Source organism: Megascapheus bottae, chromosome 2 (genome assembly GCF_031878675.1).
Source record: "Megascapheus bottae isolate mThoBot1 chromosome 2, mThoBot2.hap1, whole genome shotgun sequence".
Classification (NCBI taxonomy): Eukaryota; Metazoa; Chordata; class Mammalia; order Rodentia; family Geomyidae; genus Megascapheus; species Megascapheus bottae.
In genome coordinates, this window is record NC_143510.1 from 10,062,535 (window position 1) to 10,134,623 (window position 72,089).

Sequence of the window (72,089 nt, forward strand, 5' to 3'; positions counted from 1 at the left end):
TGTGTGTGTGTGTGTGTGTGTGTACAGTTATAGAAGGCATAGCTGACTTTTGAGAAGAAAGAGCTTCTCTACTCTGCTAACTTGGGTTTTGAATTGTTGTTAATTCTGACTAATCATGACTAAATACTTTATATTGCCATTTAGTTTTATACAAGCATATGTGCAATGTAAATGTCACAATAGACACGAAAGTCTTTTCTCCACGTTGAAGATTATGTAGAAGAAGCACAAGCTTGCTTTTGATTCCTGATACTATGAGCAATGTCTGCATTTAATTTGCTAGTGTAAGATAACGTGGTCATCTTTTATTTTCCAGATTGAAGCTGGCCACAGGATTGTCCCAGCACTGCATTCTGGACCCTCCCTTGGCCTAACAGTCCACACTTCAGACCCTGGCACACGTGAGTAATGATCACGTTCACTTATCAGTACTTTCTTAACACACTAGACTTTGCTTTTTGAAACATCTTCCCAAGACATTGGCCAAGTTGGGTGCTAAATAAATGGTGTCATGGACACATTTAAACATTATAACATTAACAGCATAATCTGTGGTTTCCCAGTTAAAATATTATGACTACACTTTCTTCTTGGTGCACATGCACTCTGTGTTGATTGAGTAGAGAAAAACCTCCTCTTCTTTATATGAGAATTAGCAATTTCACAAGGCTGTGTGGAGTAGGCAGCAATCGTAGCCATGTATTGTGTTATTGTGTGTGTGTGTGTGTGTGTGTTAAACCTTTCATGTGTTGTGTTATTGTGTGTGTGTGTGTGTGTGTGTTAGCCCTTTCATGTGTTAGATCTTCTATTTGTACCTGTCAGAAAATGACAGTGATGGAGGAACTAGGCCTAAAAGCTTTGTATATGGTTATTTTCCTACAATTCTGGGTGGATAGTAGGAGAATAATGACAAATTATTTTTAAGAAAATCAATTCTTGATTGTTTATATTCCTTTAAATAGAAATAGTAATCATTTATTGCATTTTGTTCTTGAAGGAGTGTGGGGGAGGGGTACATGATAGCAAAATGGCAGAATAGAAGCAATAAAGGCCTGGGGTTCAGACAAACAAAACATTTTAAATCCCAGCTTTAATGCTTAGTAATTGTATGATCTTGGGAGAAACAACCATTAGAAAGAAACAAGTTCATTGTATTGGCCTCAATTATCTATAAAGCAGTGCAGGGTACTTTCAAAGTAAAAATAGGGAAACTTTGCTTAATATAGAGGTCTCATTTATATTTGTAAAGCACTTCATCACTTTCAAACATATTTTCCCAGGCTGTTTTCTTTCTCCAATTGTTAGTTTAATGACTGCCTGCTCATGTCCTTTGTGGTGGATAGATTCTGCCTCAAGTTTCTAGAGATGGATGAATATAGGGATCACAGCATTGGACAGATGGACATGGCAGTAGTTTATAATAGTTACTCAAGTTTACAGGAAGAAGGACATTGTATGAGAAGACAGGAGCTGTGGGAGGTGACTAGATTCAGGCATGGATGCCCTCTGTTCCTGTGTGTGGAAGGGTTTACCTTTTTTGAGGCATTTTAAGGGCATGCACAGAACTGATACATGAATCTCAGGAAAGAGCAGGACTCGTGCAAATCACCTTGATCTAGGAGGCTCTGTGGCAGGGAAATTGGGAGAGAATCTTGTAGTTAGGTGAGAAGGGACTTAGCTAGTTTCCTCTGGGGGTCAAGACTCACCTATAGGTTAAGGTTACATGATACATGATTTCTTTTTATCATAATTAGTAATGATATGAAATTCTGAAGATCTTAAAACTGTACAAAAGTTGTCATGATAAAATGATTGATAAATTAGAAAGTAAGAAGTAATCTGTGTGTAATAATTCTGTGACAGTAAATGTAGTTCATATCCCTGCACACATGAAAGGATTTTGAAATTTAAGAATAACTCTCTCTGCAATTAGTGTAGTAGGAAAATATCCCTGTAATTACATGGGATTAAACATCTTGGTAAAGTAAAGCCATATTTGATGCCATAACCTTTTACCAACTCCTGCCCAAACCCTTCCTTCTCATTGCCAGCACACTTTGAAGACTTGTACTACATTCCTCTGCCACCCAGGACAAAGATCAGGGCTTCAGTTTTGATTTATGTGTTTCTATGGTACAAAATCATTCTCTCTGATGGAAGAGTAGAATTGCATTTTGTGTTATATTGGATAAATGCCCAGAAGTAGAATTGCTGGATCATAGGGAAGCTCTAATGTTTCAACTTTGAAGAACCTCTGTACTGCTTTCCAGAGTGGTTGAACAAGTTCCCATTCTTACCAGTAGTGTAGTAGAGTTCCTTTTGGCCACATCCTACCAGTATTTGTTGTTATTACTTTTTTGATAATGGCCCTTTTATCTCCAGTAAGGTAGAATCTCAACTTTCTTTGTATTTGTATTTCTGTATATTAAGTGAAGTAAGCCAAACCCAAAGAAACAGACTGCTTGATTTCTCTTATTTGTGGTAACTAAAATATGCCTATCAATCTGCAAGTAAACACACTCAATATTACAAGATAAAAAAATACACTGGTCTCCAGACATTGACACAGTGAGACCAAAGGAGGATAATCTTGACAGAGGATCACAAAGATTCAATAGCTATGTGCATATAAAATAATATCTATTCAACTCCAGGAAGCAGAAAGAAGAGGGTATTTTAAAAAATTTGTTGGGGCAAGAGTTTGGCCTAGTGGTAGAGTGCTTGCCTAGCATGCATGAAGATCCGGGTTCGATTCCTCAGTACCACATACATAGAAAAAAGCCAGAAGTGGTGTTGAGGCTCAAGTGGTAGAACTTTAGTCTTGAGAAAGTCCAAGGACAGGGCTCAGGCTCTGAGCTCAAGCCCAGGACTGGCAAAAAAAATAATTTGTTGCTGTTTGTTTTTGTTTTGTTAATCTGTTTTTAAGAGGATGGGACTAAAGGTTAAAAAATTGCAGCAGTGATACTCACCAGGTGAGGATGAGAGAAAAAACTGGGAGAGAGCAAGGGAACGGGTGACACTGTTAAAAATGTATTCAATACTTGACTTATGTAACAGCAACCCTCTGCACATTACCCTACAAATACATACACACATATTTAAGAGTTCATATAGCAAGGGCTTTCCCATACCTGTTCATTCCATTTACAGTCACCTACCTTCAGCCTCATGTGTTTTTATGCCTTCTCCAGCCTCAGAGCTTCCCATAGACCTGGCATGCTTTATCTCCCCAACCTATCTTCCTAGTTTTACCTATACCACTTTTGCTATATGACAACTACTGGTTTGCTTAAGTGACATTTCCTATGAGAACATTTTTCTGATATCTGTAGTAAAGTTGACCACCATGGTATGAGTAATTCTGTAGTTCTTCTTGACAGTATTCCTGAAATTTATACAATGGAGTAAATTAAGAATCTTGCTTTTACTTTTTAACTATGTTGGCAATAGATGAAATAAACACATGGGAATGGGTATCAATGTTCAAGAAATAATGTACCCACTACCAGATGAATGTTACTGTAACCCCTGTATATATCATTTTGACAATAAAATACAATTAAAAGAAAAGAAAAAATAAAGAACCCTGTGATTGCCAGGCAATTGAGGCATTAAAAAAATAAAGACAAAAACCAGTCTTCCAGTCCATTTTATTTAAAAACATCTCATCATCTCTTAAGCAGTGATCTTCTATTAACATTTATGTCTAGCTCGAGGATAATCAACAGAAACTTATTTCTGAATTAATTAATATCCCATTGAGAACACATTTCATAGTGTCTCCAGGAAATTTCAGTACAACTAATGATCTTGCACATTTGTCAAAATGTTCAGGATTTTGAAATGCAGAAACATTGATAACATTTAATCAATTAAATGGTCAGACTTTAATGTAATAAATATTGAAAAGACATCAAAATCTTTTATGTACATGGGTTCCTAAGTTTTTTGATTATTTTAAAACTTACAGTTTTAGTTGGTATCTTTAATAGTTGCAGTTAAAGCAATTATTGATTAATAAACTTAAATATTTAGTACCTAAATATTCAATACCTAATGAATTATTTTATTAATAATTGATTTTTAACATTTATTTCTTTGGATAAGTAGATGAATTAATAAATGGAGATTATCGTAATTTTTAATTCATAACTATATACTGAAATTGTATATTTTATAATTTTTATTTTATATTCCTTTTTATTATAATTAATAGAAGGGTTACATTATATTTGCCAGAAAGAAGGTGCATTATTTCACATACATTGATACCCCTTCTCATGTTTTTGGCCCAGTTTCCCTCCCCTGATCCCCTCATCTTGTATTCCCCCTTTCCTATCCTATTTCAGATATTTTATTATTTTTATTCACAATTTATGAATTGCAGACTAGGTCAAATACAATAGAAGCATTTGTTTTTTTGTATGAATTAGTGGCTCATTAGTAGTAAAACTTTTTGAATGTATGTTCATAAGTTTGACTAATAAAAAATTAAATTAGAATTATAGTATCATATTTTTGGAAAAACTATGGGCCAACTAATTTTGTGTTTTATTTCTGATTGAGTGGCTCAGTCAACTAGACGTAATCTCTGAAAAGTTCTCTTTGGAGTCCAAAGCATTTTAAATTAATTATTTTATGAGTATGGAACCGTAATATAGATTCTGGCATAAAAGCCTATAATAGGGGGTTGGGAATGTGGCCTAGTGGTAGAGTGCTTGCCTAGCATTCTTGAAGAAGCCCTGGGGTTGATTCCTCAATACCACATACACAGAAAAATCCAGAAGTGATACTGTGGTTGATGTGGTAGAGTGTTAGCCTTGAGGACAGCCCAAGGACAGTGCTCAGGCCCCAAGTACAAGCGCCAGGACTAGCCAAAAAAAAGCCTATTATATACCACAAAAAATGATCTAACAAATGTGATTATTTTGACACCAATTCTCACTATACAAAAAACAGTCAGTTTCTTCCTTGTGAATGAAGATGATTAGGGAAGCATGTAAAGTTATCCACTTCATTTGGGTTTATGTTCTGGTCTGATATCTTCTATTTAGAAGTAGTTTTCTAAGGCAATTTGTATCATTGTCAGCATGTGGCTTCTTCTGGGAATCAGAGGCAATTAACTGCCAAATTTGCCAGTGATCTCTTTTGTTGTATGACGACCTGCAAAACACTTTTCCTAACCAGACAGTTTATAGGTTTTCTCTTAGTGACAAAGGGAATAATACAGCTTAGAGCTTACAATGGTATATGTGCACTAAATGAAGAAAAATGTTTCATGGCTTATTCTTTGCGTGAAATAGATGAAAGTACCTTCACACAGTCCCGGTAAACACATTTTAATACTAGGAGGCAATGATACATTTATATTTCACTAGGGACTGATGTCATTCATCCAAGCAATGCTGCTGAGTGCCCACAGATTAATGGTGAAGGGAATGTTGTGACTGTCCACTTTGACCTAGTCACCCAGTATTATATGCATGTCAGTTTATTAGGTCTCACCACTTTTTCAAGAGGTAGTGTCTCATTGCCCTATTCATATGGAAATAGAAAGACTTGGGAAAAATTATATTAAATGAAGTAAGCCAGACCAAAAGAAACATAGGGTGCATGATTTTCCTCACTTGTAATAATTAGAATGTGCTTATAAATCTACATGTAAACTTTATGAATAGTAAAAGACAAAATATTATACTTTGGTCAGGACTTTAAAGCATTCACACAGGGAGACTAAAGGAGGATATTCTTAGGAGAGGATCACAAGAGCTCAGTAATTATGTGCATATGATCATAGAAAACGTTGCTGCTTATGGAATTGAACTCCAAGAAATGAAAACAAGATGTTTTCTTTTTATTATACTGTTTGTGGTTCTTTTTATCTTCTGATTTTTCCCTTTTGTCTCTGTTTTTGATTTCTCTACCCTTTGTCTTGTAAGTGAGTAGGGGAGAAGAAGGAAAAATCACAAAAATGGTAGAACCAAGGAGACCTAATTCAGCAATGATACTCACTAGACACTATGTTTGACACTACGTTTGAAGTGACATATAATTAATAATCCCTTTGGATATCACCTTTAGAATTAAAAAGAAACATAAAAAAGATATAGTGTCTCATTAAAGTACAAGGCCATATAGTACTTAGTCCTTTGATATTTGCAGTTGTGAGATTATTCTATGAACATACCAAGATAGGCTTATTGAAGGAATATTGAGTAATCATGCTTTAGAGTCAGACAGGGTCTACTTAGTGTCTGCTATATGGCTTAGGGAATGGTAGTTGCTTTTGTTTTTCTCAGTCTGAAAAATGAAGATACTGTTGTTTGTCTTTAAGTGTTGTAAGAATTAGAATACCTAACTTCCCCAAATATGATAAGTAGACACTAAAGGATTCTTATCTTGAAATTGGGGCACTGAGCGGTATTCTTTTTATATTTAATCAAAGTTAAGCAAGAAAAATGTATCTTGTAATAATACAGAAAAAATGAAGTACTCCTTTGCCATCTAGGTTAAAGTAACTGATTTTAAGTTTGGTACATAGATTTTGTCAATTGCACTTTTTCATGTTTTCAGGAACTAGGCTATATAGAGAGATTATTGTTCATTTTTCAAAATAGGAATATTCATTAATTTCCACCTTAATAAATAGTGTACTTAGATATTTTTATGTTTTAATTTTTCATAACTGTGCTATGTATATAGTATAGCATGGAACTTTGGAAAATAAGGAAATTTTCATTATTTCAAGTATGAGCTGTAATCAGATTATGCTAAATACTTCTCCATTTTGCCAAAACAAAATCAAACCCCTAAAGCCTGGGAGAGGAATTGTATAATTTGCTAATGATGATAGCCAAGATATTAAGAACAGTCACATATATTTTCAGCAATGACCATTAGCGTTAATGATGTTCACTTACAGTGAGTTATCGAGAATTGAATCCAGAGAGAAGTAGATGGCTTAATAAGTATTTAGAGTTTATTAATCAAATTCTTACATATTACTCTGAAGAAATAATGATGAGATTAAGGCTTTTAATTCTTAAGGACATAATTATATATGGTTGTTTGCGATGAGTGTTCATGAATGCGCTTTATTAATTACGTTCATTTAAAGGTTCATATGTCCCAGCACACTTTAATTTTCACCACACTAGATGACAAATGCAATTAGTGAATGCAATCCGTGTCAAACATATACTAGCCAGTTGAATAATATGTTTATTGCAAACAATAAGAAGTATATTATTTATGTGTTAGGCACGTGTTGATATTTTTATGTATTTTGTTTTACTTTTAAGTCTTTTACCATATAAAAGTGTGCCACAGGTGACAGGCAAAATTTTGCTGTTAAATTTTATTTTTTGAGTGATAAATTATTAGACTTGTTTAAAAAAATTTTTATTGTAATTAGTAAAAGGGTTACATGATATTTGCCAGATAGAAGGTGCATTAATTCACATACATTGATACCCTTGCACATGTCTTGGTACCCATTACAATCCCCCCACCTCCCACTGTCTTGGTTTTCCCCGCTTCCCTATCAAATTTCAAATAACCAAGTACAACTAAATTCAATATATCAGATAACAAAGTGAGATACTGTAACAATATGAGATAACCAAGGGACAGCAAAGATGAGATACAATATAATACATTAAGGACAACCATCGTTCATTATATGGCTTTTGTTTCAATATCCTGGAGGTCCTTTCAATTAGCTTCATACTATATGGCCTTATGTATCAAGATTTTGCTCTATTGCATATCTTGGCTAGTAGAGCTCAAGGTTTCTACTGATTATGACGAATGAGGGACACCACTGAGCCTAAGTTCCTTTGAGTCTGGCTTACTTCACTTAATATGATTTTTTTCTAAGTCTTTCCATTTCCTAACAAATGGGGCGATGTCATTCTTTCTGACAGCAGCATAGAATTCCATTGTGTACAAATACCACAACTTGTTGATCCACTCATCAACTGAGGGACATCTAGGTTGGTTCCATATCTTTGCAATGGTACATAGTGCTGCAATGAACATTGTTGTGCTAGTGCATTTAGTATGCCCTTTTTTCTGGATGATTGGGTAAATGCCAAGTAGTGGAATTGCTGGGTCATAGGGGAGTTCTATGTTTAGGCTTTTGAGGCACTGCCACACTGCTTTCCATAGTGGTTGAACGAGTTTGCACTCCCACCAATAGTGTAGTAGTGATCCCTCCTGGCCACATCCCCTCCAGCATCTGTTATTATTCGTTTTCCTGATCCTGGCCATTCTAACTGGAGTGAGGTGGAATCTTAGAGTTGTTTTGATTTGCATTTCTTTTATGACCAGAGATGTTGAGCATTTCTTCATGTATCTATAGGCCATTGTTGTTTCTTTTTCAGAGAAGACTGTCTTTAAGTCTTTGGCCCATTTTTAATGGGGTGGTTGTTACTTGGGAGATTAGTTTTGGACTGATTGAATTTTTTGAGTTGTTGATATATTTTAGATATGAAGCCTTTGTCCGTTGTTTGGTTGGTGAAGATCTTCTCCCACTCTGTAGGCTTCCTATTTAATTTACTACCTATGTCCTTTGCCATACAAAAGCTCCACAGTTTAATGCAGTCCCACTTATCCAGCCTTTCTCTGATTTGTTGTGATTCTTGGTCCTTATTAAGAAAGTTTCGACCTGTGCCAAGGAGGCCTAGTGTAACAGCTATTCCTTCCTGTAAATTTTTCAATGTGTCAGCTTTTACCTCCAGGTCTTTGATCCATTTGTAGTTAATTCTAGTGCAAGGTGACAAAGAAGGATCCAACTTTAGTTTTCTGCAGGTGCTTACCCAGTTCTGCCAGCACAACTTGTTGAAGAGGGTGTGTTTCTTCCATTCTATTTTTTTGGCTCCCTTGTCAAAGATTAGGTGGCCATAGGTCTGTGGTTTAGGATCTGGGTCCTCAGTTCTATTCCATTAGTCTTCAGGCCTGTTCTTGTGCCAGTACCAAGCTGTTTTAGTCACAATAGCTCTGTAATAGAGTCTTAAAGTTTGGAATTGAAATTCCTCCAGCGCTGTTCTTTCTGCTAAGAAGTGTTTTTGCTATATGGGGTCTTTTATTATTCCATATGAAATTTTGAATTGCCTCTTCTATTTCTTTAAAGAATGCCATTGGGATATTGATGGGTATTGCATTGAATTTGTAGATAACCCTTGGCAAGATTGTCATTTTACAATGTTGATTCTTCCAATCCAGGAGCGTGGGAGGTTTTCCCATTTCCTTAGTTCTGCTTTAATTTTCTTTTTTAGGGTTTTAAAGTTTTCATCAAAAAGGTCCTTTACATTCTTAGTTAAGCTAATTCCTAGGTACTTCATTTTCTTTGAGGCTATTGTGAAAGGAGTTGCTTTCCTGATTCCTCTCACTGTTGGTGTAAAGGAAGGCAGTTGATTTTTGAGGGTTGATTTTTATAGCCTGCTACTCTTCCAAAGTTTTGAATCAGCTCAAGGAGCTTGGGAGTGGAGTCTGTAGGATTTTTTAAATTCAGAATCATGTCATCTGCAAAGAGGGATAGTTTTATTTCCTCTTTCCCTACTTGGATCCCCTTTATGCTTGCTTCTTGCCTTATTGCACTGGCTAGGAATTCTAGTACTATGTTAAAGAGTAATGGAGAGAGTGGGCATCCTTGTCTTGTTCCTGATTTTAGAGCGAATGGCTTTAGATATTTTATATTTATTTATTGTTAATTTAATTTTATTGTCAAGGTGATGCTTCCACCAATGTGGATAGCTAGTAATTACCTTAAATATAATCACCGTAGAATTCACCTCTATTGTCAAAGAACTAAATCTACCCCTTTTCCAATCTTTGCAATTACAGTATTAAAAGTATATTATGAAGGTGCACATTATCAGAATGGATATGTAAGAAATGAGGAAGGGTCAAGCTAGAGAGATGAGCTCTAGAGATGTGATCTCTACATTAACTGTTCTCTAGAGAGAAGCCAGAAATGGAATGAAAACAATATGTCACACTTATAGACCTGAGCTCCCAATGTTTTTCTTATATCTAACTTTGCTGAAACTTTATCAAATTTTTATACTTATATTTATTATATTTTATAAACATTTTTCCTTTATATGGAAATTTAGAGAGATTCTGTTGAAATGCATTAATTAGGAAAATTAATTATTGACAGATTCTGTGAAGATAATTACTAGGTGTTGTGAGTAATTTAGAATGCACTCCAGGGCATGCAATTTCTTCCTCCTCCTCCTCCTCCTCTTCCTCTTCCTCCTCCTCGTCCTCCTCCTCCTCCTCCTGCTCCTCCTCCTCCTCCTCCTCTTCCTCCTCGTCCTCCTCCTCCTCCTCCTGCTCCTCCTCCTCCTCCTCCTCTTCCTCCTCGTCATCCTCCTCCTCCTACTTCTTCTTCTTCCACTTCTTCTTCTTCTTCTTCTTCTTCTTCTTCTTCTTCTTCTTCTTCTTCTTCTTCTTCTTCTTCTCCTTCTTCTTCTTCTTCTTCTTAATATATTTTTATTGTAATTAATAAAAGGGTTACATTATATTCACCAGATAGAGGGTGCATTACTTCACAAACATTCATACCCTTTCTCATGTCTTGGTCCCCATTTCCCTCCCCATACCCCGCCCCTCATCTTGTTTTCCCCCCTTTCCTGTCGAACTTCAAATAACCAAATATGCATGTATACAATATATCAGATAACCCGGCGAAATACTGTAACAATATGAGATAACGAAGGGACAGCAAAAGAGATGAGAGATAACATAGCACATTAAGGACAATAATCACTCATTATATGGCTTTTGTTTCTATATCCTAGAGGTCCTTTCATTTAGCGTCATACTGTATACAGACCTTATGTGTCTAGGTTTTGCTCTATTGCAAATCTCTGCTAGAAGAGCCCAAGGTTTCTACTGATTTTGACAAATGAGGGAAACCATTGAGCCTATGTTCCATTGAGTCTGGCTTACTTCACTTACTATGATTTTTTTCTAAGTCTTTCCATTTCCATACAAATGGGGCGATGTCATTCTTTCTGACCGCAGCATAGAATTCCATTGTGTACAAATACCACAACTTGTTGATCCACTCATCAACTGAGGGACATCTAGGTTGGTTCCATATCTTTGCTATGGTGAATAGTGCTGCAATGAACATCGCTGTGCTAGTGGATTTAGCATGTCCTTGTTTCTGGACGATTGGGTAAATGCCAAGTAGTGGAATTGCTGGGTCATAGGGGAGCTCTATGTTTAGTCTTTTGAGAAACTGCCATACTGCTGCTTTCCATACTGGTTGAACGAGTTTGCACTCTCATCAGCAGTGCAGTAATGATCCCTCCTGGCCACATCCCTGCCAACATCTGCTGTTTTTGATTTCTTAATCATGGCCATTCTAACTGGAGTGAGGTGGAATCTTAGAGTTGTTTTGATTTGTATTTCTTTTATGGCTAGAGATGTCTAGGCATGCAATTTCTTTAACGCTAAAACGAATCCTTTAGTTCTAGAGTAACAATTTCGATATTTCTCTATTATCAGTGTATCAATTATCTTGTGATAGTGTCTTGTAAGTTTAATTTATTGATGTATCCTAATGTGATGAAGCCATATAGATTGTATTCTTTCACATCATATGATAATTTGGAGATATTTTTCATAATTTTTATAGAGATCATAAAATGTTTATTAGTATTTATTTATATTTTTATTGTAATGTATAGAGGGGTTAAGGTTACATTCGCCAGCTAGTAGGTGCATTACTTCTCATACATTGATACCCCTTCTCATATTTTCTCCCCATTTCCCTCCCCCACCCACTCTCAATCATCTTGTTTTCCCCCTTCCCTTTCCTATTTCAAATAATCAAATTCAGATCATAAGATTTTTATTAAAAGGTTTTCAGAAAGGAGTTGCTCAGTGTGAGAAATAAAACACATTCCTCTCATTGTTTACCGTTTGTTTGGGTCTCACAATGGTTGGACCAGTTTTACTTAGAGCATTTGGAAAGTCAAGGGAGCCCTGGCAGTTTTTTAGAGTGGAAGCTGGGTGACCACCACAGATATTCTTCCTGTGGAGTCCAGAGTGAGCTTTTGTTTAGAGAATGGGGATTTCCAGTCTCTAAAGACACCACTGTAACTGAAGGGACTTTGGAAGTTTTTAATATCAGCTATTGGACAGTTGTTATCATTACTGGTATTGGGACTTACACTGAACACTTGATGCTTTCTAGTCAGGCGGTCAACACAAGCCATCCCTTCAGACCTTGTCACTTTACTTATTGTTGAATAGTATCTTGTGTTGTTGCCTGGGACTGGCCTTCCTTCTCATGGACTTCTTTGTAGCTGGGATGCTAGGTATGAACTGACACACTTGTCTCATGGTTTGAGACCAGGCCTTAACTAATGTTTTTGCTCAATCTTCCTGGGTAGCTGTGATTACAGACAGCCACAAGCCACTGTACCTAATGTGAGTGGCAGTTTATCCATCTCAGCAGGACTCATGGGAAAAAGAGTACTTTTTGAATTCTAAGTATGGTCATCCTTTTCAAAAACCTTGTTTTTCTTAGAAATGTACTTATTAATCAGGATGAACTTGGATGGTAATTATATGGTAATTTGTTTTCACTACTTCATAAATTTATAATGGTGGTAATTTGAACTTATTTCACTTTATAAAATTCTTTATAAATATAAGTTGCTGGTGATAATGTTTACTACTAGCCATTTTTCCTCCATGCAGTTTAACAAAGTAAAGTAATATACCTTTAAAACTGATAATTAATAGACAAATGTTTTTGACAAAGTAAAGTGGTACACTTTTTAAACTGATAACCAATAGACAAATATGTAAATTATTCTTATTTCTTTACCAAGAAAGATAAATCCATTTTTTCTTAAGTTTATAGCAGGTACTTAAAAGTAATGAAATTTTAATTTAAAAGATTTTAATGTGGAGATTTTTCAGATCAGAATATTTGAAAACACTGTTGGAAGTCATGTACTGGTGACTCATATCTGTAATCCTAGCTACTAATAGGAGGCTGCGATATTTGAGTCAAGATTCGAAGCCAGCACTCATTAAGAAAATCCATGAGACTCTCAACTCCATTAACAATCAGGAAGTGTAGATGTGGATCAAAATGGTAGAGTACCAGCCTTGTGCCCCAAAATATGTATATAATATTCATATATATGTGTATCTGTTTCTATATTTCTGCTTGCATATATAGAGAAATACAAATTTGTTTAAAATCAAATATTACATACAGATATTTAGATCTATAAATAAGTAACAATTCTAATACTTCTATGGAAGGATAGTTTAGTTAGAAACCCAGTTCCTGGGGCTGGGCTTTTGGCCTAGTGGTAGAGTGCTTGCCTAGTATGCACGAAGACCCGGTTTAATTCCTCGGTACCACATACATAGATAAAAGCTGGACGTGGTGTTGAGGCTCAAGTGGTAGAGCTCTAGTCTTGAGAAAGTCCAAGGACAGTGCTCAGGCTCTGAGATCAAGCCCAGGACTGGCAAAAAAAACCCCACAAAAAACCAAAAACTCCAATGCTTTGTCTCATTTGACACACCCAGGACCAGAGTTCTAGTCCATGATGGACTAAAACAAAATGAGAGAGAGAGAGAAAAAATTGGCTGTAAGAGTGATGATCCGGATACATTCTATTTCTATGAGTTGTCCAAAATCTTCTAGCCCATACTTATAGGGAAAAAGATTTCTGGTCTATCTTTTAATTTCTTAGTGGCACTTTGTTCCATTTTTTTCTGTAGGTTATGCAATGTTAGGTTAGTTTAGATTTTAAATTTTTGGGTCAAAGAAAGATGTCACCATAAATATTTTAGCCAGTGTTTCAGAGACAGTTTTGATAATCTTTGAAAAATAATGTTATAAATAAAGTTCCAATATGTAATAATTATGTTGTGGCTACAATCTGAACATTGGATGATAATAAGACACCTACATTTATAGATCCCTAAATGCTAGATAATAAAGCTTTGTAACACCACAACTAGAAATCTGTACTGTTCTTATTAATATGAACTGCTAAAGGCTATGAAAGATTGACAGGAAGTATACAGGATTCCATTTTTTGTTTGTTGAAATTAAACTAGAGCTGTTTATTGAATAAAACACCACTCAGCTGGTATATATTTATGTTTGCATTACAGGAATTCTAGAAAATGTAAGGCATAATTCTTATGTATAAGTATTAAAATTTGTCTTTTAAATTTTATCAGAACATTCAAAATTACAATATCCATTTCTCTTAGGGTCTTTGATATATAGATTATTGTACTAAGATCCTAGGAAGAACATAACTAAATTTCTTCTGTCTTGTAGGTACTTATAACAAAGAATTCATCCGTCTGTTTGCCATAATGTTGGACACAGAAAGTCCTTTAACAAATATATACTGGGAAAATTACCCAACCTCAGTGTGTACTCCTTTTTATGATAAAATATTATTCAATTATGAAGACCTAAATAGCACGTAAGTGACTGATATGAGGTATCATTAACCATGTTTTAATGCCTAAAGGCAGAATAGATTTCAGTTGGGACCAATTTTCAAGTTGTAACTTAGTGAGAGATAATCACTTTATCTCACATCATCTTTCTTTTTTTTGCCAGCTCAGGGCCAGAGCATTGTCCTTGGGCTTTCTCAAGGCTAGTGCTTTACCACTTGAACCACAGCACCACTTCCACATTTTTTCTATGTATGTGGTACAGAGGAATTGAACCCCAGTCTTTGTTAATGCTAGGCAAGCACTCTAGACAGTAGGCCAAACTCCCGGTCTCACATCATCTCTTTTAAAAAAAAATTTGCGCCAAGATAATAATTTTATTCTGTGTAGGAGGAAATTTGCTATCGTTTGCTTATAACACATCAAGCAACATCTGCAGTATGGTACAGGTTAGTAAGCCTGTAATTTAGAATTGGAAATATTGATTGCATCTTTCTTCTCTCAAACTTTCTGCCTTATTCCTGAAGAGATTTTTACTCATATATTTGATTTAGCCAAAGTTTCAACCACCATTGAGTGAAGTAAACTGTTATCTTTGCAGATTGCATTCTAGGATGAACTCATTTCCTCTGCAGTACAATTATTCATGTTTAAATGATATTCTGTCCTCTGGAAAGATTTAAAATGCATGCAAAGATAATTAGGAACTATATGCATTTTGTTTTCTCCTTAGAATTTTATCATCCAGAGATTTAGATTACACCATTTTTAATTGCTTTGGGCTAGAATACAGCTTTTAAATGTAGTTAAGCCACCCAGAGATAATATTTTAAGAATGCTTTAGTATGTGTTAGCAAAACATAATCAGGAAACTGCTATTTATGATGAGAAGTATGTTGGATTAAAAGAGGAATGAAGCAGAGGAAGTAGGAACTGGAACGTGTTCATGAGAGGATAGTGTGGCTGAAGAGAGTTGTACATACAAACATACGACATTATTTAGCTGTGAGTTGGGCAATTAAATGATGTCATTTGTTCTTATCAATTTTTGTTTTTGGTTCTTGCATGTGGAATGCTTCTGTTGGCTTCCTGAAGCTTCATTTCTGTGACAATTAACTTAGAGCAGGCTGACAGGTTGAACAAAAATGCAGACCATAGGCCATCCCCGTTTTCCTTGTATTCTTAGTTAAACACAGAGCATAGTGTTTGCATCTGCTACATGCTAAGACGATGGGACTCAACATGGAGTTTTCAGACCCCTAGGTTTCCTTGAGATTTTAGGAGGTTAGAAGATAAGGTTTCCATAGTAATGATAAAGCATTATTTGCTGTTTTTTTGTGTGTGTTTGAGGTTTGCTTCACTGGTACAAACTCAATAATAGGCAAAGGCGCTGTAAAGCCTTAGTATATCACTGAAAGGACACTACACTAGTAGTTTTTGTAACTGTTACTACCAAGTGCTCAGGCCTAATTGTGATCAGACAACCCCATGTCCTTGTAGAGTAGTGAGATACTGTCAATAAATCTCAGTACATTGAGTGCATACTTTTAAACAGTTTGTGTGGCATGGTGAGACTCATTCACAAAGTACTTCTGCTGGAATGATGATACTTGATCAGATTGTAAGCTAAACTACTCTTTTGATTTCATATCCCTTTTCTAACTTTCTTATCTGAATAACTTCAAATTTTGTTCATGCAGCATAACCAGAATGACAAATCCAAGCAGATTTAATTCAGAACAAAATATAAGAAATATTGTCTTCTATCAAGTCAAATACTAGAGAGATGTGTACGATTTGTCAAAAGTTAATGCAGTTTTCACCACATATTTTTGTTAGAGTATATCAGTAGCTCATTAAATATATAATTCTTGTGAACATGGCCTACAAGATGGTTGAATAACCAAACTGTTTTTAGTTACTTGATTTCAACTTCACATTTGAAAAATATAAGTTGATAAAGCTCACATAATCATATGCTTTCTAAAGTTTTCAGTAGTTTTGAAAGTTATCATGGTATTTTTAAGCCAAGGAAATTTTAGAGCAATTCTTGTTTGTGGCCTCTTGAAAATTAATAGGCATGTATCTGAGTTGCATTTTTGCCTATACACTTGCACTTTGTAAACAACCTTTATCTCACCATATTTTTCTCTCAGTACAGAGTATGAGAAAGGAATAGCTATGAGAGGCACTAAATGTTGTCTTTTGTCACAATCTGTGAATTACACAGATACTCATGTCTCCGACTTAGAGAAAGTCATGCCTGTTTAGTGAATGACCTTCGGATGGATTCTTCAGTCACCTCTGATCTTTTTCAGGCTTCTTTCCTTCTTACAGCTTTTAGACTGCTTCAAAATTCATAAAAGCAACTAGTAGGTTTTCTTTAGGATACTAGACTGTGAAAATAGAATTGGGAATTCTGATTCCTTACAGTAATTCAGCAAAAGTTCAAGGACACTCTGCACAAAGAAGATATGAGCCATTGTACGAACTTGCAAAGGCATTCATTTACCTTAGCTCCTGAAATAACATTGGATCAATAATAAAAGGTAAAATCGACCACTGGAAATAGGTACAGTGAATTGTGCAAATGAAGCATAGCATATGGATTACTACAGTTAGCTTCATACATAATGAACTTTAATCCAGACTTTATTGTTACTTTACCAAATTACAATGTAAAGGGGAGTGAGAGGCAGTAGATCAACAATGTGTGCTTCAAACAGACCAGGGAATAGCTAGTGAGTGGTGGCCTGGTGGTGTGTTGACCATTTGTTATCTCCTGGGAGCAAAATTCTGGTAAAGAGCCTAAAATAAATTATAAGCTTTTCCACTCTACAGCCAAAAACTCATTTATAAGTTTCTCTCGTCCTCCGTGTGTTTTGCAGGGCACTTTATGGTCTGCCCAATGAAGCCTCATTGCTTTCCTTTGACGGAGAGGCAGGGAGGTCCTTCATGAATTTTCTTCATTATGACCTGTGGAATAGATAAAATGTGTACGTGTAATATACAAGTGACATGCAGTGGCAAGCTCTTAACTAGGCTCTTGGGGATACTGTGAGAATAAATAAATCCTTTTCCTGCAGGGCTTGTTGTAGGACAACAGTGAGACTGAAAAGCATCAGAAAATGTGTGATTAATGACTTATAAATTAGAAAGTGCAGTGTCAGAGCAAATCCAGTGAGTACTGTTTGGTAGCCTGCATATTAGACGAGTAATATATTTTAAAATCTTTTCTGCAGTTAGTAGATATCTTAGGTAAACAAAAAAAAGCTCAGACAAAAATTGGTCTTTTGTTATCATCATACATATTTAATAAATTTTAATGTTTTGACTTATTTTGTCCTCATCCACCTGTGAGCATGTGGTATTTCATATTTTATCCATAGTTGTTCACTGCCCTTTGGAATATTTGATTTGGCTGTGATTTCCATTTGCATGTTTAAGTACATACTCCTGCAGGAATTAAAACTTGCCTCTCTCTGAGGGTTACACTCTGAGCTGTAACTTTCTTTTCTAGTGCAGGTACTCTTTACTCCTGATCAGCACATGGAGTTCATTTGGCCAGAACTGGTGTTCTGAAGCCAGTGACCTCTGTGAGCAGTTCACATGAGTGGTGTTTTTGGTTAAAGTCCTAATTAGCCTTCTACAGCTAAGGAGCATGGGTTATGAATCTGCTCATTATTATGAACGATAGGGCCAGTGCTTAAAGATTGCCAGTTTGGCACCGAATCATAATTATTGATGAAAAGGCCTTGTCCCAGAAATGGAAATCACAATCATTATATTTAATCTTTCTATGGCTAATGTATTTTCCCCCTAGGGAAACAGATGCCAGAGGGTGCTATTAGTCATAGAAAGTTCCCCATCCAGAGAAATCAGAAACACAGGAAGCTAAATCCTGGAGTTTTTAGCTACTATTTATCCATGAGCCTTTACAAAAGATGTAATGCCCAGAGTCTTCCTGTCTATATATCTGTCCTACATAATTTCACCAACTGTTGATCCTTTGGGGGTTGTTTTTATTTATGAATTAAGGTGCTTAATAAATGGCTAAACAGAATACCTTTTCCCAGAAGTTCTTACTGGACCCTGAGCAAAACATTCTATCAGAATGGAATGTGGAAATAATCCCTTTTGGTTGAAACACTGAATTTTACAGACAAGAGTGGACTGGTCCAGGACACTGTGGTCCCAGACTCCCTGCTTTAGATGATAATATCTATTCAGTTTTCTTGGCTTGAGTAAAATTACATGAATGCATTAATTTAATGAAAAATTTCATTTAAGAGAATCTTGTTAAAAAGATGAAAAAACCTCGGTACCACATACATAGAAAAAACCCCGAAGTGGTGCTGAGGCTCAAGTGGTAGAGTTCTAGCCTTGAGAAAGTCCAAGGACAGTGCTCAGGCCCTGAGCCCAAGCCCAGGACTGGCAAAAAAAAGAGCTACCAAAATCTATTTGGGGCCGGGAGTTTGGCCTAGTGGTTAAAGTGCTTGCCTAGCATGCACGAAGACCCAGGTTCGATTCCTTGGTACCACATACATAGACAAAAGCTGGAAATGGTGCTGAGGCTCAAGTGGTAGAGTGCTAGCCTTGAGAAAGTCCAAGGACAGGGCTCAGGCTCTGAGCTCAAGCCCAGGACTGGCAAAAAAAAAGTAAAGAGAGAAATGTTAAAAAAAAAAAAAAAAGATGAAAAAAATAGTAAATTGACTTCGTGGCCAAAGGCAGTGTTCTGTAATTTATACAATAATATAATTAAATTAGATAATCTTTAGAAACTATGAGTCTAATTTAGTCTGGGTTTTAGATTCCACTTCTTATTTTAGTTGAAGATGTGCCCCACAATAGCAGCAGAGCTAGAATTCCGGGATTATATCTAGTTCATTGTGTTTCAGACATTTCTTAGCGCTACCAGCCTTTCTAACTAGTCAAAATATTCATTCCTCTTCCTAATCTCCTGTCATCTCTTACCCTTACTCTGCCATTTCTACTTATAGCATGCACTTTATATCTAGTGTAGTTGAAGAAAGGCACAATTGCAATTTTGCTTACACACCTCCAAACATTTACACTGACCTTAAAAATGGTAGTTGGAGTACAGAGGTATATCTACCCCTTTTTAGGCTTTCATCCTTGGCATTGTAGCTTAATGGATGTAAATATGGGTTCTGAAAGCTGCTGCTTAGCTTCAAAACTTACTGCATTCATTTACAACCTAGATGACCTTGAACAAGCCACTCTGTGCTTCACTGTTTTCTTTGAAAAACCTCCGAGGTTATTAAGAGTAAATGCCTCAAATTTCTGTGAACATTAGATGAGCAGATATTCATAAACACTAAGGGCCATGCTGGTACACAGTGTGTACTTAGTAAATGGAAGCTGTTATATTGTCCTTTACTTTGAAGAGACAAAATACTATATAAAATAATGGGTTATGAAGGTATTAAACTTTCAAAAGCACATGTAAATAAATTCTCGATTAGTTAAATTCATTTCTGTGGAACATTTTTCTGAGTGGCCTTAGAGAGACCCATTTCTTTCCTTTGCATCGTTTGTAATGCTCAAAATTAACTGTAGGTTGTATTGTATAGGAATGCAATTTATCAAGATGATAAATTTGTCATGATGAAAACATCTGTGCTCATTCTAGTCCCATTTAGGAGACAGATGCCCTTTAACACAGAAACTCATCTGTCCTCGTGTAAAACTTAAGATGAAACTTTTGGGGAATCCTTCACCTGTGGTGCAAGTGAGGCGACTGCTGTGGAGAGCTTTCTTTAGCGTTAGGAACCAGCTTGCAGTGGATCTTGGACTCCTATTCTTGTAACTAATAAACCTACTTCGTAGAACTTGTTACAGGACTGTGTTCTATTTTTTGGACCCAAGACAAGGTGATAACTAGATGACAGTGACCTTGCTTCAGATTACAAAACCTCACAAAAAGCCTGTTTAGGTAGATAACTACAATGAGGGACATAAAGTAGCCAATATATTTTTATGTAGTTCCATGGTTTATTTTTCATACAGCTAATGAGAATAAACAAATGACAGATGACTCTGTGGGGCAATATTGTCTTTTGACCCATTGAAAATGTTTAATAGTTTATATAAATCAAGCCCAATAAAAAAGTGACTTATTTATACTGGCTTCAAGGCACTGTACACAATAGTAATGACTCCATCTATTCTTCCAAATGGAGGAAGACTGAGAACAAATGTTGGTTATTAACTATTCATATATCCCACACCACAGCACCTTGACCTTTGTGTAGTACTAGCGACTGCATATAGCGATAAAGATTGTAAAATTAAATAATGTATTTATCTTCATGAAGTTAATTTAAGAGCTTTATTTTAAGAGTAATATTCTGTTGATGACATTTATTTCCTAGAGATCCCTGAGTTATGATTAGGACAACAGATCTGTTTTGTTCGGTGTAAGTAGTATTCATGAGTATTTGTTTCTTGGATTTGTGACTGTAGTAGGTATGATAATGATTCCTAATCTCTACAAGTTATGAATATGTTGCATTCTATAGCAAAAAGGGCCTTACAGATAGGATTAAGTTTGTAGACCAGGTTTTAAAATAAGGAAACTCTCCTCAATTGTAAAATTTAGGTAGACCCCATTTGATCACATGAACTTTAAAACAAAGAAAGTTACCTTGGAAGGGAGAGAAATGTGATAATAAGAAAGTATGAAATATTCATGGCACAAGAGACATTTACATTACTATTGTCTTAGAGAGGCTACATGGAAAACAGGATGAGTTTGGAGACTGGTGTGTCAGGCCTGTAATCATAGTTACTCAGCAGGTTGAGATCCGAAGGATTGTGGTCCAAGGCCAGTCAGTGAGGAGTTTTCTAGACCACATCTGTAAAATAACAAGCAAAGAGCAGGGCTGTACTGACTTAAATGGTAGAGTTCTGGCCAACCACGTAAATCAAGTAAGCGTGCCTGAGTTCAAAAATTTTATATGTATTTGTGCATGTGCACGTGTAGCTTAAAATCAAACTATATGTTGGCTATAAGTAACTTACTTTACATTTAAGGGCATGTGTAGGCTGAAAGTGAAGGAAAAGAATAGACATCCCATGCAAAAGGCAAGCAAAAAAAAAGAATGAAGTGGCTATATTTATATCATACAGAGTAGAATTTCAGTAAAAATTGTTCTAAGACATAAACAGAAACAATATGTAGTTATGTAAGTTCCAATTCACCAAGAAATCATAATAGTGGTAAATACATGATCACTATCATAAGAGTAAATATATAAAGCAAAACTGCCCAGGCCATTGAAGGTCATCCTGGAGGGAGAAAGGTCATAAGATCTCTCATAACCAATTGCACACACCTATCACCCCAGCTGTACAGGAGGCAGAGATCAGAGATCTGGAAAATCAGAATTTAGTATAGGCAGAAGCTTTCATGAGATCCCACTTCAACAGGTGCTGGGAATGGCGGCATGTGCTAGTAGTCCAGCTAGTCTGAGAAGAGTGGACAGGAGTATCAAGGTCCATCACTGAGGCTCTATCTTAAAAATAACTGCAATATAGATCTGGAGTTTTGGTTCAAGTGACGGAGCACCTTCTTAGCAAACATAAAACCTTGAGTTCAAAACCCAGGACAGTCAAAAAAGAAACAAGAAGTGTTTCAAATAAGTAACCTAACATTATACATTACACATTATAATGACATTGAAAAAAAACGACAAATGAAGTCCAGTTTGCAGAAATTAGTATTTAATGTAGAACCAAAACAACAATAGAAACAAAGAAAATGGAAAATCAGTAAAGACAAAAATCAGTGAACTAATAATTATTTCTTATAAAAATTAAAGTCCTTCTTTCTGACAGCAGCAAAGAATTCCATTGTGTGCAAATACCACAACTTGTTGATCCACTCATGAATTGAGGGACATCAAGGTTGGTTCCATATCTTTGCTATGGTGAATAGTGCTGCAATGAACATGGTTGTGCTAGTGGATTTAGTATGCCTTGTTTCTGGATGATTGGGTAAATGCCAAGTAGTGGAATTGCTGGGTCATAGGGGAGTTCTATGTTTAGCCTTTTAAGGCAGTGCCACACTGCTTTCGATAGTGGTTGAACGAGTTTGCACTCCCACCAACATTGTAGTAGTGATCCCTCCTGGCCAAATCCCCTCCAGCATCTGTTATTATTCGTTGTCCTGATCCTCGCCATTCTAACTGGAGTGAGGTGGAATCTTAGAGTTGTTTTGATTTGCATTTCTTTTATGACCAGAGATGTTGAGCATTTCTTCGTATGTCTATAGGCCATTTTTGTTTCTTCTTCAGAGAAGACTCTCTTTAAGTCTTTGGCCCATTTTTTAATGGGATGGTTGTTACTTTGGAGATTAGTTTTGAGGAAATGGAAAGACTTAAAAAAAATCATATTAAGTGAAGTAAGCCAGACTCAAAGGAACTTAGGGTCCATGGTTTCCCTCATTTGTCAAAATCAGTAGAAACCTTGGGCTCTACTAGCAGAGATCTGCAATAGAGCAAAATCTTGATACATAAGGCCACACAGTATGAAGCTAATTGAAAGGACCTCCAGGATACTGAAACAAAAGCCATATAACGAATGATTGTTGTCTTTAATGTACTGTGGTGTCTCTCATCTCCTTTGCTCTATCTTGGTCATCTCATATTGTTAGAGTATCTCACTTTCTTATCTTATATATTGAATTTAGTTGTACTTGGTTATTTGAAATTGGATAGGGAAGGGGAGAAAACCAAGATGGGTGGGGGGGCGAGGGGTAGGGCAATGGGTACCAAGACATGTGAAAGGGTATCAATGTATGTGAATTAATGCACCTCCTATCTGGCAAATATCATGTAACCCTTTTACTAATTACAATAAAAAATTTAAAAAAAAATTAAAGTCCTTCAGGGGCCGCGAGTTTGGCCTAGTGGTTAAAGTGCTTGCCTAGCATGCATGAAGATCCGGGTTCGATTGCTGGTACCACATACATAGAAAAACCGGAAGTGGTGCTGAGGCTCAGGTGGTAGAGCGCTACCCTTGAGAAAGTCCAAGGACAGTGTTAAGGTCTGAGCTCAAACCCAGGACTGGAAAAAAAAAGAAATATTAAAGTCCTTCAACTATACTAAGAAATAAACAATATAAAATTAAATAAAATTAGATAAAAAGAGAGGAGGTATTACAATGGATGTTTCAGAAAGAGAAAGGACCATTAGAATTTATAACAATTATCTGAAAGAAAAATAATTGACCTAGGGGAACTGGGAAACAGTCCTACAAACATAAAACACTTATGCATTTAATCATGAAGAAATGGAATGTAGAAATGACATACAGTCATTTAGGAGAAAAGCTTAAAACATAATATTTCACTGATGAACCATACCAAACATAAGGGGGGAAAGCCAAGACGGGTGGGGGCTGTGGGGGGGGGGGAAATGCTAGTGGTTTGATAGAACAGTTTCAGAATTTTTAAACTGGTCTTTCTGCTGGAGTATATACATTGAGTTATCAAAGCAGTGTGAGACTTGTTACTTGCTATGTGGCTAGTTTGGATAAAATAGCTCATTAAGCCCTGGTTCCTTTTAAATAAGCTTCTTCTGATAGTAAGAAGGTATAGGGAAGAATAATTAAAAGGACTTCAGCAGGCATTATACTCTGACCAAATTTTAAGAAGCAGTATGGGCTCACAGAAGAGTAGAGCTGGTGAGAATCATGCTGACTATGAGTATGGGAATGTACTGATGATACCACACCAGCAGTGAACTCACCCACACATACCCACCCAGGCAATCACACGCTCACTCAAGTATGGTGGCTGAGGGAAAAGAATTGACAGTATAGCAATGTCTGCCTGCTAGATGGGAAATGCAGGGCATACTCCCTGGAAAGGGTTTGCTCATGGCAATGCGAAGCTGTTGCAAAGTGCTGACAGATGAGGTTCAGGCTTCTCAAGCTCATTACAGGCATTTGTGATATTTGTATAATCCCTTTTATTTGACAAATGTCACCAGGCTACCAGACATGTGGCTCTGGCCTCTGGGATGCAGATATGACCACGAATAATGTGTTCTCATCTTTTCCAGCATTCACAGTAGACACTGAAATAGTTAATGCTATTCTCTAGTTATTATGCAGCAGAAACAACCCCAGTATATCCAGAGGCATGTAACAAAAATGATTTTTTTGGTTCATGTTATGAGGCTGTGGAAAGCTTTCATCCTGATGGGATTGCCTGCATTCCGTATGTCTTTTCACTCAGAGCCCAAGCTGAAGATACAGCCAATCACCATCTGGAGCATGCTGCTCCCATGATGCATTTCTCAGAGCCAGGGATCAGCACACCATACCACTCCCCTTCCCACTTGTGCCCAGAGGCAGCAAAAAAATCACAGCCAGGGGCTTTCTGCTGGCTGTAGCAAGTGACTGGACTGAGCCTGAAATCACTGGAGCAAGAATGATACTCTGCCTACAAGGAAATGTGGGAAAGGTTCAAGAAAGTAATTGTGCACAAACGAGGCTGTCTATCACAGGCATGGCGTCTGCCTGGCATTCACTGACTTTTGCTGAATGAAAGACCACAATTTCAGCACTCACTGTTCACGGCAGTCACCCTACACAAATTCCACCATGCCTTCTGGTCGTTTGTAAAAGAGATCAGCACCATACTAAAATTGAGGATGTAATTGAGGATGTGGAACCACAAAGTTTACTTGATGCGTCAACTTTGTTCAATCACTTACCTGCTTATGCATTCAACACCAACAAATTTATTGAGAATCAATCATGTTTCAGACATTGTTACAAGAGTTCATGTTGATGATTTTTTTTCCAGTCCTGGGTCTTGAACTCAGAGGCCTGAGCACTGTCCTTGGGCTTTCTCAAGGCTAGAGCTCTATCACTTGAGCCACAGCACCACTTGTGGCTTTTAAGAAAAGTAGATAAGAGATTCCCATGTCTTTTGTTATATCTTCTTGTTATGATGATGTAGTCAGTTTCCAGGAACTTGCTTTATTCTTTTCTTAAATATATTGATGTACTCTTATGATCTTATTTAAAGTTGGGTTCCATTGAACTTGTGGTAATTTTTTTCACACTACTTCCTCAGTACGTTAATGGACGGAACTTCTAAGGAATATAAGTTGCTTTGCTCTTCACACATGAGACCTGAGGTTACAGTAGTTGGCAGTAGTCTGTCACCTCTGGATGTTCTGAAGTGAACATTCTTATTTCCGTTCTTCTTTCATCTTCCAGTGTCAGGCACTGGGTGCTTTCCATTTACTTTTCCTGTAATTACTAGAGGAGTTATGGGCTACAAATTCAGGCCTGCAAGAACCCTCTAGCATCTATGACACTGTTGTCAAAATTTGCCTCTGATGCAGAGAAACTGTGTCTCCTTTGGATGGATAAAGGAGATAGAACCTTGCTTGTCTCTTGTAGGTCCTGTCCTCCTGCTATTCTCAGCTACTGCTGATGAAAACAAGTTAACCAAGTTGGTGTTCAATAGAGCCACCATTTTCCAAGCATCCTCTGACAACAGTATTGAATTTCTGTGGGACTTTTCTAATGAGTATATAAAATGAATACTGCTATGCCATTTGAGTGCAAGAAAAAGCCTTTATGGTTACTATGTTTATTTACATTAGTTTTGTAACTTTGTAGACTATAAGGATGTGAAAACTGGAAATACATGTCTGTTAGGACAAAGCCATTTGTTTATAGTTTGATTGCAACTGAGATTATACTGGGTGAAAATAATATTTCCACTTGAGCCACAGTACCACTTCTGGCTTTTTCTAAGTATGTGGTTCTGAGGAATTGAACCTAGGGCTTTGAGAATACTAGGTAAGCACTCTACTGCTAGGCTATGCTCCCAGCCCCAAATAATGCATTTTCTGAGTCACAAAAATTCTTGACATATGAGTCAAAATGTATTCCATAAAATAAATCATTTCTATGGCATTGATGACTTAGATATACATGCTTCCTTCATTAATTGCTTCTTCCTTTGGGCAGTCCTGGGCTTGAACTCAGTGCCTGGGCACTGTCCTTGTGTTTTTCTCTAGGCTAGCACTCTACCACAGCCACAGCACCACTTACAGCTTTTTTCTGTTTATGTGGTACTAAGGAATCAAACCCAGGGCTTCATGAATGTTAGAGAAACACTCAACCACTAGGCCATGCTCTCGGCCCCTCATGAATTGCTTTCCTCTGCACTTTACTTCCTTTTTTTCAGACCAGTTAGAATTTATTGTATAATCATTTCCAATACCAAAAACTGTCATCATCTGAAGTATCATGTACATTTTAAAAACCAGTGAGAAATGTTTGGGCAATTATGCATTTTACTTTCTAGACAAAATTAAGTATTGATAATTTTGTATATTTTATTCATGAGAAATTCAGTCCTGTTGTATACAATGTGAATATTTACTCTAAAGTCTAAAGTTAGTCCATGTAATTTTGTGCTAAAATTTATATTCTCTATTTCAATGTGTTTTTCTCTTAATTCCCCAGGGAACTTGTTAGACAAAGTTCAGGTTTCATTGTAAAAATAGCTACCCCACTACCAAGGGTATATTCTTCCACATTTTAACTAGTCCTCATTTGGTAGGGCATTCCTTTCCTCACAAAAAGTGAAGGTTATATTATTTGTATAAATATGCACAGCATTGATCTAATCCCACTATTTTGTTTGATGAAGAGAATATAATTAATTAGTATATCTATCTGAAAGAGAGACTAAGATTTTTTCACGAATATTGTGATGTTACTAAAATGAGGTTTAATTGTAAGTACTGTAGGAAAAAATTTTGTGCTGGTCTTAAAGTGTGCTTATTTCAATTGCCCAACTACTCGGTGTTTTAGAAACAGAATTCATGACTGTGTTAAAAGATTAACGTATAATAATATATCAAATTCTTCATTTCATTCATCTGCAAAGAGGGATAGTTTTATTTCCTCTTTCCCTACTTGGATCCCCTTTATGCTTGCTTCTTGCCTTATTGCACTGCCTAGGAATTCTAGTACTATGTTAAAGAGTAGTGGAGAGAGTGGGCATCCTTGTCTCATTCCTGATTTTAGAGCGAATGGCTTTAGATATTTTATATTTATTTATTTTTAATTTAATTTTATTGTCAAGGTGATGCTTCCACCAATGTGGATAGCTAGTAATTACCTTAAATATAATCACCGTAGAATTCACCTCTATTGTCAAAAAAACTAAATCTACCCCTTTTCCAATCCTTGCAATTACAGTATTAAAAAGTATATTATGAAGGTGCACATTATCAGAATGGATATAAGAAATAAGGAAGGGTCAAGCTAGAGAGATGAGCTCTAGAGATGTGATCTCTACATTAACTGTTCTCTAGAGAGAAGCCAGAAATAGAATGAAAACAATATGTCACACTTACAGACCTGAGCTCCCAATGTTTATCATATATCTAACTTTGCCTAAACTTTATCAAATTTTGTACTTATATTTATTATATTTTATAAACATTTTTCTTGAATATGGAAATTTAGAGAGATTCTTTTGAAATGCATTAAGTTAGGAAAATTAATTATTGACAGATTCTGTGAAGACAATTACTAGTTCTGTGAATAATTTAGAATGCATTCCAGGGCATGCAATTTCTTCCTCCTCCTTCTCCTCCTCCTCCTCTTCCTCCTCCTCCTCCTCTTCCTCCTCCTCCTCTTCTTCCTTCTCCTCTTCCTCCTCCTCCTCCTGCTCCTCCTTCTCCTTCTTCTTCTTCTTCTTCCTCTTCCTCTTCTTCTTCTTCTTCTTCTTCTTCTTCTTCTTCTTCTTCTTCTTCTTCTTCTTCTTCATATATTTTTATTGTAATTAATAAAAGGGTTACATTATATTCACCAGATACAGGGTGCATTACTTCACAAACATTGATACCCTTTCTCATGTCTTGGTCCCCATTTCCCTCCCCCTACCCCCGCCCCTCATCTTGTTTTCCCACCTTTCCTGTCGGACTTCAAATAAGCAAATACGCATGTATGCAATATATCAGATAACCCGGCGAAATACTGTAACAATATGAGATAACGAAGGGACAGCAAAAGAGATGAGAGATAACATAGCACATTAAGGACAATAATCACTCATTATATGGCTTTTGTTTCTATATCCTAGAGGTCCTTTCATTTAGCGTCATACTGTATACAGACCTTATGTGTCTAGGTTTTGCTCTATTGCAAATCTCTGCTAGAAGAGCCCAAGGTTTCTACTGATTTTGACAAATGAGGGAAACCATTGAGCCTATGTTCCTTTGAGTCTGGTTTTGATTGATATTAAATTTTTGCTTAAAATCTTACGTTTTGTTTTACTTAGCCATAAAAATCATCTCACCAGAAGTATTACAGTTTTATAAACCGTGGCATTCTTTCAATCCAGACATATTTTGAAATGGTGATCTATGTTCATAATCATGTTTGAAACTTAATTATAGATTATTTCTTTGTTAGAAATAGCTCCTATAAATTAGTATTCTACCTCTTATGTGTTTTTAATTAAGATTTTACATATGAATTTTTCTACATTTGTTTTAAATGTTTGATAATACAACCTTTTTAAGGTTTACAACTCCCAGCTCACATACTACAAAGTGTTTTAAATTAGTAAGAAACTGGAGAAAATATCAAAGATGTTCAGCTACAACTGCCATGTTTAGAATAGATTATTTGTTATGGTTTGTAGGCTTTTCTAACTCTCAAAAGTCTCTCAAAAAAAGGTGAATTTCTTTGAGCTTTTTTCTTCTCTCTATCATACTTTGTGTTTGTCCTGCTGTCTTTTTAGACATAGCATGAAACACCTCCCAGATGCAGTCTCTCAATCTCAGACTTCCCAGTCTCCAGAACTGTGAGACAAAAAAAAACTTCTACTGATTATGATTGACCCAGTCTGTGGTATAGCGACTGCATCACAAAACAGACTAAAAAAGAAAATTGATATTGAAAAGTGAGACTATCACTATAGCAAATAGTTGAACATGTGGAAGCAGCTTTGAAGCTGGATAAAAACCAGAAGAATTTGGAAGAGCAGGCCAGAAAACCAGTATTGTCACTAGCAAAATATTGAGGTTTGTGCTGGTGAGGATTGGGAGAAAGAAGGGTGCTGTAGAGAAAGTCTGAATCCTCTAAGAAGAGTGCTTAGGTAATTTGACAGAATGCTGATGGAAGTATAGTTAGCCAATCTATGGTGTAAATGGAGAACAATTTCCTGGAAGATGGAGTAAAACCCATCCTCTCGGCAGTCTCTCTCTGCTTTAGAGCTTTGTGGAAGAAAAATATATGATAGATGAACTTACAAAGCCAAAGAAGCAGGGTTGCCAAAGGCTTTGTGGTGTCAACCACCACTGTGTGTCCAATAAAGAACACATGCAGAGAACTGGTATAGAGTTTAGGGTCTAATGTTGCTTTCCCTGTGTGAATTTACGTGGGTCCTGTTGTCCATTTCTTTTTTGATGTATGCCCTTCCACTGTGTTTGAGAAGCACTTAACCTTAACACTTTGAGTTAAAACATCCTAGCTAGACAGAATTTTCCTCAGGATGCAAAGTAGAGCCTTACCATCAGTAAAATCATGCAGAAAATACCCGTGTCCTCTTTTATGACTGTCAAAGTTTGTTTTATAAACTTGGTGACAAAGCTTAAAAGTGGATCTACCTACTCCATCTCTTAGCAACTACCCCATGATTTTATTTTCACCTTGTATGTTAGAACTTGTACATTCCATGTGGTGATTTGGTATTTAGGTCTCTTGCTTTTATCCTTTCTCTCTCTCCTTGATCTTGGTTCTCAAATTCTTAACACCTTGGAATCTCCCCAGTGCTTTCCAGACGTAAGTCATTTTATATTTTAGTCAAGTTTGCTTGTTGTTTGCAGTGGAAATATTGATCCTCAATGAGCAAGTACTTCACCAATATAAACAGAAATCAAGCCAAGCAAGTTTCATGTTTTTGAACTGTTCTTTCTGTTTTGCTGGCTAATTTTATGATGCAGAAATTTAGTTTTCTTGGGTTGACTCATAATTCTACAGGAGATCCTTCTCCAGCACCTACCTACTCACTCTCCTATCTCTTCAACAGGGCAAACCCTACTTCCTTGAATACAAGATTTCTTCCTGGTGTCTATCTTGCATGAAGAGTGTACATGTATCATTTTATATTCTATCCAGATGCTTATGATTGTTTCTACTTTGTTTAGAACCAAGGAACAAAGCTAGGAGATTGGTCTCAACTCTAAGGAGAAGGATGAGTAAACCTCTTCTGTTCTTTTTCAAGCACCCTATTTTCTGTTCTATTACAAAACCCTATGGTTAAAATCTGCAGGTTTGCTGCATCTTTCACTACTTTGAGTAGTAAGTGACACGTCTCGGTCTCGTGATGTTGTTTCCTGTATTTTCTGCTTTTGCTAGGATGCTGGTTCTTATTTTGAAGACTAGTGGTTCTTTGCGAAGTATTGAGAAGTTGTGGATTTTTTTCCTTCTCTACCCAGGACTTGGCAGAAGGAAGCCATACATTTGTTACTTTTTAATCTATTTTCTGCTTTAGAAATGTTACTCCAATTACATTGTTCTGATTTAGTTTCTTTCCAAATATAACTGGAGTATGGGCATGGCATGTGTACCAGTTCCTCCTAGGATGTCTATTTCAGCTTAATTCTTTTATCACCCCCATTCCCTTATCAGTGAAACATAAAATTCTTACCATTGCCCCTGTGGATTTGGAGCATCTGGACTCGTGGGAACAGCTAATTCCCTTCATGACCTCTTGCTGAAAACAGTTCCTTATTTAAACATTTCCTACTATTATGCTCTTCTGTTCTGGGGTATCCAGAGTCCTTTTATTGTACTCATCATTCCTCCCATCTAAATAACTTCCTCAAAAACCTGGCTGGTATCTCTCACCTATTAGAATTGGTTGGCATTTCCCATTTTTTAAGAAAATAAAATTATTTATGTGGTAATCTTATGTATGAGTCATTATAAAATCTCATTATCTGTACCTTAAATAAGTAAAATGTATGCAGTTGTGGCAAGTGTTTCTTTCTTTGTCAATCTCCTTTCTCTTGAATTATCTTTAATTCATTTTGCGAAATTGCCTTTCTTTTACCTGGGCACTCTCCTCCCCTATTCTGAACAATGATAAATACATCCCAAATGCATGATCTTGAAAGTCAAGTTAAGCCGTGAAGACTTTTGAGTGCTGCTTTTAGAGATGAAGAGAAGGTTAAATGAGAACTTGTTAACTCTAGTTCTAGTACCCTGTTAGAATAGGCAGTAGTTTGGATACAACAAACTACTTGAGTTTGCTGTCCTATTTCTTTCCTGATTATGAGACATCTATCACTAGCTAAGAAAGCTAATTTACCACTGATACTTTCCATTTTGCTTTTGTGGTTCTGTTACTCCCAGGTAGGGAAGATTGATAGAGGAGGACAAAGGGAAACTGATATAAAGAATACCAACAAGGAAAAAGACAGCTGTTCCTCTGATTTTTCTCACCTTTTGTACTCATATCATCTTTTTTTCTATATTCATTTAATGGTATTCTCTTTCTCCAAACTAGTTTTTAATACATTTGGTTCCAAAAATTCTCCCGTAACCCTTGCTAACAAATACTATTCAATCAAATGGGTCGTAAAGACTGTCTTGATTTCCATCATAATCTCGGCTACGTTAAAATCATAACTATCCCTAAAAATTCCCCTTTACATGTTTTCTGTGCCATACAAACATCCTTGTCTTTCTTATACAAAATAACTACTGAAAATAACTACTTGTAAGTAAAGTCTCATACAAGTTTGTATCTCTTTTATGATATGAATTATGTCTTGGTTGCATTAAAATTCAACAAGAGTACTATTTTGAAACATGTAAGCAGAGGAACGTCTGTTTTGTGATTCTCAAATAAATGTTCAAATTTGTCATTGGAAAATTAAGGTTAGTATAATTATATTGTAACTGGGATTGAAAGTCTATATCAAAGAACTAGTGTTAGTGTTCTCCAATCCTAAACCTTCACTCATCTCATTATCTATTGATTCATACAGAGTAGGCTTCTCATTGACACTGCCGACTTACAGGGACAGCAGTAAAAACATAACAGTAATTCAGAAGGAACCCGAGTTTTGTCAACTGAGCTAAACATTTGTATATCTTCTCCATGCTTTTCTGGTACGTTAAATTCTGAAGTATGGGGAACATGGTTTCAGTTACCTGACATAATAAAAATCTAAACATTACATGAGATTTAGTAGAACAGTCTAAATTCATTGGTATACTTTTATGTAAAATTGAATGGAAGCATGATTTTCTAGCAGCACGAGTATCAGCGTGGAAATTAGTTAATTCATTTCTCATGCAATAGTATAACGATGACATATATACACAATTCTAATAGCTTGCTACAGTCAGAGGGTGAAAGGTCAAATTGTGACTGCTCCACTAATTCTCTCTGGTTGAAGTTCTCTTTATTTGGAACGCAACCATCATCTTCCTTCAGAAAGAGGAGACATGTGACCTTCCAATGTCATTTAACCTCTCTCTGTTTGCTTACCTTGAAAATGATGTCAAAATACCCCAACTCCAGCGTGAGTCAGTGGACATTTTCCTCCTCACAGCTGCAGATGTTTTGTGTAAAGCAGTATGAGTTCTTTCAAGAATACTATAGTATAGTATAGAAATGATTATTAGAAGTCATAGTGTGAGGTTAGTTATCTGACTCTAATCACAAGTAATAAGACCTGCATCGTTGCATTGTTCCCATGTGACTTGATACTTCCGCACAGTTCTAAGTATCTCTGACCTCAGAAGGCCTTTTCAGGAAGGATTGTCATTGGGCAGAAGTTTTAAATGTTTCAGAGGGAATACAATTGGAAAAGGTTTTGCTTGTTTTCTATTTGGCAGCTCTAGGATTTGCTTGCTAGGCAAACATTATTGCTGAACTTCTAGCCCTGGGAAGATTGTGAATCCTGCTCGGCCTGGTCTCTTTAGCCCTTTTGCTTTGTTATATTTAGGAGGCATTCTTATAGAAAATAACATTTTCTTTCTTACATTTAAATAACACAAACGTAAAACTGCCAGAAAATACTAATAGTTCTATTTTTTTCTTGGAGTTTGAAGTCCTTTCTAATAGTTTTAGGAAGAAGATAGCTCTATTCCCACATAACATTCATTTTCCCCTCCCATCCCTATCCATAAATTCATAGTTCAGTTTTTATTTGTTTTATATTTTTTGTTGTGCTGCATTAAAGTTGAAATAACTTTTGTTCTTAGATTACTACCTTTAAAAATAAAGGTGGAAAATTAATTTATACTTAGCAGCTAAGGTTAACACTCTTAACTTTTCCCTACAACAGTCTTGTCCTCATTCGGCTTGCTTTGTAGGCAGAACACTCCATCCTTCCGTCTTGATTTTTGTTATTTGGAAGAGATAGTCTCATGGACTTTTCACCTAAGCTGGCCTCAAACTACAATGCTGTAGGTAGCTTCCCGAGTAGCTCCCTGAATAGCTAAGATTGTAGACGTGTTTCCAGCACCCAATAAGTGTAGTCATCTGAACCCTTTGATTTTACTGAAGAGTGAGTTCCATTTTGATTTACTACACTTTCTATAGATATTTATGTATTATCTGAAACTGTATGCAAGAGATTATTCAGGCCAGCCACCCTGTTTCTATGTCATCTAAATTGGTACAATCTGAGTAAGAGGCACTTTGCTCGAAATTCTGGAGAAAAGGTGACTTTTTCCCCACTGAATGTGAATGACGAAAGCTTAGTAGATCTATAAATATCTTGGAAGATGGAGGGAAGTAGGGAAAACTCGCACACAAATCTGGGCATGGGTGGCTCACTCTTGTAATCCTTGCTACAAAAGAGGCTGAGATCTGAGGATTGTGGGTCAAAGCCAGCCCATGCAGAAAAGTCCCCATGAGATTTTTACCACCAGTTAACCACTCCAAAACTGGAACTGATGCTGTGGCTCAAGTGGTAGAGCTTTAGCCTTGAGCACAAAGAGGCTCAAGGACAGCCCCCAAGCCCTGAGTTCAAGTCCTACAACTGACAAAACAACAACAAAAATCCCAAATAATATCAACAGAAAACCAACTTCACACATAAAGATAAACACACACACTGGGGCCGGGAGTTTGGCCTAGTGGTTAAAGTGCTTGCCTAGCATGTACGAAGACCCGGGTACCACATAGATACAATGGTACCACATAGATAGAAAAAGAAGCCGGAAGTGGTGCTGAGGCTCAAGTGGTAGAGCTCTAGCCTCCTTGAGGAAGTCCAAGGACAGTGCTCAGGCCCTGAGCTCAAGCCCAAACTGGCAAAAAAAAAACACACACACACAGAACTTTTGGTGCCATGGTCAAGTGTTTTAGATACATGAGCTAATACATTTCACTTTGAATTAGATGTTCTTTTATAGGAGAAAAATGACACTTAACCAATGTTTAGCTTTCCAAATGTGCCAGTTAACCCTTGGATCAATCAGGGACTTATGATAAAAACTCTAAAATAGGGCTTTGTTGAAGGAATGATAATGTTGAATTGGTAAAGGGTAGGCCTTGGGGTAAGCTAAAATTAAATTCCTACTTAACTGTGTATAGCAGATATCTAGTAGTCATTTACAATGTATATTGTACAATGTATAATCAAAAGTACTTTATTCATGTAATCCTTTTAATGTCTCTAAAATAGCTGCTTTTTGTCCTGATTAAAAAAATCAAGTTGGAGAGTTATGAAGACTAAACTGAAGTAGACACAAGTAACTTTTGAATATACTTATTTGCTTGTTCTCCAGCAGCATTTAAGTTGGTTTATTTATTGCATCTTTATAATATTTAAGCTACCACTTGAAAAATGGGAGAATTTTTAGTAGCAATCTTGATTTGTATCTGCCTTGGAAAGCAATGAGGCCTTGGATGTCCCTCTCCAGGGGAGCTACTTGCTGGAGAATGGGGTGCTGCTCTTGGCTAGGGGAAGTCCTCTGAAGCTTGTCTTCCTTCCAGGTTGTTGCTCTGACTCAATGACTTGCTAGTATCCCTGATCCTTTATTTCACAGTGCTCCTTTTCTTGTTTATTTCTGGGAGAGTAAAGATTGATCTAAGGTAGGAACATTTAGGGAAAGGAAGAGAGTACTTATAGCTGAAGGGACAGAGATCATTTCTGCTTTTCCTCATCTTTCCCTTTTCCTCATCTTAAAAATGTAGTGGAATTTCAGCAATCTGCTGAGAAAGAGAGGCCCTTATTCCCTCTAAAATCAGGAACGAGACAAGGATGCCCACTCTCTCCACTCCGCTAAAAACATAGTATTAGAATTCCTACCCAGAGTAATAAGGCAAGAAGCAAGCATAAAGAGGATACAAAGGGAATCTAAGATTCCACCTCACTCCAGTTAGAATGGCCATGATCAAGAAATCTACTCACAACAGATGCTGGAGAGGATGTGGCCAGGAGGGATCACTACTACAATGTTGGTGGGAGTGCAAACTCATTCAACCACCATGGAAAGCAGTATGGCAGTTCCTCAAAACATGAAACATAGAGCTCCCCTATAACCCAGCAATTCCACTGCTTGGCATTTACCCAGTTGTCCAGAAACAAGAACATACTAAATCCACTTGCACAGTGATGTTCATTGCAGCACTATTTACCATAGCAAAGATATGGAACCAACCCAGATGCCCCTCAGTTGATGAGTGGATCAACAAGGTGTGGTATTTATACACAATGGAATTCTATGCTGCTGTCAGAAAGAACGACATCGCCCCATTTGTAAGGATATGGAAAGACTTAGAAAAAATCATATTAAGTGAAGTAAACCAGACACAAAGGAACATAGGCTCAATGGTTTCATAATCAGTAAAAACACTGAGCTGTCCTAGCAGAGATTTACAGTGCAATAAAACCTAGATACATAAGGCCATATAGTATGATATTAAATGAAAGGACTTCCAGGATATAGAAACAAAAGCCATATAATGAGTGATTGTTGTCCTTAATGTACTATGTTATGTCTCATCTCTTTTGCTGTCTCTTGGCTATCTCATGTTGTTACAGTATTTCGCATTGTTATCTGATATATTGTATATATGTTTATTTGGTGATTTGAAATCGGATAGGAAATGGGGGAAAACAAGATGAGGGGAGGGGGTGGGGGAAGGGAAATGGGGACCAAGACATGAGAAAGGGTATCAATGTTTGTGAAGTAATGCACCCTCTATCTGGCGAATATTATATAACCCCTCTATTAATTACAATAAAAATACATGAAAACAAAGAAAGGGAGGCCCTTATTCTTTTTCTTTTCTCTTAATTTATTTTTTGCCATGAACCGGGCCTACTTTGCTGTAATAATTTCTGTGCACACTCTTGCATTGATGGGTTTGCTGAATGTGCCATTTGCAAACTCCTGTTGACCTGGTCTTGCACTTCAGTGACCTGTGGGCATTGTCTTCCCAATTTGGGCTCCGGGAAGAGTGAAGAGTAATTAACATCAATGGATGAGATGGCTGTGGATTGAAATTTCCTATGGCTGAAAAAAATTAAGCAACAGTGTTGGTTTCCTTATTGTGCCCTACCAAGAGGAGGTCTGTGACAGATAGAGGCCAAATTGCACATCTAGAATAAAACAGGGGCAGACTCCCAGGGGGAAGACACTCTAATTTGTGATGGTAGTTGTCAAATTTGCCAGTAACTGTCACTGTGGGAGTGACCTTTCTGGAGGATTGTTTTGAAAAGTATATTCTTCTCAGTGTACTGACCCTTTGAAATTATGACATATGTAGGGAAAAATAAGAGTTTCATCCTCTGAAAGTCACTGTCATTATCTGTCTTTCTTTAGTTTTGAGGGAAAAAAACTAGGTTTCATCTCCGTGTCTCTCTAAACAAGTACTTCATTGTTAAACCTTGTCAGTCATTTGAAAACTGTGTAATTACAGTAGTGAAGAGAGATTTAGGTAGACAACACATTAAAATAGTTTAAGGGAAAAAATTATGTGTATTTATCAACATAATTTGAAATTTCACTTGTAATTGCATTAAACAAATATAAAGCAAGCACATAATTTTATCTAGTCTTTAAGATAAATCATAAACGGGAAAAAGAAAAGAAATAATGTCACATACTACATTAAGAACAACAATCAAGCATCCCTGAAATCCTTTTACCTGAAAGCAGTTCAATTACTAGATTTTGCCATTTGGAATTTTTCATTTTATATCTTATGTTAAGGCTATGATTTTGCTGAAATAATTATCAATTTTATGTTGGGTATCAATAATCAAATGTGAGGCTTACTAGGTAGTATGCATGTCAGTATTGTCACATACCATTTCAGACATCATTATTTATCCAAGAAACACTGTTGCTATTAAATTGTTTGAATTTATTTAAGAATGTTTATAAGCTGATCTACAAAGAGTATGTTGAACTTTCAGTTAGATTTTTTTTCTTGAAAAGATGAGTGAGAATATTATGAGGAGGAATGAGTAATGAAAGAAAATAGTAGAAATATATGTTTTGTGCTTATGGTATTTTTCTCTGAAGTACTGGATATCATGCATGTCTGACTCGCTTCTTCGTATTCTTGGGTAATGCTATCCAGACATTGTGGTTCACTAGATAAACTACTGATTCTTTATTCTTAAATGGGGTAACTTCCAACCAGTGACAATTTAAATATTCTAATAATTACAGTTTTTAGCTCCCATTGCAGAATGCTAATGGTAATGGCCATTAGGAACAAGACTAATTTCTCTTTCTGAAAAATGCCCAAATTGTTTTGAGGAGTTTTATGGGTTGAAACCCCTTGAACTCTAGATAGACTTACCTCTACTTTGTCCTTGTCCTTCCTCTTATTTCTTTTTTTTAATTTTTATTGTAATTAGTAAAAGGGTTACATGATATTTGCCAGATAGAAGGTGCATTAATTCACATACATTGATACCCTTTCACATGTCTTGGTACCCATTACCCTAACCACCGCCCCCCCACCCGTCTTGGTTTTCCCCCCTTCCCTATCAAATTTCAAATAACCAAGTACAACTAAATTCAATATATCAGATAACAAAGTGAGATACTATAACAATATGAGATAACTAAGGGACAGCAAAGGAGGTGAGCGACAACATAGTACATTAAGGACAACAATCATTTGTTATATGGCTTTTGTTTGAATATCCTGGAGGTCCTTTCAATTAGCTTCATACTATATGGCCTTATGTACTAGGATTTTGCTCTATTGCAGATCTCTGCTGGTAGAGCCCAAGGTTTCTACTGATTATGACAAATGAGGGAAACCATTGAGCCTAAGTTCCTTTGAGTCTGGCTTACTTTACTAAATATGATTTTTTTTCTAAGTCTTTCCATTTCCTAACACATGGGGCAATGTCATTCTTTCTGACAGCAGCATAGAATTCCATTGTGTACAAATACCACAACTTGTTGATCCACTCATCAACTGAGGGACATCTAGGTTGGTTCTATATTTTTGCTATGGTGAATAGTGCTGCAATGAACATTGTTGTGCTAGTGGATTTAGCATGCCCTTGTTTCTGGATGATTGGGTAAATGCCAAGTAGTGGAATTGCTGGGTCATAGGGGAGTTTTATGTTTAGCCTTTTAAGGCAGTGCCACACTGCTTTCCATATTGGTTGAACGAGTTTGCACTCCCACCAACAGTGTAGTAGTGATCCCTCCTGGCCACATACCCTCCAGCATGTTATTATTCGTTTTCCTGATCCTGGCCATTCTAACTGGAGTGAGGTGGAATCTTAGAGTTGTTTTGATTTGCATTTCTTGACTCTACCCTATGCTAGTTTATAATCACAATTTTCAGATCTCAGCCTTCTGATTAACTAGGATTAAAATCATGAGCCACCAGTGACTAGCATTAATGGATTTTTTTTCTTTTTTTCTTTTTTCTTTTCTTTTTTTATTAAAGAATTTATTACCATTGATTTTTACAACAGATTTCTTTTTTTAGATTTTTTTAATTTTTTATTGTAATTAGTAAAAGGGTTACATGATATTTGCCAGATAGAAGGTGCATTAATTCACATACATTGATACCCTTGCACATGTCTTGGTACCCATTTACCTCCCCCCCCACACCCCCTATCCGTCTTTGTGGTCTCTTAAACTGCTAAGATTTTCTTTGCTCATGACTAAAATTGTAGTTTTCCATTTTCCAAATGTTTATTTTCACTGTACCTGTTGTCCTTTACCACTGAATACTTTGCTTCCTCACTGTAGTCTTTCCCCTTGCTACAATCTCCAAGCATTCTGTTTCAAGCTGTGTCTCTGCCTATTCACTGCTGAAACAATGCTGTCTTGGTGTGGCCACAAACCTTGACTGGAAGCCAGGCATGGGTCATCTGGGCTGGCGCCACCCCTAGACATGCCAGTGGTGACTCCTCCACACCTCCCTCCCTTAACCTCTCATTGTTTTTTAATCATTTCTCTTCTGTACATTGCTTGCCTTATTTCTCATTATTTTTCAGAAACTCAAAATTTGAAAAGCTTTTTTCTTTATCATTGGTTTGAGGAGGTTGTTTATGAAATCTTGTATATAGCTTTCTTTATGGGTTGTGCTTAATTTTAATGGGCTTCTTAGAAAATTTGGGGCATTATTTCTTCAGATATTTTATGTTCTTTTCTTTTTCTCTGTAGGGTTCATATTTGATGCTGTTTTATTTCTTAAAAGCTTCACAGGCTCAGTGATAAATGTTTACTTTCTTAAATTATGTTTTCCATGCTGTTATCTTTTGAGTGGTGTGTATCATGTGTATTGAAGTGCATTAATGTTTGAGTCTATGATCTTCAAAGTGTCAGTAACCCAGTGTCTTGGGCCCATTACGCACATTGTACTTTTCATCTCTACATGTTCATTTTTAAAGTATCTCCCATATCTACACTTAAACAGAAAGTTACAAAAACTAATAAGTACTTCTTGTCTGATAATTCTAACAACAATGTCAACTCCAGATAGGTTTTGATGAACTGTATTTTCTGCTCATTCGTTTTCTTAGAATACCTAATCATATTCCAGATCTTATAGCATTTATTTCATAGGTGCTGTATATCTTTGCTATCCTATAAAAATACTTGAGATTATTTCATTGGAAATGGTTGAATCATTTTAATTTTGCTCTCAACACCTGTTTACTCTAGGGCTAATTGTCTCTCAGTACTGAGATAAGACCATTGTCAGTACTGCCCCATTTTCCCTGAAGATTTTAGTCTATATGTTATTTGACAATGCCCCATTTTGTTTGAGATAAGCGTTAGGAGTTGCTCATTTTTAAACTTAGTTGGGTTTTTTTCAATATTTCAGCTTCTCTTATTCTTATTTGTACCTTCTGTTTCTTTTTATTTTTTGTATATCCTTATTTTTTTATTTGTTTCTTTCCTTTTGTCCTAATCTTGCCCACCTCCTTGCCATTTCCTCTGTTTACTTTCTCTATTTACTTTTCTTTCTTGGAAAGAACAATGCTTTACTGGAGATAGAACAATTTTCTGGGATTTTGGAGAGATTTTTCAAAAGGTATATAATATGGTCTTTACTACATAATATAAAGAACAATAGAATATCACACCATTTCTAAATATATTTAAAATTCATTAAAAAGAATAGGTATTCTACAAAAATTGTTGATGGATATGTATGGAGATTAGGGAAGGAAAAAGTTGAGGTCAGTTCACCATTTCAATTAAATCTTAGACACAGCACTAGAAAGATATATGTTAGAATGAGTGGAGGAAATATAGTATATTGAAGATAAATTTTGTATTACAATTTAATTAGCATAAGGAAATTTCTGCTAAAGAGATGTTTTAAAATTTGTTCAAATGACTTGGCCCTGCTAAATTATTTTGTATGTGAAATCAAAGTTTTGAAGGAAAGACTACTATTCTTGATGTACTGTTTTTCAGACAACAATTGAATCAATTAACAACCATCTGTTGTGAGACGTCATAGTAATGTGAAAATTACTGTAAGTAGAGTTCAAATATTTATTAGTTATTGAATTGAAGTGCTAGACTCAAATTTGCAAGCTTATTGAAAGCATTTCCTACTTTCTTCTAGAAGCTGATACTTATGCCAAAATTCTGTCTGGTAGTTTTGCAAGATTTGACAGTTTGATGGTGAAGGGAACATCTTTTGGTATTCATGTTCCCTACTAGAGAGAATATGGTACTTTCCAAATATACCCTTATGGGTATAAAACTCTTACCTCAGTTAATGTAGCAAAATTCCTTAAATGTTCAAAAGTTCTAGGTTTTGCAATCAAGTTTCATTTTAAATTTAAAAAATGCTTTTCTTCTGTGTATCTTGTCAGAGATGAGAGGAAGGAAGTTGGAAACTTGTACTCAGCTAAATTTTGCTGGTTCATGCCTGTAATCCTAATTTCTTCAGGAGCCTGATATCTGAGGATCATGGTTCTAAGCCAGCTTAGCAGGAAAGTCTTTTGAGAACCTTATTTCTAATTAGCCACCCAAATTTCCAGAAGTAGAGCTCTGTCTCAAGTGGTAGAGAGCTATCCTTAAGCAAAAATGGTCTGTGATCATGCCCAGTTCCTGAGTTCAGACCCCAGAACCAGCAAACACAAAGAATTGTCATTATTTACCTTATGAAATGGTTACCCCTCTTTACAACATATTAAGAGTAACAACAGAATCATATTAAAATATTTTTTCTTCAGTTGATGTTGTTTGTTCAGTTCTTTCTTCTTTACTATTAGGCAAATGTTTTTCTGTTTTCTGTTTGGCGTATTACATATGGAATTTCATATTGTTCTTAAATAGACATATTTACACAATTTCTGTCCTTCCATCTCTAGTTATTTGAGCCATAGTGTAGTTGTAGCAAATTCTATATCCTTGAGAGTAACAGCTTACGTTAAAAGCTAAATTGTGGCTTATTTTTTGCAATAGGGAATTTACTAGTCCGTGGTAACCTGCATGATCATAAAGCATTCGCTTTTCACTGTCAGCAAATGGAGACTGTCAGCATCTTTAAAATGAAATGTGTGTTAAAAGCAAGTCTCTCTGCCTCTGGTGCCCAGCAGCCCCGGGCCAAGCTAGTAGAGTAGGAGGGAAGGGCTTAGGCCTCACAACTATTTTCCTTCTTCAATAAGTGGTAGGATATATTAATGAATATATTTTCCATGTACATGAAGGACTTGGAGAATGTTTTTCTTCCTCTGTCCCTGGATGCAGTGCATCTTTGCAGAGGGCAGTATGTATCCATAAAACTGCAGTTGCTAAGCAGAATATTAAAATGAGTCTGTTGAATTATCTGCCAGATAGAAAATTTAGTTTGGGCTGTTTGGGCTCTTTGTTTTAATAAGGTGGCACGGAGCATAACCATAACAATCTCTGTTCTTGGTTAAGTAAAAAGCAAGAAAAAACAAAACCTTACTTTAGGTGTCAGAATTATTTATAAACTATTAAATCTACCCTAGTTCATGTTGTGATTGAGAAAAAGGAAATAAGGGAGAGAATAAAATGAAGTCTATAAACTATGTCACAATGCTGCTGAATACAGAGTGGGAGCCAGCAAATCCCACGTTAGTGTTTCTCAGCAGGATTGCCTCAAATAGATCACCTTACATGATCCCCAAATTATTTCTTGTTTAGAATAGCAGATAGCAGACAAATATCTATGAAGAGGAGTTCCTGAAGTAGCTTAGTATGACAAATGAGAGATAATAGACAAACATACAAGAAATAAATGATAGAACCCAGGCTTCGTATTGCTTGGAAATGATGAATTTAGAGACTCTCCTTTCACCCTGACCAATCACCAGTCTCTCCAAAAGCAAAAACAAACCACAGAACTCTTTGGCATGTAGATGATAGCACCACAGAAATTTCCACTGTAACTACTTCCTACCTAAAGAATCACGCTCCCACCATGTTCCAAAGGCATCTATCCATACAGATGCAATCACAGTTTGGGAGGTTTTGCACAAGTCCAAGTTGAATAATTCATAAGAATGTCAATATGTGGGCAATAGATAATATTTTCCTTCCACTTAGCTGTTCTTTTTGGTTTAATTAGATTCTTCTTTCTTCCTTTTGTAGGCATTCTTGAACTGGGAATGATAGCAACTACCAAAGTAGAAATACTTTGAAAGTGAAAGGAGAACTGTTGTTGTACACAGGCAGATTGGATGGTGATATATGTCATAGGGTTTGGACACAACAGAGAGTTCCAAAATTTTTTATACACTGAGCTCTGTCTAATGACAGAAATCCATCGTTAATAAGACATGTGTTAAACTGCTATTTCTAAGAGGAGGAATAACATGAAGCCATTAATAACATTAAATATAAACCTATTTGAGGCATAGTTGGAGAATTATGAGCAGGTGGAATTGCAGAACTGAAGTAGAAGGATATACACACTAATTTATTTAAGGCTTTTATAGAATTGGGTGATTTTGTGTAAGGCACTTTGTGAGAGCTGGTGGTTTCTGAGGAGTAATCTCTTTTCTTGAACTGCTTTCAAATTATAAAAAAAATTGTAAGGGCCGGGGTTTGGTCTAGTGGTAGAGTGCTCGCATAGCATGCACGAAGACCCGGGTTCAATTCCTTGGTACCCCACATACATAGCAAAAAGTCGGAAGTGGTGCTGAGGCTCAAATGGTAGAGTGCTAGCCTTCAGAAAGTACAAGGACAGTGCTCAAGCCCTGAGCCCAAGCCCAGGACTGGCAAAAATAATTGTAATAAGTCAAGTGGGGTTACCGGTAGCTCACACCTGTCATCTTAGATTCTGGGGAGGGAAATATTGGAGGACACAGCTTGAGGCCAGCCCTGAAATGTGTGTATCACTTTCACAAGCCATAGACATGGTGGTTTGTGTTTCTTAGCCCAGCACCTATGAGAAGCATAAAGTAAGTCAATTGTGACTTGAGTGTGTGCTTGGGAGTTAAATGAGACTCTTAAAAAACAGGACTAGAGACTTGACTCAGTTATAGAGTCAGTACCAGCTTAGTAAGCCCAAGGCCCTGAGTTCAAAGCTTGTATGACAGCGAAAATAAATAACTCTATAAATTAATTGAATAAGTACAAGCAGTCAAAGCATGGGAAAATCCTGTAATTCTGTATGGAAATGCAAATCATTTTATCTTGTTTGGACCTAATGAAATAACTTTAGACACCAAAGAAAATAACCAGGCTCTAAGAAAAGATGAACAACTGAGAATTATAATGGGCTACATGAATCCTAGTCACTGTACTGTCAGATATATAATATAAAAATGTACAAACTTGGTGATTTAGACTTTTCTTGGGTGCAAAATTTAAGCTGCAGTGTGAATGATGAAAAGTAGTGACACCAAAGAATGGCAGAATTGTGATTCTGCTTTCTGGGCTGAGAGATAATATTCATAGCATTAAGTATAAAGTTTGAACTTTTTCACACTCTGAACTTTGGAGTTGAACTGTGCTCAACATGTGCATGATAGGACATGGCAGGAGAAGGAACGTGAGTGAAGGAGGTGAGTTTATACGTAGTTGCTCAGAAAATGCCAAATACTGTCTGGACTTACATGCTACATTCTGCTTCATGACAGTAGAGAAAAGTGAATCTTATAAAGCCAGGCTTCTGTTCCAGGACTATAGATCTACAGAATCAACAAGTAGGGGAGGTAGGAAAGGAAACCCAAGGTATACAATACCAGATATTGTGCTCTGTTCATTATACTGTATTATTTCTTATCAATAAATCACTGTTACATAAAGGAATATGTAAGTTGGTGAAACTTGGTGAATATGAACATTTAAAACATCTTACTTTAAAATAAATTGGATATTTTATCTTGAAAACTCTTGTTTGGACAGTTATATAGATTTTCAATGGATATAGTTTTATCTTGAATTTGAAATGCCCCTTCTGTTTTCCTAAGACCTGTTCATCACAAACCAGTATTTTCAGGCCTCAGATGATCAGAAGCTCAGAGTTTAAATCTGGGTAGTTATGAGATTTTTAATCTTACGCAGTATAGGATTTCAAATGAAGAAACTAAAATGTGTTTTAATTTGAGACAAGTTTGGTGGCATTTTATACTTCAGTGGGTTCTAAATTGCAAGACCCTTTTCACCTTCTACAACTGGTTCCTTCTGTTCACCAGCCTGGAGAAACAAGTGTCATATTAAGTGATGGCAGAACCATCTGTTTCTGTCCTTTTGACTGCACATCAGTTTCATTTCATATATGTAAATGCTTGAAGTTCTTTACAAAAGAACTCTGGGATATTACTGATTTTATGAGTTGTGATGTTTTTTGAGGTCTTGCTTTAAGTAGCAAGTAAGCTTTGAGTGCAGTTCATGAAGAACACCTATTTACTCATTTTAGGGTTAAACCAAAGCCAGTTTCTAGAAAGATGGTGAATATCTTTTTGATGTCTGAGCTCTCGATCAGGGTCAGAAAATAGTTTCAAAATTAGGTCAAACATAAGGTTACTGGTGTGAGAAAACCATCCTAAGTAGAAATAAGAGAAACTTAGAAGAAATGGGATCCATAACGAATTGTTAATGAGATCACAGTGGGAATCATAACCAAGGAGTAGAAGATTATATGATGATGTGAATAATTCATTAGGTGAATAGAAAAGATTATAAAGAATCTTTTACCATTTGAATATTACTATATAAATGTTCACACATATGCATAGATGGTGATTTTGAAATTTAGAAGTTTAATTAGCTAGCTCAGAGACTTAAGTTTCTGTTTCCTGGTTCAGGAGAAATTTTGGCCTATTATTGGATGAAATAGAGAGCTGCTGAAGATTACTGAGTAGAAGAGTTAAAGGACAATGGAAAATTTTATTTGTGTAAAGAAATAAAAGAATCATTAATATCTGAAAGCTGAGTCAGAGTGTGCCTCTGAGATATCAATGAAGTATTGCAAGCAGTGGTAAAGAAAATAGCTAGATAGCACTATTTACTATAGCAAAGATATAGAACCAACCCAGATGCCCCTCAGTTGATGAGTGGATCAACAAGATGTAGTATTTATACACAATGGAATTCTAGGCTGCTGTCAGAAAGAATGACATTGCCCCATCTGTAAGGATATGGAAAGACTTAGGAAAAAATCATATTAAGTGAAGTAAGCCAGACTCAAAGGAACATAGGCCCAATGGTTTCCATCATTTGTCATAATCAGTAGATACCTTGGGCTATCCTAGCAGAGATTTCCAATAGAGCAAAACCTAGATACACAAGGCCACATAGTATGACACTACATGAAAGGACCTCCAGAATATAGAAACAAAAGCCATATAATGAGTGATTGTTGTCTTTAATGTACTATGTTATCTCTCATCTCTTTTGCTGTCCCTCTGCTATCTTATATTGTTACAGTATTTCACCTTGTTATCAGATATAGTGTATATATGCTTATTTAGTTATTTGAAATCGGATAGATAAGGAAGCGGGGAAAACAAGATGAGGGGCGGGGGTGGGGAGAGGGAAATGGGGACCAAGACATGAGAAAGGGTATCAATGTTTATGAAGTAATGCATCTTCTATCTGGTGAATATAATGTAACCCTTCTATTCATTACAATAAAAATATATGAAAAAATAGCTAGTAAAAGAATGTGCTAGCCTTCTAGCTCTATGGCAAAATACCTAAGAAAATCAGCTTAACGGTGGCAACATTTGTTTTGGAATATACTTTCTGGAGTTTCAGTCTGCTTTGGGGAGAAGCAGAACATCATGTTAGCAGGAGTATGTGGAGGAGGAAGCTCTTTATTCACGTTAAGTAGGCAGGACAGAGAGAGAGAAGAGAAAAAGGAGAGAAGTGGAAGAAGGAGAAAGAGAATTGAAGACTGGAGAGCAGAGATAGAAGAGAAATAGGAGAGAGAAGATAGCAGAACAAAGATCATTTACAAGGACACATTTCAGGGATGCATTTACCAACCTTAAGTCCCAGCTCAAATTGGAAAGTTTTTATCCCTTCCCAATAGCTCATCAAATTATGGACGCATGAGTAGGTTGATCCTTTGGTGAGAACAAAGTTTTCATGATCCCACCACTTTGTAAAAAGCATATCAGCAGGCAATCTAATCTTTAGCATATAGCTTTGGGGCAACATTTTAGATACAAGCCATAACAAAGAGGAATATATCTTAGGGGACATTAATTTCATTTTTAATCATGAGCTTGATACGCAACCAGAAATGAACAAGAGGAGCAGAGATTAAAAAAAGAATGAATATGGTCAAAATATATGAGTGTTTAGAACTGTTATAATAAAACCTCTTTGTTGTTAAGTCTGGGAGCTTAACCTAGCATGTAAGATATGTGAAAGACATCACTGGGGCCGGGAGTTTTGCCTAGTGGTTAAAGTGCTCGTCTAACATGCATGAAGACCTGGGTTCGATTCCTCGGTACCACATACATAGAAAAAAAAGTCGGAAGTGGTGCTGAGGCTCAAGTGGTAGAGCTCTAAACTTGAGAAAGTCCAAGGACAGTGTTCAGGCCCTGAGCTAAAGCCCAGGACTGGCAAAAAAAAAACGAAGTAGTGTATTACTTATGTTTCATAGTTTTTTGCAGCTAGTTGCTCAGGAAGCTGAAGTTTCTCAGTGTTTTTGCTAGGTGGTGCAGTACAATCCTTTCCAGAAGTGAGTAATACAGGTAGGGTTCTGTTTGAATACAGAACAGTTTCTGCAAAACAAAGGAAAAGAGCCTTCCTGACAGGTGGTTCCTCAAAAGACTTAACATAGAGCTCCCCTATGACCCAGCAATTCCACTAGTTGACATTTACCCTGTTGTCCAGAAACAAGGACATACCACATCCACTATCACAATGACGTTCATTGCAGCACTATTTACCATAGCAAAGATATGGAACCAACCCAAATGCCCTTCAGTTAATGAGTGGATCAACAAGATGTGGTATTTATACACAATGGAATTCTATGCTGCTGTCAGAAAGAATGACATCGCCCCATTTGTAAGGATATGGAAAGACTTAGAATAAAATCATTTTAAGTGAAGTAAGCCAGACTCAAAGGAACATAGGCTCAATGGTTTCCCTCATTTGTCCTAATCAGTAGAAACCTTAGGCTCTCCTAGCAGAGATTTCCAATAGAATAAAACCTAGATACATAAGGCCATATAGTATGATGCTAAATGAAAGGTCCTCCAGGATATAGAAACAAAAACCATATAATGAGTGATTGTTGTCCTTAATGTACTATGTTATCTCTCATCTCTTTTGCTGTCCCTTAGTTACCTCGAATTGTTACAGTATTTTACCTTGTTATCTGATATATTGTATATATGTTTATTTGGTTATTTGAAATTGGATAGGGAAGGGGGGAAAACAAGATGAGGTTTGGGGGTGGAGGGAGGGAAATGGGGACCAAGACATGAGAAATGGTATCAATGTTTGTGAAGTAAAGCATCTTCTATCTGGTGAATATAATGTAGCCCTTCTATTAATTACAATAAAAATATACTAAAAATGATTCTGAGCTGGAGAATGGGCTGCTGAAGAATTTCGAGGAAGTCCTCCCAGGAGAAGATAGTCAGTGGGCCATGCCTTGGGAGTAAGACTGAGTTATAAGAACAGAGCATAGCATGACACTCTGGAGACCATGAAAATCACAGGTGGTGTTGTTGAGTTTGGATAAATAGCATGAATTAAAGGTAGAATGATTTCCTGATAGGAATGGTTTTCTCATGTGGAGTTGAATGTTACTGTTGTTGAATGAAGGAACAGGAATCAAGACACTCATTTTGTAGTAGTCACATTCTGATTTCCTGGAACTTCAGTTTCTCCTGCTTGGACCTGTGGCAAGTACTCCCTGCATTATACACTGAACACACCACTCACCATGGTTTTTAGGCTTCAAGAAGTGAGGGATCTGAACAGTCCTTGAAAAAATGCGGTATTATTTCAGATGTAGTGTAAAATTTCATGGAAACATTAAAATGTGGTCAAATTGTGAAAAAATGAGTCAGCAGTTAAAATTATGTATCAGAGTAGCTTTTGTGAACTGGCTTTTGTGTACTGTGCACAGAGGCAGTTTCAGACTTTTAATTCCAAACTTGAAAATGGAAAATAACTGTTAAAGAAAATTTTTTTCTTTCTGCTTCAAACTGAGAGAGAGCAAGTTGTATAACTGTTGCTTTACAGAAGCAGCTGGTAGCATATGTCAGGACAATTTGCAGCTATTACCCCCTCTTACAGATCTGAGAAAATTGAATTGCTGACTAACTAATGTAGTTGCGGGTGAAAGTCACCTTTCAGTCACCCAATGACTGTGAAACAACCCTACTTTAAAAATTCATATTGCTGAGTTGCATTTGGAAAAGTGTTGTCCTCTTATAAATTATATTTTAAGATACATTAAATTTGCTTATGCAATATGTATATTTATATACATATGTCTACGAAGTATGTATTTATAGAGTAGAAGAAAAATCCATCCTCCTCTCTCCATGATGTGCTCCTTTTAACAATTGAAAGCGGTCATGAGGAAATGGGGGGATGGAGGGGAATTTGGATGAAGGTAAATGGAAAAACAGAGATATTTTGAAGGTTTATTTCCCAGTCATTTTGTGTCTTTTGAGTTGGTAATGTGAGGCAAATATTTGTGTTGCTTATACTGTGCTATAGTCTACTCATAGTGTTTGCATCTGCTACATGCTAAGACAATGGGACTCAACATGGAGTTTTCAGACCCCTAGGTTTCCTTGAGATTTTAGGAGGTTAGAAGATAAGGTTTCCATAGTAATGATAAAGCATTATTTGCTGTTTTTTTGTGTGTTTGAGGTTTGCTTCACTGGTACAAACTCAATAATAGGCAAAGGTGCTGTAAAGCCTTAGTATATCACTGAAAGGACACTACACTAGTAGTTTTTGTAACCTTTACTACCAAGTGCTCAGGCCTAATTGTGATCAGACAATCGCATGTCCTTGTAGTCAGATACTGTCAATAAATCTCAGTACATTGAGTGCATACTTTTAAACAGTTTGTGTGGCATGGTGAGACTCATTCACAAAGTACTTCTGCTGGAATGATGATACTTGATCAGATTGTAAGCTAAACTACTATTTTGATTTCATATCCCTTTTCTAACTTTCTTATCTGAATAACATCAAATTTTGTTCATGCAGCATAACCAGAATGACAAATCCAAGCAGATTTAATTCAGAACAAAATATGAGAAATATTGTCTTCTATCAAGTCAAATATTAGAGAGATGTGTACGATTTGTCAAAAGTTAATGCAGTTTTCACCACATATTTTTGTTAGAGTATATCAGTAGCTCATTAAATATATAATTCTTGTGAACATGGCCTACAAGATGGTTGAATAACCAAACTGTTTTTTAGTTACTTGATTTCAACTTCACATTTGAAAAAATATAAGTTGATAAAACTCACATAATCATATGCTTTCTAGAGTTTTCAGTAGTTTTGAAAGTTATCATGGTATTTTCAAGCCAAAGAAATTTTAGAGCAATTCTTGTTTGTGGCCTCTTGAAAATTAATAGGCATGTATCTGAGTTGCATTTTTGCCTATACACTTGCACTTTGTAAACAAACATAAAACACTTATGCATTTAATCATGAAGAAATGGAATGTAGAAATGACATACATTTAGGAGAAAAGCTTAATCCATAACATTTCACTGATGAACCATACCAAACATTTAAAGGAGAATCAATAATGACTATTTAGTTGTTTCAAAAACTAAAAGAAGATGGATTACATTGAAATTCATTTTATGAGGCCAGGCATTGACTTGTTACTGAAGGATAAGTTAAGATACCTCAAAGAAAACCCAAATCCCAATATTGATTGAAACACTGTGCACCATACTCAAGAAGTGGTAAGGGCTCAACCACAGGTGAATGGACAAAGTATATGTATTATATACACAAAATTGGGTATTATTGAACCCTAGAAAAGAAGGGAGTTCAAACACAGGCAGCTGTAGGGACGAATTCTGAAGATGTTGTGTTAAGCAAAGTAACCTCATCACAAGACAACAAAGACTTGTGCAAGTTACCTAAAATAGACAGCCTCACGGTGTTGCGGTGATGGGTAGCAGAGAACAGAGGCAAGAGAGTTACTGATCCTGGGCACTGAAACCAACCCAATTGTACAAGATGAATAAATTCTGGAGGCTCTGTTTTATGGAAAGAGAAGAATCTCATGGCCAGTAGTTACCAAAAAATAAAGAAATGAAGATTTAAAGGGTCATGACCAGATTAGGACACTCATGATTAACTGAGGATTTGCTATGCTTCTTCCAATGAACTAGGCTTCAGCGTCCTTTATTTTTGCTTTGTGTGCCATTCTACCTTAGACCTTACTCTGTTTCTCTTACCAGCTTTCATTTGTTTTATTTTTTAGTAGAGCTCAGAAGACTAAGAAAGTTGGTTGCTGTGGAAACAAAACCCTTCTTTTTCACAAATATTTTTCTAAATGTCATGCTTAGGTTCTCCCTAAGCCTGAGTTGCTATGCCAGTGTCCCTCCTCTGTTTGTTGGACAAGGCTGGACAAATGTGTTTGCCACAAGTTCCCAAGTAAAAGCACTGCTGTAGTATTCTACATTTAATTTCACTTGAAGACAGGGCATGAAATTCTAGGAATTATTTAGCCTTAGAAAGAAGTGAAAGAAACAGCCAGAGTAGTAGTTACATGGAGCACTACTGCCCAAAGTGTTTTCATGAATCAGTGTTTCAGTGAAGGTTCATCATCACTTATGAGCTATCATAGCATACCAGGTATCCCCTTATCCTTCACAGAATAACCTTAATATTTATCTGTGCAGTGTTCAGATATTTTCAAAGCTATCAGTGCTCTGGTAGCTTAGGCAATGTCTTTAAATCTTGACCCTCACTTTGTACTAAATAATTTTCATAAAGCCAGTACCTTTAAAAAGTTTTAGCAACTCTATTGTGTGAATTAATGAAAGATAAATACTGTACTCATGATTTTTGAGGACAGAGTTGTGTGTGCTATACTATTTGAATCATGTCCCTGGCCCTTTCTGCTTTAGTTATTTTTTTTCCTTTCTAAGAGTTTGAGTTTTTTTTCTGGGTTGCTTTTCTGCCCCAACCTTCCTATCTCCACTGATATTATTGGTGTTTGTTTCTTCTAAGACACAGATTGAGATCATTTATAGGCTCTTGTAGAAAAAAACGCCTTGGTAGTTATCTGTTGTCAATCATTACTTATGATTCATGCTACTGACGGTGATTTTACTATAATTCCAGTTTAGTTGGTACCTTATTGAATGCTTGTGCCATATTAGGAAGCTAAATATCCCTCAGTAAATCCTTTCTGGTACTCACAAGAAGTCTGAAAAGAAGTTGAATGAATTATATTTATTCCAAATGATTTGAAAACATCAGTTGTCTAAAAAGAGTAGGTATATCATAGCCTTTAAATGTCAGTTAGCATTAACAATTCCTGGTTAGGAGATGATTGGGAAGGGGTGGAGGAAGAGAAAGGGGTACAAAAATATGAGAACGGGTTATCAAGGTTTGAGAAGTAATATACCCCTTACCCGATGTATGTAACTGCAATCCCTCTGTATTTTATCCTGATAATAAAATACAATTTAAAAACTTCATTGTAAATTTACATCCAGCTTTTAGGACAGTCTCCAGTGCTTATATTCTAGAGGGAACCAGATAATAAATACTAAGCATAATAAAGCAGTAAATTATATTGCACATAGGAACATGACATCAGAAGGAGAAAAGGAGAAAAGTTCACAGGAATAAGGATTGAAAATGCATGAGGCAGGGTAGCAGTGCCTGAATGGTCTTTGAGAAAGTGATCTATGGGCAAATTGTGCAGGTTGGGGGTTTGGTGACCATCGTGGAGAAACACACAGGCAGAGGAAAGTGATGATCTGAGCTGTTTCATGTTAGAGATCACCTGCCACCCTGAAGTAACATCAAGTATGTACACCACTGCACTTAGTGGGAGTGAAGGGCGAGGAGGAGATGGGATCAGAGAGGAGGCAGGCAGGACTGCTGCTATGCTTGCAGATAACAGAAGGTCTTGACACTCTCTTCCGGGAGTTTGGCTTTGACTGAATGAAGAGAGACTATGCATGCCTGGATTTTGGACACAGCCATGCTAGCATCTGACTTAGCCTTTGCAAAGACCTGGCAGCTCTGTTAAGAATACCTCTTGCCTCATGTCATTGTTGGTCTTCTAGCATATTCAGGAGTCTAATTTTTTTGAAGATATCTATGATCAACTTCACTTCTGGGCATTTCACGGTAGATGATTAAAATGCATTGACTTCTTTGTAATGTACTTAGGCTTTAATTTTCTAGGGCATTCAGGTATTCCCATATTATTGAAAGCATGCTATTTAAGAGGAGTAGAAATCTTTATCGTTTCTGGATTTTCTTCTTCAGATTAGTCCCCTTTTCATGGTCTTGAAATATGTATTTCTATTTGTCTTGATGACTTATCTTTTACCCCACTGAATGAGATTTTTGACAATAGTTTTAAATAGTCCAGTATTTTGTTTTATCATAACAACTGAATTTAAGGATACCAGTCCAGAATAATTCTGACTGGTCCTAGTTGTTGGAATTCAGGATTATTAAATCAAAATGCATGTCCTTTCTTTAGATTTCAGAGTGTGTGTTCAGGTGTATTCAGAACATCTTAGTGCAGATAGTTGTATTATAGGGGCTACAAAAAATGACTCAGATGTATCTGAGTCATCAGAATCTTCCAGTATTGATAAAGAAGAACAACTACTGGGGCCTAGTGGCAGAGTGCTTGCCTAGCATGCACGAAGACCAGCGTTCAATTCCCTGGTACCACATACATAGAAAAAAGCTGGAAGTGGTGCTGAGGCTCAAGTGGTAGAGTGCTGAGCCTTGAGAAAGTCCAAAGACAGTGCCCAGGCCCTGAGCTCAAGCCCATGATGGCAAAAAAAGAACTACACAACTACTATATGCACAATGATAAAATATGCAGATCAAGTTCCAGGGGTCAGGAAGAATATATAATATCTAGGCAGGCAGCCACAGATGGTGACTGAAAAGAAGAAGGTTTTTGAGATGATATCAATAGACAAAGAGGGCTCTTGGGAAAGCAGTCCCTCATCTGAAAACAAAGTGAGTACTTAGAAAAAAAGATTAAGCCAGGAGCTAGTGACCCACACCTGTAATCCTAGCCACTCAGAAGACTGAGGTCTGAGTATTGTAGTTCAAAGCCAGCCTGGGCATGAAAGTCTGTGAGAGTCTTATCTCCAATTAACCACCAGAAAAGCAGAAGTGGTATAAGTTTTAATGTTAATTTGAAAAGGCATAGCTTTTAAAATAAAGGGTATAACCTTTATTTGGTGAGACAAGGAGTAGAGCACTTGCCTTGAGATGAAGAGCTCAGGGACAGCGCCCAGGCCCAGAGTTCAAGACCCAAGACTAACCAGAAAAGAAAAGAAAAGAAAAATTATTAAGTTCATTAAAAAGTGGTTGTTCAAGCTTATCACAAATATTTCATGACCTGCTAGGTATAGTGGAACTGTAGATTTATTATTATTATTGTTATTATTATTATTATTATTATTATTATTATTATTTTGCTCTATTGTAGCTAGGTTTTTCATACATTAAAAATATTCACTGTGTTCTTAACTAGAAACTTTTCTCTGGTTTGGTATCCTTTCCAACATAAAAATATGAATCTTTACATCTTGAAAAACCTATTAGACCTTTCTCTACCACTTTTCTTCTGAAATACTTTTCCAATTAACTTTCAATCCATTTTGTGTCTGATAAGAGATGAAACAGTGCTTCCTAGTTAAGATAGAAACAGCTGATATGTGCATAAGTTAATGCTGTACCGTTCCATTTCTTCTGCTATCGAATATAAGGAGTTTTGAGAAACTGGGGTAAAAACAAATAATATTTTTTTTAATTTGTCAAGATTTTCTATGCAAACTTTCTCAAACATTTTAAATAAATTAATATTAGGCTTGAAACTTTTGCACAAAAGTTTTCAGTGATATTGCTTTGCTTATTGGCTCTCTCAAACAGTGTGACTATGTGGAGAATATTCAACCTTCATCATATCTGGAAAAGTCAGGGAAGCAAATATAGTTTGAATTATGATTACATGGTTTGTTCTTGATTCATTCTATTTTAATTAACTTTTTGTGTATGTATGCCAGTATCTGGGCCTTGAACTGATGTCAGGCTGCTATCCACTAGATTTTTCACTTGATGTTAATACTCAGCCACTTGTATAACAGCTCTGCCTTTGATTTCTTGGTGGCAAATTGGAGATAAGAATTTCCTGGGCTTTCCTGCCCGTGCTAGCTTTGAGCTCCTGTCCTCATATGTGAGCTTCTTGGGTAGCTAGGATTATTGGCATGAGCATGTGCCTGGCCATATTTTAGTTAACTGTTGATTATATATAGTACTGTTTTGTGATGGATAATATAGTACATTTTACAAATCAAGTAGTAATATAATTTTGAAAGTCATTTTATTTGTGTCTGTCAAAAACAACCAAAGCAGATTAGAATTTATTGATATGGGTAAATGTTTAGATAGAAAAAACAATATCCCTAATGGTCCAGGACTTAAAACTAGTACCACACATTGATGTAATGGTACAGGAATATGAACCAAAAATTTGATCAAAATGATTGAGTTTGACTTATTGCCTTATCGGGGGCAACAAGTTAACTTCCAGAGTCTCTCATCAAACTTTTGGGAGGCAGTTGTCTTTATTTCAAAGGGAATTGGTGTTAGAAGCTTGTTAGGATGGTGTAGTAGAGGGTTCCAAAGAATAAATAGAACAAGGAGGAGAAATGCAAGATAATGAGAAAACTGTCAAAACTGTGAGACATTATTGACCTTTTGGGAAATCATATCCCAACCTACTGTCGTTCCAGGACATGAGCTGTAAACTTTCTTCTTTATGTAAAGTAAATTTGGGTTGTGTTTCTCTTGTTTAAATTACTGCATTTTAAATAACATAATGTCCAAATAAGGGAAAAAGTGTTTTTAGCCTAAAAGGAGAAATTCAACATTTCTGAGGCTTTTCATATTAAATTTAGTAAGTATACAATCAATAGTTTTATTCTTAGTGGACAGATTTGAGGGCTTGCCATTGTATTACTTTTAATTCTTTAAAATGTATAACAATATTGTATTTTTTCTTTCTAGGACCAGTATTCCAATCAGAGCAAAGAATGAATGCCATATTCTATAATAAAGTTTCATTTGTATCTCCAAATCATGGAGAGTACAGTTTTTAAAACTTATTACTGGAACAAATTACCTTAAGCCTTTTGCTCTCCTAGAGTAGATATTTTCTTTTTAGCATTATCATTTCGGTTGTTGTACTTCAAAGTTGTTATGTCCTTGAAGCAATGTGCCAGAATGTCAATTTTAAAAATCTTTCTAAAGCCAATAGAGATCTAACTCTTCAAATCATTTCTGAGAGCCTACATAATCCCCCTTAAGTCTCCTAGTCTTCCATTTCAAATAGTTCCATCAGCATTTTTAACTTTATATTGATCTGGTAAACTAACTGGAAAAGAAATGGAGCTAGTAATGTGAAGGCTGAGTGAGGCAGAGCAGGTACTCGGTATTAATAGACACTCAGAGCATCATAGGAACTGCTTGAAAACATCAAGATTTAAATGAGTCAAGTCAATGCTTGTGCATGTTCTTGATCTCTAAGACTGGACACACACATTAGTTTGCTTTTCTTAATTCCAGTCATAGTTTTAACACTTTAAACCCCCATTTGTGCAGCTATTTTAGAAATACAGGAGAGAGGGTAAGGTGAGATGAGAGTTGATTTGGCTTTAAAGTATATAGAAATGAGGTGATGCCCAGGAGCCTTCAAAGCCACCATGCCAAGAAATACCAGTGCTTATTATATAGTGAGATTTTGGAAGAGAAGAATAAGAATATCCTCCTCTGGTCTTACTGTGTGAGTGTTCACAGTCCTGTATCCTTTATCATATCCTAGTGAATTTTTGTCTTTTACTTTCCAATGTTTTTACTTGGAGAATTATAGGCACATTCTAGATCAAAAAACTCAATAGCTATGTGCATATGATCATCCAGAAATACGATTTATTGAAATGAACTACAAGAAATGGAGATAAGACTTTGGTTTTTGCTGTTTGCCTTTTGATTTTTGCCTTTTGTCTTTTTGATGTTTGTCTGTTTTCTCCTTTGCCACCACTTGTGATTTCTGTACCTTTTGTCTGGTATATATGTTATCTATTTGTGGGAGGGAGAGGGGCACTGAAATGGTGGGACACAGGGTGAACAAATGTATTGGTGATACTCACTAGATGCTATGTTGAAAATTAACTATAAAAATTGTGGGAGTGGACTGGGAGTTTGGCGTAGTGGTAGAGTGCTTGACTAGCATACATGAAGACCCGGGTTCGATTCCTTGGTACCATATACTTAAAAGCCAGGAGTGGTGCTGAGGCTCAAGTGGTAGAGTTCTAGCCTTGAGAAAGTCCAGGGACAGTCCTCAGGCCCTGAGCTTAAGCCAGGACTGGCAAAAAAAATTGTGGGAGAGTTGGTTACCTCATATTATAACGGTATTTTACCTTTTATCTGATATATTGTATATGTTTATTTGGTTATTTGAAATAGGATAGGGAAGGGGGGAAAGCAAGATGAGTGGCGAGGATGGAGGGAGGGAAATGGGGAACAAGACATGAGAAAGGGTATCAATGTATGTGAAGTAATTCACCTTCTATCTGGTGAATATAATGTAACCCTTCTATTAATTACAAAAAATATATTTAAAATGTAAAAAATGTGGGAGAGGAAAGCATTTAAGAAATAGTTACTGAACTGTCGAATTTAATTAGATCTCTAATTTATTTAAGTCTCTTTTTAACAGGGCCTGCAACAAAAACTCAACAAAAGTTAATTATAATTACAATTGTAATGGTGAAAGGTTAAGATATAATCTGAGGTATATACCCTGCTATTAAGGAACTGGCATTTCTTTTGGGAAAGAAGCTCAATTCTTCCTTGAACACCTTGAGGTTTTTGAAGAGTAACAGTTCTAGTACAAGAATGGATCACACAGAGAATATTAGGCATTATGGAGGAACATGGATATGATAAAGCTGTCTAGGTGTATTCTGGTACCTATACCTATACATCCTAGGCCTCCAGCACTTGTTGAAATTGTGATTTCACTCCCATAGCCTATGGACTAGGGGAGTTAAAATTACTTGGGTACTGAATCAACATTTTAAAGTGAAGACTGTCCAGGAATGTTCATATGTAGATCTGCCTGTAGAAATTGGAGCTAACAAAAGCAGAAATATAATGCTCCACAAATACTGTCTGAAAATGTAAATTTTCTTTTTTAAGATATTTTTATTGTCATTAATAGAAGGGTTATATTATATTTGCCAGATAGAAGATATATTACTTCACAAACATTACTACCCTTTGTCATGTTTGCAATTGTGATTTTTCTTCTGATATACTTTCTACTCAGGACTTATGTGATCACTGGGAATACGGATTTAAAAATAAATATAGCATGCTCAATTGTATTTACATTTCAAATAAGTAACTGTGTATGTATGTAGGTCTCACAAATTTACTGAGAACTTTTTCAGATTTTCTCAGTGGTATGAGCTTCATTTATTCTGGTAGTTTCTCCTTCCTGAAAGCTACCTTGAACTATTATGTAGATTTCTGTATGTACTGCAAACTCCAAGTATGGGGTTCTTCTTTCATGGCAGAGATTATTGCCCTACCCTTATACTCTTCCTTCAAGTCTTAACATGTACATAGTTATCCTCATACTAAGTAGGCATTTTTACTGGTGGTTTCACAGTGAGCTCTACAAAAACAAATTTCACCTGTATAATAAGATTTCTGTTTCTCTTTCTAGACTAAATCCTATAGGACAAGAATTACTTTTTGCTTTACCTTTATGTAGTCTGTTGTACTCAACATGAGAAACCTGCTGAATGAACATATGTAGAATATACAAGGAATAATAAGTCTTATCAGTGTGATTATCATTAACAAGCTACCTTTTTATTTTCTTGCCATATTTTCACAATGGATTTCAAAGATATTAATAGCCATTCTCTTTTATATATTAATGTGATGTTTGTGAGCAATAATTTTTCTATTGTGTGGTGGCCAATTCTGGTTCCTAAAATAATAACAAAAATTCATTGAGAAGGAAGTGGTGCTGTGGCTCAAGATGTAGGGTGGTAGCTATGGGCTGAAGAGCTCAGGGCCAATGCTGAGACCCAGAGTTCAGGTCCCACGACCAAAAACAATAAAACATTATTGAGCACCCTACAATGTCCCAGTTGCTGTTGGAGCTGCTTATAGATATCTAATGTGCGCCATAGCCAACCATGAAAAGATCAATGCTAACTTGGAAAACAGTAATTAATAATCCGGAATGTCAGTTAATTTAGTATTTCACAGGCTATTGATATTAGGACCAGATTAATTGTTAATTCTCTATATGGACTGAATCACTAAAAAAATCAAGATCAAAACAAAATCTATTGCTGCTACGTAAAGGAAGTTAGAGGCAGCGTTAAGAAATAATTCCATTTCCTTAAAGAATGACATTGGGATGTTGATGGGTATTGCATTGAATTTGTAGATAGCTCTTGGCAAGATTGTCATTTTCACAATGTTGATTCTTCCAATCCAGGAGCATGGGAGGTTTTTCCATTTCCTTAGTTCTGCTTTAATTTCCTTTTTTAGGGTTTTAAAGTTTTCGTCAAAAAGGTCCTTTACATTCTTAGTTAAGCTAATTCCTAGGTACTTTATTTTCTTTGAGGCTATTGTGAAAGGAGTTGCTTTCCTGATTATTGCCTCGTTCCTCTCACTGTTGGCATAAAGGAAGGCAGTTGCTTTTTGAGGGTTGATTTTATAGCCTGCTATTCTTCCAAAGCTTTGGATCAGCTCTAGGATCTTGGGAGTAGAGTCTATAGGATTTTTTAAATACAGAATCATGTCATCTGCCAAGAGGGATAATTTTATTTCCTCTTTCCCTACTTGGATCCCCTTTATGCTTGCTTCTTGCCTTATTGCACTGGCTAGGAATTCTAGTACTATGTTCAAGAGGAGTGGAGAGAGTGGGCATCCTTGTCTCGTTCCTGATTTAAGAGGGAATGGCTTTAGATTTTCACCATTAAGTGTAATACTAGCTGTGGGTTTCTCATACACAGCCTTTATTACATTGAGGAATGTTCCATGGATTCCTAGTTTCTCCAGAGCTTTTAACATAAAGGGGTGTTGGATCTTGTCAAATGCCTTTTCTGCATCTATTGAGACAATCATGTGATTGTGAAACAAAAGCCATATAATGTACTATGTTGTCTCTCATCTCCTTTGCTGTCCCTTGGTTATCTCATATTGGTATAGTATCTCACTTTGTTATCTGATATATCGAATTTATTTGTATTTGGATATTTGAAATTTGATAGGGAAGGGGGGAAAACCAAGACGGGTGGGGGGTGTGGGGGGGGAGGGAAACGGGTACCAAGACATGTGAAAGGGTATCAATGTATGTGAATTAATGCACCTTCTATCTGGCAAATATCATGTAACCCTTTTACTAATTACAATAAAAAAATAAAAAAAAATTTAAAAAAATTTAAAAAAAAGAAATAATTCAACAATTTGATGCTGCCATTTCCAATACACAAGATGCACTTCTGCTTAGATGATAAATATTATAATGATTAAAAAAAAGCCATATAACGAATGATTGTTGTCCTTAATCTACTATGTTATCTTTCATCTCCTTTGCTGTCCCTTGGGTAACTCATATTGTTACAGTATCTCAATTTGTTATCTGATATATTGAATTTATTTGTATTTGGTTATTTGAAATTTGATAGGGAAGGGGGGAAAACCAAGATGGGGGGTGGGTGGTGGGTGGGGGGGAGGTTAATGGGTACCAAGACATGTGAAAGGATATTAATGTATGTGAATTAATGCACCTTCTATCTGGCAAATATCATGTAACCCTTTTATTAATTACAATAAAAAATAAAAAAATAAATAAAATAAAACAGTTTGATTGATATTAAATTTTTGCTTAAAATCTTACCTTTTGTTTTACTTAGCCATAAAAATCATCTCACCAGAAGTATTACAGTTTTATAAACCGTGGCATTCTTTCAATCCAGACATATTTTAAAATGGTGCTCTATGTTCATAATCATGTTTGAAACTTAATTATAGATTATTTCTTTGTTGGAAATAGCTCCTATAAATTAGTATTCTACCTTTTATGTGTTTTAATTAAGATTTTACATATGAATTTTTCTACATTTGTTTTAAATGTTTGATAATACAACCTTTTTAAGGTTTACAACTCCCAGCTCACAGACTACAAAGTGTTTTAAATTAGTAAGAAACTGGAGAAAATATCAAAGATGTTCAGCTACAACTGCCATGTTTAGAATAGATTATTTGTTATGGTTTGTAGGCTTTTCTAACTCTCAAAAGTCTCTCAAAAAAAGGTGAATTTCTTTGAGCTTTTTTCTTCTCTCTATCATACTTTGTGTTTGTCCTGCTGTCTTTTTAGACATAGCATGAAACACCTCCCAGATGCAGTCTCTCAATCTCAGACTTCCCAGTCTCCAGAACTGTGAGACAAAAAAAAACTTCTACTGATTATGATTGACCCAGTCTGTGGTATAGCGACTGCATCACAAAACAGACTAAAAAAGAAAATTGATATTGAAAAGTGAGACTATCACTATAGCAAATAGTTGAACATGTGGAAGCAGCTTTGAAGCTGGATAAAAACCAGAAGAATTTGGAAGAGCAGGCCAGAAAACCAGTATTGTCACTAGCAAAATATTGAGGTTTGTGCTGGTGAGGATTGGGAGAAAGAAGGGTGCTGTAGAGAAAGTCTGAATCCTCTAAGAAGAGTGCTTAGGTAATTTGACAGAATGCTGATGGAAGTATAGTTAGCCAATCTATGGTGTAAATGGAGAACAATTTCCTGGAAGATGGAGTAAAACCCATCCTCTCGGCAGTCTCTCTCTGCTTTAGAGCTTTGTGGAAGAAAAATATATGATAGATGAACTTACAAAGCCAAAGAGGCAGGGTTGCCAAAGGCTTTGTGGTGTCAACCACCACTGTGTGTCCAATAGAGAACACATGCAGAGAACTGGTATAGAGTTTAGGGTCTAATGTTGCTTTCCCTGTGTGAATTTACGTGGGTCCTGTTGTCCATTTCTTTTTTGATGTATGCCCTTCCACTGTGTTTGAGAAGCACTTAACCTTAACACTTTGAGTTAAAACATCCTAGCTAGACAGAATTTGCCTCAGGATGTTTTAGGTCTAGTTATGTCTGATTTAGCTGAGAGTTTGGACCTGTGAGTTGCTGTTGAGTTGCTGTTGGAATACGTGAGGATGTTGGGAGCTATGGAGTATAGAATGGATGTATATTGTGTTTGCAGAAGACATGAATTAGACATGAACTGTGGAGGATCCAGGGCAGGATGTTCGCAGGTGGAATGACTCCTCTATACCCTTTTGGAATTTCATTGCTGTGTTGAGGTGAGTCCTTTAGAAAGTCATTACATCATGACAGTGCTGCCTCATAAGTGGAGTAATGTTACCGATACTAGATATAGCCAAATTTTTATCGTATTTACATACATATGTATTTGCATACATATGTTGTATTTACACAAAAATACATATCAAATACTAATAAAAATGTGACTTATTGGACTGTTATCTTAAGGGCACTTCTAAAATTCACTTCTCAAAAAGGAGAGTGTTGCTAGTATGGTATATGTATTCTCAAGTTTCTCCATCTCTGCATGCCACTTGCCAACGATCAAATGTTGCTTTCTTTCAACATTTTTATGCAAAGTAGAGCCTTACCATCAGTAAAATCATGCAGAAAATACCCGTGTCCTCTTTTATGACTGTCAAAGTTTGTTTTATAAACTTGGTGACAAAGCTTAAAAGTGGATCTACCTACTCCATCTCTTAGCAACTACCCCATGATTTTATTTTCACCTTGTATGTTAGAACTTGTACATTCCATGTGGTGATTTGGTATTTAGGTCTCTTGCTTTTATCCTTTCTCTCTCTCCTTGATCTTGGTTCTCAAATTCTTAACACCTTGGAATCTCCCCAGTGCTTTCCAGACGTAAGTCATTTTATATTTTAGTCAAGTTTGCTTGTTGTTTGCAGTGGAAATATTGATCCTCAATGAGCAAGTACTTCACCAATATAAACAGAAATCAAGCCAAGCAAGTTTCATGTTTTTGAACTGTTCTTTCTGTTTTGCTGGCTAATTTTATGATACAGAAATTTAGTTTTCTTGGGTTGACTCATAATTCTACAGAAGATGCTTCTCCAGCACCTACCTACTCACTCTCCTATCTCTTCAACAGGGCAAACCCTACTTCCTTGAATACAAGATTTCTTCCTGGTGTCTATCTTGCATGAAGAGTGTACATGTATCATTTTATATTCTATCCAGATGCTTATGATTGTTTCTACTTTGTTTAGAACCAAGGAACAAAGCTAGGAGATTGGTCTCAACTCTAAGGAGAAGGATGAGTAAACCTCTTCTGTTCTTTTTCAAGCACCCTATTTTCTGTTCTATTACAAAACCCTATGGTTAAAATCTGCAGGTTTGCTGCATCTTTCACTACTTTGAGTAGTAAGTGACACGTCTCGGTCTCGTGATGTTGTTTCCTGTATTTTCTGCTTTTGCTAGGATGCTGGTTCTTATTTTCAAGACTAGTGGTTCTTTGCGAAGTATTGAGAAGTTGTGGATTTTTTTCCTTCTCTACCCAGGACTTGGCAGAAGGAAGCCATATATTTGTTACTTTTTAATCTATTTTCTGCTTTAGAAATGGTACGCCAATTACATTGTTCTGATTTAGTTTCTTTCCAAATATAACTGGAGTATGGGCATGGCATGTGTACCAGTTCCTCCTAGGATGTCTATTTCAGCTTAATTCTTTTATCACCCCCATTCCCTTATCAGTGAAACATAAAATTCTTACCATTGCCCCTGTGGATTTGGAGCATCTGGACTCGTGGGAACAGCTAATTCCCTTCATGACCTCTTGCTGAAAACAGTTCCTTATTTAAACATTTCCTACTATTATGCTCTTCTGTTCTGGGGTATCCAGAGTCCTTTTATTGTACTCATCATTCCTCCCATCTAAATAACTTCCTCAAAAACCTGGCTGGTATCTCTCACCTATTAGAATTGGTTGGCATTTCCCATTTTTTAAGAAAATAAAATTATTTATGTGGTAATCTTATGTATGAGTCATTATAAAATCTCATTATCTGTACCTTAAATAAGTAAAATGTATGCAGTTGTGGCAAGTGTTTCTTTCTTTGTCAATCTCCTTTCTCTTGAATTATCTTTAATTCATTTTGCGAAATTGCCTTTCTTTTACCTGGGCACTCTCCTCCCCTATTCTGAACAATGATAAATACATCCCAAATGCATGATCTTGAAAGTCAAGTTAAGCCGTGAAGACTTTTGAGTGCTGCTTTTAGAGATGAAGAGAAGGTTAAATGAGAACTTGTTAACTCTAGTTCTAGTACCCTGTTAGAATAGGCAGTAGTTTGGATACAACAAACTACTTGAGTTTGCTGTCCTATTTCTTTCCTGATTATGAGACATCTATCACTAGCTAAGAAAGCTAATTTACCACTGATACTTTCCATTTTGCTTTTGTGGTTCTGTTACTCCCAGGTAGGGAAGACTGATAGAGGAGGACAAAGGGAAACTGATATAAAGAATACCAACAAGGAAAAAGACAGCTGTTCCTCTGATTTTTCTCACCTTTTGTACTCATATCATCTTTTTTTCTATATTCATTTAATGGTATTCTCTTTCTCCAAACTAGTTTTTAATACATTTGGTTCCAAAAATTCTCCCGTAACCCTTGCTAACAAATACTATTCAATCAAATGGGTCGTAAAGACTGTCTTGATTTCCATCATAATCTCGGCTATGTTAAAATCATAACTATCCCTAAAAATTCCCCTTTACATGTTTTCTGTGCCATACAAACATCCTTGTCTTTCTTATACAAAATAACTACTAAAAATAACTACTTGTAAGTAAAGTCTCATACAAGTTTGTATCTCTTTTATGATATGAATTATGTCTTGGTTGCATTAAAATTCAACAAGAGTACTATTTTGAAACATGTAAGCAGAGGAACGTCTGTTTTGTGATTCTCAAATAAATGTTCAAATTTGTCATTGGAAAATTAAGGTTAGTATAATTATATTGTAACTGGGATTGAAAGTCTATATCAAAGAACTAGTGTTAGTGTTCTCCAATCCTAAACCTTCACTCATCTCATTATCTATTGATTCATACAGAGTAGGCTTCTCATTGACACTGCCGACTTACAGGGACAGCAGTAAAAACATAACAGTAATTCAGAAGGAACCCGAGTTTTGTCAACTGAGCTAAACATTTGTATATCTTCTCCATGCTTTTCTGGTACGTTCAATTCTGAAGTATGGGGAACATGGTTTCAGTTACCTGACATAATAAAAATCTAAACATTACATGAGATTTAGTAGAACAGTCTAAATTCATTGGTATACTTTTATGTAAAATTGAATGGAAGCATGATTTTCTAGCAGCACGAGTATCAGCGTGGAAATTAGTTAATTCATTTCTCATGCAATAGTATAACGATGACATATATACACAATTCTAATAGCTTGCTACAGTCAGAGGGTGAAAGGTCAAATTGTGACTGCTCCACTAATTCTCTCTGGTTGAAGTTCTCTTTATTTGGAACGCAACCATCATCTTCCTTCAGAAAGAGGAGACATGTGACCTTCCAATGTCATTTAACCTCTCTCTGTTTGCTTACCTTGAAAATGATGTCAAAATACCCCAACTCCAGCGTGAGTCAGTGGACATTTTCCTCCTCACAGCTGCAGATGTTTTGTGTAAAGCAGTATGAGTTCTTTCAAGAATACTATAGTATAGTATAGAAATGATTATTAGAAGTCATAGTGTGAGGTTAGTTATCTGACTCTAATCACAAGTAATAAGACCTGCATCGTTGCATTGTTCCCATGTGACTTGATACTTCCGCACAGTTCTAAGTATCTCTGACCTCAGAAGGCCTTTTCAGGAAGGATTGTCATTGGGCAGAAGTTTTAAATGTTTCAGAGGGAATACAATTGGAAAAGGTTTTGCTTGTTTTCTATTTGGCAGCTCTAGGATTTGCTTGCTAGGCAAACATTATTGCTGAACTTCTAGCCCTGGGAAGATTGTGAATCCTGCTCGGCCTGGTCTCTTTAGCCCTTTTGCTTTGTTATATTTAGGAGGCATTCTTATAGAAAATAACATTTTCTTTCTTACATTTAAATAACACAAACGTAAAACTACCAGAAAATACTAATAGTTCTATTTTTCTTGGAGTTTGAAGTCCTTTCTAATAGTTTTAGGAAGAAGATAGCTCTATTCCCACATAACAATTGTGAGGAGAACAGATGTGCTCTCACGTATGGAATGACTTGCGTGTGAGTTGTGGAGAGCATATCAGAAGGAGCCTCTTCCTCACCTGGATGAGGTCTAGCCCAGTGGCCGTGGCCAGCAGTGCAGTGCAGTGCACACATCCCACTGGCCTTATGATCACCGGGTCTGAGTTGATTTGGGGTTTTCTCACTTGGCATATTACCATTGTTTTTGTGTATATTTAGTTGTAAGTTAGGGGAGTAGTGAGCCTTCTTTAGTTTCTTTCAGGAATTTTTTCCTTGAACTCAATGTATGTTTTAGGTGATGCTGAACCTACCTTTGGAATTCAGAGTTGGGCTCAGGGCCTTGTAACAGTCAGAGTGCATCAGCATGAAATTGTCTCTATGCGTTTATATGCAATTACTGGAAAAACATACTAGGCTGGGAAATCTGGAGTACTGGTTAAAGGCTTTTTAAAGAATTGGCTTCCAAATAAAGTTATCATCATGAAAATATTTAAATATCCTTGGCAAACAGAAGCTCTGCATGTTTACTTGAAATATCACCTCTGCCTAGTAATGTGAGGGAGAGAATGAGCAGGTGGGGTGTGGACACCTGAAAAACCAAAACACTCCCCTACAATTTCAGTTCTATAAATGATAAATATACACAAATACTAAAGTAAAACACATAATAACAATGTGAAAATACTCTCTATAATACTTTAGTTTGTAAAAAAAATACTGAATGACACAGCGTAAGATAGGAGTACACATTGACTTATGGAAATTTATGAGTATAAACATTTGCTGTGGTGTATGGCACTGAAGTGTTTGAGGAAAATTGACTTGCATGAAATTTGTCTGAGTCAGTCTAAATCAGTAGCTGGAATTTGCTGTTACTATCTAGTGTTTGAGGGTAGCAATTGTGACAGTAGGTAACAACCTTCTACTAAATATTTTCTTTCAAATAATGCCACTCATTCAGTGAAAATTTACTGAGATGAATGTGTGGAGTGTACTCCTATCTGTTTATCTGACTAATTATGTTTCTGTATATTCTTCTTTGTGATATCACAGAGGTTCCTACCTAATGCTAGACTTCCCCATTATAATATCAGTATCAAGAATCTGTGTAGGAACACCTCGTAATTTCTAAGTAACATATATAAATAATAAATAAAACATGTGAATAACACCAAAGCTAAGTATTTTGGATCACATATGATTAAATGTTTCTGCCAATATCTTTGCGAATAGGAACTGCAAAATACACACTAATTTCTTTGAGTTCAGCCTTTGGTAATTTTTCTTCACCTTTGTCATTGCCAGAAAATTCTGGATGTGAAATACCCTTAGTTTAATTTTACGTAGCTCTGTACCAAAAGGAACTCGATCATACTTACTGTATTATGTTAGTTAACATTCTGCTCAAAATGGCTACCCCTGGGTAAACAGAACAGCTTGAAAACTGCTACCCTAAACTGCTGGGTTATCTCATCCTTCACACCTTTGCAGACACCTGAGTGGAGAGGTCATACAGCTTCTCAGCTATGTCAGTCCTGATGACCCCTGGCATGCAGAATCCAGCTCCACAAATGGCCTTAAAATTACATTTTTGAGCATCTTTTTTTAAAATTTATTTTTTATTGTAATTAGTAAAAGAGTTACCTGATATTTGCCAGATAGAAGGTGCATTAATTCACATACATTGATACCCTTTCACATGTCTTGGTACCCATTTCCCGCCCCCCCATTTTTGAACATCTTATAATAGAACTGTTAACATATTAACAATCTGTTAGCAGTCTGGATTGTCATGAGCAAGAACCCACGTACAGTATGCTCCATCATTTATTTTTGGTCCCACCAGGAAAGTACAACATTTATTTTCATAAACTAAGGCAATATAAAAAGCAAGTTGAGATGCTCCAAATGGAGTACTGAGAAACAATAAAAATGTTGTTGACTCTTTAGTGGACAGAGGACAGCCAGGAGACAGGACACTTGTTCTTTTACACAACAAGGCAAGCTATTCTCTTGTCACTCTGGGAGAGTCTGGATTACTTCATTTGATTTTTCCTTAACCAGGGGTTGGTTGTTTCTGTAATTTATAATTCACAAGTATCGTTTTCCAGAGAGATGCTCTGTTGGAAACATGGCATAGTAGTCTCTTAGCTAACTGAAAAACATTGAGCTACTTTGATTCTCTTTTGGGGATAGAGAACTATGAATCTACACTTACAATGTGCAATTCTGGAAAGAAATTTTCAGTTGGAAAAGAATGAATGTCTATATAACAAAGGAAAATGGAACAGTCCTTGTAGAAAATAACTTTACTTACCTTAACTTTGGCAACTGATAATTTGCAAGGACGGAAGCTAAGAATCTTATTACACATAGAATGCATTAATCTTATCGAAGTGACTTTTATATTTAATCTTTAGATTTCATAATTTTTCTTTCAGTCTTGGTGTTTTCATGTGGAAACACTGGTTTGAAGTCATTGAATAGACTTTATTTTTGCATAAACACTGCATATTTTGACTTTTTCCCAAGCCCCCAAATCACGGAATTCTGCAAACTGGTCTTCACAGTGGGAAGGGCTTCCTGCCACCTGGCTCCCTGGGGAGACAAGACTCCTTCATGTAAGGGGGGGATTAAATATATCAGATAACAAAGTGACATACTATAACAATATGACATAACCAAGGGACAGCAAAGAAGATGAGAGACAACATAGTACATTAAGGACAACAATCATTCGTTATATTGCTTTTGTTTTGATATCCTGGAGGTCCTTTCAATTAGCTTCATACTATATGGCCTTATGTATCAAGATTTTGCTCTATTGCAGATCTCTGCTAGTAGAGCCCAAGGTTTCTACTGATTATGACAAATGAGGGAAACCATTGAGCCTAAGTTCCTTTGAGTCTGGCTTACTTCACTTAATATGATTTTTTCTAAGTCTTTCCATTTCCTAACAAATGGGGCGATGTCATTCTTTCTGACAGCAGCATAGACTTCCATTGTGTACAAATACCACAACTTGTTGATCCACTCATCAACGGGGGGCATCTAGGTTGGTTCCATATCTTTGCAATGGTAAATAGTGCTACAATGAACATTGTTGTGCTAGTGGATTTATTATGCCCTTGTTTCTGGATGGTTGAGTAAATGCCAAGTAGTGGAATTGCTGGGTCATAGGGGAGTTCTATGTTTAGCCTTTTAAGGCACTGCCACACTGCTTTCCAGAGTGGTTGAATGAGTTTGCACTGCCACCAACAGTGTAGTAGTGATCCCTCCTGGCCACATCTCCTCCAGCCTCTGTTGTTATTCATTTTCCTGATCCTGGCCATTCTAACTGGAGTGAGGTTGAATCTTAGAGTTGTTTTGATTTGCATTTCTTTTATGACCAGAGATGTTGAGCATTTTTTCATGTGTCTATAGGCCATTTTTGTTTCTTCTTCAGAGAATACTCTCTTTAAGTCTTTGGCCCATTTTTTAATGGGATGGTTGTTACTTTGGAGGTTAGTTTTGGAGTGATTCAATTTTTTGAGTTGCTGATATATTTTAGATATGAGGCCTTTGTCCGTTGTTTGGTTGTTGAAGGTCTTCTCCCACTCTGTAGGCTTCCTATTTAATTTACTAGCTATGTCCTTTGCCATACAAAAGCTCCACAGTTTAATGCAGTCCCACTTATCCAGCCTTTCTCCGATTTGTTGTGATTCTTGGTCCTAATTAAGGAAGTTTCAACCTGTGCCAAGGAGGCCAGTGCATCTGCTAATCCTTCCTGTAAAGTTTTCAGTGTGTCAGCTTTTACCTCCAGGTCTCTGATCCATTTGGAGTTAATTCTAGTGCAAGGTGACAAAGAAGGATCCAACTTTAGTTTTCTGCAGGTGCTTAACCAGTTCGGCCAGCACAACTTGTTGAAGAGGGTGTCTTTCTTCCATTCTATTTTTTTGGCTCCCTTGTCAAAGATTAGGTGGCCATAGGTCTGTGGTTTAATATCTGGGTCCTCAGTTCTATTCCATTGGTCTTCAGGCCTGTTCTTGTGCCAGTACCAAGCTGTTTTGAGAATTATAGCTCTGTAATAGAGTCTAAAGTTTGGAATTGAAATTCCTCCAGCGCTGTTCTTTCTGCTAAGAAGTGGTTTTGCTATACGGGGTCTTTTATTATTCCATATGAAATTTTGAATTGCCTCTTCTATTTCTTTAAAGAATGCCATTGGGATATTGATGGGTATTGCATTGCAGCGGTCTGGGGCCGGTGTCTGGGGTCTCAGGTCGGGGGTCTGGGGTCTGGTGGAGGGGGTCTGTGGTCTGGGGTCGGGCGTCCTGGGTCTGGTGGAGGGGGTCTGGGGTCGGGGGTCTGGGGTTGGGGGACTGGGTTCTGGGGTCGGGGGTCTGGGGTTGGGGGTCTGGGGTCTGGGGCCGGGGGTCTGGGGTCTGGGGCCGGTATCTGGGGTCTAGGGTCTGGGGTCCTGTGGCGAAGGTCGGGGTCTGGAATCGGGGTCTGGGGTCTGGGTCTGGAGTCTGGTGTCTGGGTCTGGGGTCTGGGGTCGGAAATCTGGGGTCTGGACCCGGGGTCTGGTGTCTGGGGTCAGGGGTCTGGGGTCTGGGGTCTGGACTCTGGGGTCGGTGGATGGGTGTCTGGGGACTGGGTGGGGTCTGGGGTCTGAGGTCTGGGATCTGGTCTAGGGTTTGGGTCTGGTGTCTGGGGTCAGGGGTCCGGGGTCGGGAGTCAGGGGTCTGGTTTCTGGGTCTAGGGACTGGGGTGTGGGTTCGGGGTCTGGGGTATGGGGTTGGGAGTCTGGGGTCTGAGTCTGAGGTTGGGGGTCTAGTCCTGGTGTCTGGGGACTGGGGTCAGGGGTTTGGGGTCGGTCATCGGGGGTCTGTGATCAGGGGTCAGGGGTCTGGGCCTGTGGTTGTGGTCTGGGGTCTGGGGTGTGGGACCAGGGTCTGGGTCTGGGGTCAGGGGTCGGGGGTCTGGTGTCAGGGTTCGGGGATCAGGTGTCTGGGTCTGGGATCTGGGGTCTGGAGTCGGGGTTCTTGGGTCTGGGGTTGGGCGGGCTCTCAGGGCAGGTTGGGGTCTGGAGTCTGGGGTCTGGGGTTGTGGTC